Source organism: Medicago sativa, chromosome 3, assembly GCF_051527215.1.
Source record: "Medicago sativa cultivar Bolivia chromosome 3, Bolivia_mono, whole genome shotgun sequence".
Classification (NCBI taxonomy): Eukaryota; Viridiplantae; Streptophyta; class Magnoliopsida; order Fabales; family Fabaceae; genus Medicago; species Medicago sativa.
In genome coordinates, this window is record NC_140751.1 from 73145466 (window position 1) to 73202163 (window position 56698).

At 31.8% G+C, this 56698-nt stretch overlaps 6 protein-coding genes across 7 annotated transcripts in view; 4 read left to right on the forward strand and 2 right to left on the reverse strand.

The window, feature by feature from the left end:
• The window catches only part of LOC146939983 (SNF2 domain-containing protein CLASSY 2-like), a 6057-nt gene extending 4119 nt beyond the window's left edge, over window positions 1-1938 (reverse strand). Inside the window, exons 1-3 of the mRNA XM_085757964.1 lie at window positions 1881-1938; window positions 785-1029; window positions 1-269 (exon numbers count right to left, since the gene is read on the reverse strand). The exon at window positions 1-269 is cut by the window's left edge and continues 1132 nt beyond it. Coding sequence (XP_085614090.1) covers window positions 1-269; window positions 785-1029; window positions 1881-1938 — 572 coding nt within the window. The remainder of the gene's footprint in view (window positions 270-784; window positions 1030-1880) is intronic.
• Window positions 1939-8116: 6178 nt separating this feature from the next.
• On the forward strand, window positions 8117-12061 carry LOC146939984 (cation/H(+) antiporter 15-like). Its single transcript, XM_085753561.1, has 3 exons — window positions 8117-8585; window positions 8984-9985; window positions 10631-12061. Exons 1-3 carry the CDS (start codon window positions 8346-8348, stop codon window positions 11870-11872), a joined length of 2484 nt encoding a protein of 827 aa, XP_085609687.1. The 5' UTR covers window positions 8117-8345; the 3' UTR covers window positions 11873-12061.
• A 1921-nt stretch (window positions 12062-13982) lies between these two features.
• On the forward strand, window positions 13983-18040 carry LOC146939985 (cation/H(+) antiporter 15-like). The gene is made up of 3 exons (XM_085753560.1): window positions 13983-14446; window positions 14833-15831; window positions 16772-18040. The coding sequence occupies exons 1-3, from the start codon at window positions 14204-14206 to the stop codon at window positions 18011-18013; spliced, it is 2484 nt and encodes an 827-aa protein (XP_085609686.1). The 5' UTR covers window positions 13983-14203; the 3' UTR covers window positions 18014-18040.
• Window positions 18041-31110: 13070 nt separating this feature from the next.
• LOC146939986 (cation/H(+) antiporter 15-like) lies at window positions 31111-34564 on the forward strand. The gene is made up of 3 exons (XM_085753562.1): window positions 31111-31305; window positions 31887-32885; window positions 33308-34564. The coding sequence occupies exons 1-3, from the start codon at window positions 31111-31113 to the stop codon at window positions 34562-34564; spliced, it is 2451 nt and encodes an 816-aa protein (XP_085609688.1).
• Window positions 34565-36703: 2139 nt separating this feature from the next.
• LOC146939987 (laccase-12-like) lies at window positions 36704-41583 on the reverse strand. The gene is made up of 6 exons (XM_085753563.1): window positions 41415-41583; window positions 40925-41076; window positions 39678-39922; window positions 38809-38937; window positions 37269-38210; window positions 36704-37133 (listed from the first exon to the last, which is right to left on the reverse strand). Exons 1-6 carry the CDS (start codon window positions 41526-41528, stop codon window positions 37003-37005), a joined length of 1713 nt encoding a protein of 570 aa, XP_085609689.1. The 5' UTR covers window positions 41529-41583; the 3' UTR covers window positions 36704-37002.
• Window positions 41584-51278: 9695 nt separating this feature from the next.
• LOC146939988 (putative serine/threonine-protein kinase PBL23) lies at window positions 51279-54608 on the forward strand. 2 transcript variants are annotated; one of them, XM_085753564.1, is made up of 7 exons: window positions 51279-51844; window positions 51942-51990; window positions 52459-52530; window positions 52711-52865; window positions 53475-53630; window positions 53809-53950; window positions 54068-54608. In XM_085753564.1, exons 4-7 carry the CDS (start codon window positions 52860-52862, stop codon window positions 54337-54339), a joined length of 576 nt encoding a protein of 191 aa, XP_085609690.1. In that variant the 5' UTR covers window positions 51279-51844; window positions 51942-51990; window positions 52459-52530; window positions 52711-52859; the 3' UTR covers window positions 54340-54608. The 2 variants fall into 2 exon arrangements, with proteins under 2 accessions (XP_085609690.1, XP_085609691.1); XM_085753565.1 differs by lacking the exon at window positions 52459-52530.
• Window positions 54609-56698: the final 2090 nt, after the last annotated feature.

Sequence of the window (56698 nt, forward strand, 5' to 3'; positions counted from 1 at the left end):
GAAGAGCAATCTTCTGATGAATCCCACCTATAAGGCTTAATTTCAGAGGTATCATTTTCTTTTAACAAGCCTTCACAAGTATTATGTTGAAGCCTTTGGAGGATGAAAATTTGATCTATTTCAATTGCATTAACCTCTTTATTAAGAGTTTTTACCTCTGTACCAAGTGAACCTTGATCATCGTATAAGTTAACATAAAATTGACATGAACATTGATCGGATTTGTGAGGCTGTCTATGTATAGAATTTATTCTTGCATCAATCCACACCTACAATTTACAAAGAGATAAATATCAAGCCAAGTGTTTGGTAAGTCAACATCAAGAAATTAAACATGTATCAAATGTGATTTATTTCAAATGGTTAATTCAGTTAAGGACAAATCATTCAGGAAAATCCAAGTTCAAATTATGGCTAGAACAATCATTGACTAGACTTAACGTCGCTCCTGGGTGAACTCTGGATTAACGGGGCCAGTTCCTTACAAATCGGAGGGTTCAGATAAAAAAAATAATATCAAGAAAGGTCACGGGTAAACTTGGCGCAACTAGTAAAGTTGTTGTCATGTGACTGAAAGGTCACGGGTTCAAGTCCTGGAAACAGCCTCTTGTGTAAAACAGGGTAAGGCTGCGTATGGTGGGACCCCTTCCCGGACCCTGCATATGCGGGAGCTCTAGTGCACCGGGTTGCCCTTTTTTTTATCAAGAAATTAAAGATCAACAAATAAATGCATATAAACACCAGTTTACTAAGAAATGAAGTTTAATAAAAAGTTTGAACTTACTGGAATAGACGTAAATGGATCTGAATTATCATTGTATCGATAGCCTAATAGCATAGATATATCAATTCCAGGTCGTAAAAAGCTGGAGCAATCAGATGAAGTAGCTTTCCTTGATCTTATCCGAATATCTGATGACAAAGTGCTTTGAATTTGTTCAGTATCAATGAAACGTAAGGTAGTTTTTCCTGACTCTATTTTTAAGAGTTCCACAGGTTGCCATGATCCATTCAATACTGCTTCAAATGCTGTTTTGAAACAAGAATTAGGGGAAGCAACTATAGTAAAAAATCTATAGATATTAATGAATGAGAACATGAAGTTATAGAAATTTGCTCTAACTAGTTTCTGCAAGGCCACAACAGAAAATAAATAGTCGTTTGTCCTGTAATTAAAATGTATTAATTTTCAATTACATTGATCAGAACTGAAAGTACATGCATGCCACATTCAAAATCATGGTTTATGTCTTATTAGTTGAGTTTTGTTAATGAATATACAATAAGTATCAAGATTGGATAGTTTTTCTAAGAAAAATTAAGGTTGCAAAGAGATATAATTATGAATTACTGACATCTCAATTATGTGTGCAAAACAAAAATCATCTCCAAGTAAAAGGAAAAATAACAAAAATGTGGGAGACATAAACCAAACCTAGAAGGGAAACCAACAAACGTTTAACTAAATCAAGATTGAATAATTCATTAATCATGTAATCTACTGTATTGATTATGATTTTAAATGTTAATAATCAAGATTAAGTAACTTATTAACGATTCGAAGAGCTTTGTTAATTCACAATTTGGTTAATAATGTACAAAACCAACAAATTTATCAAGTGTACAAATACAAAGCGAATCCTTTGCAGCTAACTTTATAAGCAGTCTGCTGCATCTCTCTTAATCTAACAATCTATAGCCGGTTGAAGAGGATTCAAGTCTATATCATTTGTTGCATTCATCATGGTAATGAATAACAATCTTTTCAATATCACAAAATCAATGTTGTAATCCATTGATGATTTTTCATATTTTGCTATTCTTTTTATTTCTTTCTCATGCATATATAGTAATAAAATTAAGGAAAAAAAAAAGCTTACGATAATTAGCATCGAATGGATGCTTCCATTGATGCAAATGCCTTTTTATGGGCGCCATTGAATTCAAAAATATTTAACAGCTTATAGAGCAGCGGATCATGCAGCGAGAGTCTTCGGTGGCTGATTAGTCTGCAAAAATATAAACACAAATTTTAAATATCATTCAATTGCACCAAAAAAATGTCGTTAAAAACCAAAGATAACTGTTTCTATAAACTCGAGATTAGATTTGAGAACAAACGAGGTGGATCAATCGCGAGACATGATCAACGTAACAGTTTAAACATGAACTGAAACATCAAATAGAGACCAGGGTGCAACAAAATGAAAGAGAAAGAAAGACAGTGGAAAACAAAGAGTGATGGTAAGTAACCTAGTTGACTATGGAGTTTGTGAGAGAGAAAAAGAGTGAGAGAGGCTCCAAAAAAAGAAGACTTAAAATCCGTTGATTATGGACGTTGAGAGTTTTCCGCTAATTAAGTTGCAAAAATATTGCAAGATCGGATACATCATACAATCAAATTTACAACCTCATTTATTTCAAACAAAAAAATGTAAAAATATAGACAACCTCAAAAAATACAAAATACAAACCTCGCTGCCTATGATTTTTTTTTTATGTGGGCATATTTAAAAAGTTACGCTCTTTGTACCCAAAAAAAAAAGTTACACTCAATACAAGCAAAAAGTAAAAAAGAAATTACTATATTATATATCATTTTTTTGAATAGAGTGTAATTAATATTATGTATTAAAAAAAATTAGTGCAATATTAATTTTTTATTTTGATATATTTTAAATATTAATACCTGCATTGTACCCAAAAAAAAAAACAATTGCATTATTTCCAAGTCTTATATATTTTTTTTAATATATTTCATTTTATATTTATGAAAATAACGAATACTATGATACTTGAAAAAGTTTATTTCCAAGTCTTATATATTAGTTTTTGACTTGGTGTTGGAAAAGGAGAGCATGGTGAGGGAGATGGAGAGTCGTGGGTGGGGGGTGGATGGTGGGGCGTGGTTATGGAGACGGCGGTTGTTTGCGTGGGAGGAGGATAGCCTGAGGGAGTGTTCTTTATTATTACATAACTTTATTTTGCAGGATTCTGTTCACGATAAATGGTGGTGGTTGTTAGACCCCATTCACGGATACACGGTGAAGGGAGCATACTATTTTCTGACAAGTACTGGCGCTATGGTGGATAGGTCCTTGGTGGACGACGTGTGGCATAAGCATATACCCTCGAAGGTCTCTCTTTTTGTTTGGCGACTCCTTCGTAATCGTATTCCAACTAAAGACAATTTGGCAGTTCGAGGTGTCCTTCCTTCAGCTAACATGTCCTGTGCGTTTGGTTGTGGATCCACTGAGTCGGCGGTTCATCTATTTATTCACTGTAACTTTTCCGCCAACCTTTAGGATCTTGTCTGTCACTGGTTAGGTATTTCTTTTGTGCACTCTGGTGAGCTTCGACATCATTTTACTTAGTTCACCAAGATGGCGGGAATGCCACTTTACTCTCATTTATATTTTAGGATTATTTGGTTCTCTATTGTTTGGGCGATTTGGAAGGAGAGGAATAACAGGGTTTTTCAAAATACGGTGTCCGATCCTCTTAACATCTTTGAAAAAGTAAAGCTTAATTCTTACTTATGGTTGAGGTCTAAACAGGTGGATTTTGTTTCTTCTTACCACGATTGGTGGAAACACCCCATCCCTTGTATGGGTGTTCTTGTGTAATTTTTGGCTTTTGTTTTGGCACTGTGACTCTGTAAATATTTGCATTTGCCGCTGTTTTCTCCTTTAGCACATCTTGTGCGTGGGGAAACTCAGTTGGTTTCGTAATATATCTCATTTTGATTTGTTCAAAAAAAATTTCATTTATTCTAGAATGGAAGAAGCATATATTTTATACCCAAGTAGTCTAGTGGTTAGAAATTCAATGTTAAGGAAAATAAGGGGAGTCTACAAGGTTCGAACTCCAACCTTTACATATATTATGTAATGTCCCTTAGCAGCTGAGTTTAACTCAAGAGGGCGGAAAAAAATATTTTAAAATTCACAATTACATGACAACGCATTTTCGATAACTATTTACATGTTTTTTTACACATTAAACTGAAATATGAAATGTATTTCTTTTCTTCAGTTTTTGAGGTATATAATATAATATTGTTTGATCCTTGCCGTCAAAATTCTATTTATATTTATAGGGTCATGCTAACTAGTGCTCCAAATCACTAGTTAAAAAAGTTTAAAATAAAAATTTTCATTTAAAACAACAAATTCTTTGACTTTTAAATATTTGAATATACAACTTTCTTAGACTTCAAAATATTTCTATATTGGTTATTGCTTTTTTTTTTACTCATTATATCAATATTATTAAAGTTTTTTTGTTGGTAATAATCATTTAAGTTTACTTGATAAGAAAAAAATTATTATACCTTTAAAAAAAGAATTTATTATTGTAAAAAAAATTATTAAATATTTTATAAAAGGGTTTTCTAGCACGTCTAAGAATTATTAATTTTCCATATCTATAAAGAAAATGCTAACGAGTATCTTCAGGACACTCTTTAAAGATCATAAGTGGTATGCATGGTATGCATTTATGAAAATATGTGTATTTAATTTAATGCATTGGAAATCGAAATATTTGATATTTTTAAAGAATAATTGCTTATTTTGGAATGCTTAAAGAGTGTCCCTCGAACACTCGTGAGAAAGTTTCATCAAATCACGTCAGCCAGTCTGTATCGGCACCATTCAAATTATCTAATCCAAAAGTTTGAAAAACACATGTCATATCAAATTTAAATTCTTTTACTATTCCAACCTCCTAACAGTCTAAAACTCCTTAAAAACTCTAGTAAAAGAATTTAAATTTGAAGTTTAGAAACTGTGCCATGATTTAAAGACATCGCGACACGATCTTGGAGATAAATCGATGATTTTAATTCTGGAAAAAATGTGGCACCGGTATGAGGTTAACACGCCACGATTGGAGAAGAGACAAAAAATTAATTTGAAAATGAAAGAAAAATGTACCAAGATTTTCAGCAACGTGACGCCAAACACGTAGGATTAATGAGTAATCGTGGCACGGTTTCTTAGAATATGGCTTAATTTTTCAGTTACAGAACCATATCTATAAAAGAAAAACTTCATTTCTTAAGCTGAGTTCAATTTGAGAGCTTTGAAGGCTTATACTACATAGTAGGAACAGAGAACTTAAAGTGGATCATCAACCTACTCGTAGTGTGTCCTGACTTATGTAATGTGTCCAAATCTTTTGGATATTTATGCTATAGTCATGAGTAACTAATTTACCTCTTATTAAGTCTTCGATGAATCTATTGTAAGTTGTTTGAACCATGTGATTGTATTAACTCTATTAAATGCAATTACTATATCCGTGTTCTATTCACAATTATTTGTGTTTAATGATTTTTATATATTTTGATCACATATGAAATGAATCTAAATATCAATTGACTACTAGCCCTAGTTATTTAATTTGATCTAATGATTATTTTTAACCTAACATGTCACTTTAGAGATAGAGGATTGTTAGGTTTTGATTTAGCAATTAACATTCCATGAAAACTTTCAACGATTACAGACTCGTCAAAGAGATTAGGGGATTGCAACCTTAGAATAGGGTTTTGAGTTAAGAGATTGATCAAAACTATTTTGTTGATGAATCGTGAAACTAATAGAATAATTGTAGTAGATATGTACAATTTACCAAACAACGAGAAATATAGGATTCGAAAGATCTGATCACCTTTTATCTTGTAATTATAAACCATTTTATTTGCATTTTACAATTAATTGAATGTTTTTGAACCAAACCAATTTCCATGTGCAACCCCCCTATTTTATACATATGATCCGATAATGTCATTGCTAAGTTGAAAATAAAATAGTCCATGTGGATACGAATTATATGTGTTACTTTGACGAGTTTTTAGGACAATTGCTAAGATTACATCATGATTTAAGTGAAAATGCATAGAAATCGAATTAGGAGGGTTTTGGAGTCACATTACTTCTACATTATGAGGAAAATAGTGTATATAAAGTCCATTGATGTTTGGAATGTGCTAAGAAATCAAGTTCTCAAGAAATAAGGGTGTTTTTTTGGAGGGGTATGGAGTGGAATGTGAGAAAGGTGGTGAGATGATGTCTGATTATGGGAAACTTGATCGTGTGTCTATATATATATAGATAGACACACACACACACACATTGACATATCCAAAAAGTTTGAATAGTGGGGGCACCATATATATAAACTTAGCATGAAGTATATGTTACATATTTCATTTCTAAAAATATTGAATGATTTTCTCATTTTTAATATCAGTAAAAATATCTTTGTATATTAAAAACTAAGCAACCATTTCCTCTCGAGAAAAACTAACCCATCATTTAATCATTTATTTCTCATGTGTTGCATGTGTTCTCATAATTTCTCACGTATGCAGTCTCTCTTGATTGATGTTTTTTTTTACTTTGTTTGATGTGAAAAAGCTTTGTATGTTGAGAAGTAAGGGTTTGTTGTGGCAAGTGTGATGAGTGGGGTGTGGGACTAATGAGAAAGATTGTATGATGTGTGTGAGTCAAGTGGTCAAAACATCAGCTTATATTATATTATACCTCCTCAATGCATTATATAGGACTGCTAACTTACACCCACCTAAAAACACTAAGGTGCAAGTTAATAAGCTGCACCCACTTATAATTTACTAAAACACCATTTTGTTTATATTCTAATTAATTTTAAATAGAAGGGCAATTTTGTAACTAACTTAAAAAAGATCTTTAAAAAAAGAAACAAAAAAGACAATGACATGCTTAAGGAACAAAACATGTAATAAAGACAAACTTTTAAGGAAACAATATTTGGAATGATGAAAGTGGGTAGTGAAGGTTGCTAACTTGCACTTTAATAATACTTATAAAAATTAGTGTAAATAATCAAGTGGGTGTAGGTTGCTAACTTGCATCTTAATAATTTTAGGTGGGGTGTAGCTTGCTAACTTGCACCTTAGTGTTTTTAGGTGGGTGTAAATTAACAGCCCCATATAGGGTATATATATATGTGTGTGTGTGAGTATTTCAGATTATATAATCCGACACGAGAAACCACACTCCAAATTATATATAATCCGATTTGGGTTTTTTTTAAGGAAAAAAAAGGTGAATTGCTAGACACTAGCAAAGGAGAAAAATACACATTTCCAATTTTATAATACAAAAACCGTTAAATACATTTCAGATTATAAAATCTAACGAGGTAAAATAGATTAAACATACATACTGAATCCGTTAGGTAGAATATAGCAGAGATTATTAAGCAAGCATTATAGAATTATCTATTGCTTCTATAAAGCATTGTACTTTATGTTTTGCTCTGAACTTAATTCAGAGAGAGTTTCATATTCATATCAGAATATCTGCAAGCTGAAACAATTTAACTAGTTTACCCCATACAGCCTCCCTGTGCTTCATCTCTGTCCCAAAGGTAATATACCCAGACATAGCTGCAACCTTGATATAGAGCTCCTGCAGAACCAGCATTGCCTTTTAAAAGCTCCTCTATCAGAGCTAAATATGAGTTATATCTCTATAAATATGTTGCAATAAGACACCAAAGAAGAAATTATATGTGACCAACAATAAAAGGTATAGCATGTCAAATTCAGTACCTTAATTATAAGAACTCATGCATGCATTCCAATATAATTTAAACTAAATAAATAATTCAAATTTAATACGTTTTGACATTTGACTGTTAGACATCTATAATTAGTTAATATTAGTGTATGCTACTTTTAAGTAGGATTTCTCAATATTCTATCCATATGGAACAAAGGCGTTATACATTTTGCTAAAATAGCAATTTTCTAACTTTAGGTTAATAAAGATAATAAGAAAAAAGAGCAAAGACAAGCTAACTATTTTTTTCTTCTTCAAAATTAATTTTAAAAAAGGAATAATTTGGACAAGTATATCTTCTAGCTCCCTATTATTCGTGCCTTTGTTCATATATCTATTTCCTACGATTGTATGAGTGGCTAATACTTTAGTGTCCTCGTTGTAATTTAAATCTTTTTGACAAAAATACCAAACGCGTGTCTATCATAGCTTAGTATTATTGATTCTTAACCTCCACCTTCTATTTTTCTTGTATATATATATAAAACCCTTTCATCCCTGTCTCCTCCATTTTTTTCCCTTTCTGCTAGGGCTTAATTTTTTGTTCCCCTGTGTTTGTGTTTGCTGCAACACAAACACAGAAACACAAACACAGGAGTGAACCACATTAGTTATTCACATTCGTCATTTAATGTGTTTGGAAACACGATGGTAAATTAACTATGTTATTCATATGGTCGCATCGCAAATCCAAGCACACTTTTAATTAATTGGTTTGATATTGATCTATCAATGGAGGAGACCTTACGAGGCAATGGAACTGTCTCACTTTCATTTTCCCAGGGGGTGTTGAAAATTTGTGTAAAAAATGATAGAAATGTTGGCTCTGATGGCATTTTCTCTGGAGATAATCCATTCGATTTCGCTCTTCCAGCAACATTGTTCCAAATCATCATTATTATCGTCCTCTCTCAAACTCTTTACTTTCTTCTCAGGCCATTACGAACACCAAAATTCATCTGCAACCTCATCGTAAGTTCCAACAAATTAACTTTCCTCCATTCATTTCATCAATGGATCACAATCACTGCATTTTTTTTCTTTTTTCTTTTCCATTATCTCCTTTCTATTTTTTTGTACCTATTCTAATTTTAGACTAATTATATTTATAGCCTAATTAAGCATGTGTTAACTTATAGATAGTTATTACTATTATTTGATAGAAGCTATTGACAAAAGAAAATTAAAATAGGATTATATTGAATTATGAAAAAATCAATAATACCTCGGATAACTTATATTATTGATAATTGGATTTATATAGCTAATAAGAAGAACAACTTACTACTGTGACAAACTAAACTGGTATAACTAACTTTTATATCTGATAACAGTCTATAAATTTACGTTTAAGTGAAAAATGTGTGCAGGGTGGAATTATTTTGGGGCCATCACTTCTAGGGAGGAACGAGAGTTATTGGAAGGCCTTGTTTCCCCCAAGACAATTTGATGTTTTAACAGTGTTGTCAATACTCGGAGCTATATACTTTTTGTTCTTGATTGCATTGAAAATGGATCTACTAATGACTATAAGAGCAGCAAAAAGTACTAGCCTACTTGGAATATTACCCTTCATAGCTTCTTTTATGGTTTTATCGTTACTCCTAAAAGTTTTTTATGTACCATACAACCCTCATCTCAACTTAGAAGCTTCGCGTACATCATTAAGTGCTACGATTGCATTCAGTAATTTCCCTGCAGTGTCTGATGCTTTGATAGAACTTAACCTCATAGCAACTGAATTAGGACAGATTGCATTGTCTTCAGCCACACTCAATGACTGTATACAATTTTTCTTCATAGTATCACACCGTATAGTGGGGGAACACACTCGTGAATTAAAATTCTCAATCATGGGATTTAGTTCTTTGATATTGTTCATGTTTTGCAGTTTCTATATTTTACAGCCAATGATGAACTTGATTGCACGCAGCACACCAGTTGGGAAACCAGTAAACCAAATGTATGTTGTGTTTATTCTTCTTGGTGCTTTAGTTATGGCTGGTATTACTGACATGATTGGGCTAACATTTCTTATTGGACCATTGATTTGGGGTTTGATTATTCCGAGTGGACCCCCTTTAGGGACAACATTGGTTGAAAAGTGTGAACTTATCATCTCAGAATTTTTGTTACCTTTCTTCTTTGTTTATATGGGCATGACCACAAATTTGGCTGCACTTGATGATTGGCGAGAGTGTATAACTATGCAACTTATCTTTTTTGCTGGAGACATAACAAAGGTGGTTGCTTGTGTGTTGGTTTCTATGATATATAACATCAAGCCCAAACATGGCACAGTGCTTGGCCTCATGTTGAACATCAAGGGCATACCTCACCTTATAGCTTTTAGTAAATTGCACCAACTCAAGGTACACAATAGTTTAAATACTTAATTAATCTTATATATCACATATTGGGTCCATAGTAGTACTCCCTCCGTTTCAAAATGAGTGTCGCTTTAGCCAAAAAAAATTGTTTCAAAATGAGTGTCGCTTTCAGTTTTCAATGCAATAATAACTTTTTCTTTTCAATTGTACTCTCCAATTAATACTCTATACACTACTTCCAAAATATTACTTTTAAAACTAACCAATAGTTAATAAGGATAATTTGGTAAAATAACCATTATCTTTCTCCTAATCATTGCATTTCTTAATATGTGTGTAAACACCTAAAACGACACTCATTTTGAAACGGAGGGAGTAATTTTTTAGAATTATTCAAAAAAAATGAAAATTTATAGGAATAAAATATAAAATTTATCTTTGATTTCTTTATTAAACTTAGTGACAAGTACATTACAAACAAACAAACTATGTATATGTTTTTTTAATGATAATAAATGTTAGTATGTTAATTGTTTGTATATTAGTATTCTTTCTTTGCCAAGACTTGAACCCTTAACCTTGAACTCTTAAACTATGTATATGTTGTCTTTAATTTTATCTTTTGATACTATTTGTATTTGATTGTAGTTTAACACAACAAATAACAAATTAAATTTATGTTTGTAGCTATTGGATGATGAAACATTGAGTCACTTGGTGATAGGTATGGTGGTTACAACTTCAATCATCACACCCCTCATTAAATTTTTATACAAGCATCGTCCTCGAGTATTAAGTTCATCAAGCATATATGATGAAGAAATGAGAACAATACAAAACACTCCAAGAAATTCAGAGTTTCGCATTGTTACTTGTTTACATAGTGAAGGAAACGTTCGTGGCATGACTGCCCTAATGGAAATTTGCAACCCAATTCAAGAAAGTCCCTTATGTGTCTTTGTGATTCATCTCATCGAGCTTTTAGGAAAAAGTGCATCAATTTTGCTTCCTATAAATTACAAGCAAAACAGAAATTTTTTGTCGGTTAATTACCCTGACACAAACCACATCATGCGAGCATTTGAGAATTACGCTAATAACTCATGTGGTCCTGTAACTGTTCTTCCGTACATCAACGTAGCACCTTATAAGAGCATGCTTGATGCTGTTTGTAACCTAGCACAAGACAATATGGTTCCTTTTATTGTGATTCCTTTTCATGAAAATGACCATATTGACCTTCATGGACACGAGTCAACGTCTATTCGAAAGTTGAATACTAGGTTTCAAGCACGCGTTCCATGCACGTTGGGGATATTAGTGGATAGAAACTCAAGACTTGGTGTGCGTAATGATCACACAAAACCTTATTTTCATGTTGGGATATTTTTTATTGGTGGGCTTGATGATAGAGAATCATTGGCATTGGGGATTCGAATGTCGGAGAGACTGAATATGAAGGTGTCTTTGTTTAGGTTTATCGTGACGAACAGAAAATATGTGGCTAGAATAGATTCAAGTAGAACAGATCCACTAGATGAACAACAAGAGGAAATGTTGGATGAAAGTTTAATTGATGAGTTTAAGAGTATGAAATTTGGGATTGGGAACATTTCTTGGTATGAGATTGTGGTGGATGATCCAGTTGAGGTAATGGATGCAATTCGTGGTTTGGAAGGAGACTATGACCTTGTGATGGTGGGGAAGAGGCATAATATTGGAAATTTGAAAGATGAAGAAATGGGAAATTTCATAGAGAATGTCCAAATTTTAGGAATATTTGGAGATATGTTGTCATCAACGGAATTCTGTATTGGAATGGTTCCTGTTTTGGTGACACAATGTGGTGGGGATAAAAGGGTTATTAACAAGCTTGATAGAGTAGGTTCAGGTTCAGTTAATGTCTCTCATATAAGTGTAAAGAGTTGATAAATAAATGTTTTTTTTCTCCTCCTTTTGAGTTTGTACATCTTTAATCTTTAAATTACATACAAGCACCTTTAGGTATAAAATTGAAGGTCAGACAAACACATGAAGGATGAGTTGAATTGTATTAGTTTTTTAAAACTTGAGTAATGTTGAATCTCGCGAGAAAGTGGATTGCAAATTTGTCCCGAATTAGCATGCAACCATCCACTTGCATTAATTTTATTGGTCAAAGCTTGCATTGTTATTTTTTTGGGTGAAAAATTGCAATATATAATTTTTTTTTGAACAAGTGCAGTATATAATTATTAATTGAGCTATACAAGACCACGACCACTTCACATCTAATTATTAATTTTTTATAGCTTCATATGCTTTCAATTGGATTGAGGCATTGAGCTATACAACGACCTATGTTTTTTTTTGGCTTAATTAATGATTTGGTCCCTTAAGTTATTTGCTGGTTACATTTTGGTCTCATAAGTTATTAACGTTACAATTTGGTCCCTTAAGTTACTTTTTGGTTTCGTTTTGGTCCCTTAACTATTAAAAGTTTCATTTTGGTCCCTTAACTTATTTTTTGGTTTCGTTTTGGTCCCTTGACTTATTTTTTGCTTTCGTTTTGGTCCCTTAACTCTTCCTCCGTCAACCACTTTGGTCCTTTACGTTAGGATGAATGTATTAGGGTTAAGGGACCAAAACGAAACCAAAAAATAAGTTAAGGGACCAAATTGTAACGTTAATAACTTAAGGGACCAAAACGAAACCAAAAAATAAGTTAAGGTACCAAAAGAGTAATTAAGCCTTTTTTTTTAATATAATAGCAGCACATATATGAAAGAAATTTAACAATAAGTATATTCGAGATAATCGCGAGCAAAACTATTCAGAAGATATAGCATCACTCTTAAAACTATTTCTAAGTGATTTACTGGTCAGAATCTGAATAAGTTCAGAGCCTGATCCAGGTTCTAAATGTAGCAGAAAAAACAAACACAAAGATAGAGAGAAAAGGAGAGATACAAATCAATTATACTGGTTCCTCTCCTAAACCGAGAGTAGTCCAGTCTCCTTGCACTTCCAAGGGATTTTCAATATGATCACTAAAGATTACAATTGCTTAAGCACACAAGTAAGAGACTTCCAAATGCTCAAGCATACAAGCAAAAGATTTGTAATGCTCAATCACAACTTAAAGAGACTCCTCACAATCTAACTTAATATAAAATAAAATATTGTTTGATAATTTACACTTGATATACAATCAGAGGTGTAAAAAATTACAAAACAGAGTAAGACTATTAAGACTTTAAAATTTCTAACATATGAACTTGATAAGAATTTTTTAAGTGTTTATGAGCTTTTCAATTTGGCAGAGTAATGACACTTATAAAAATTGCAGAGTCTTGTTAATTTCTTCTAGTCTTTGGCTCCTTATAAAAGGAAGAAGAGAGACGTTCGAGAGGTGCCAGCGCATAAAACAAAGATGTACTTGCGATGAGTACAATATAGAAAACCTGTTTGCTACAAATTAGCTACGATTTGGCTCCAACATAGTTCGTAGCAAATTACCGATTTTCTCCTAGTGTGTATGCATTCCAATATAATTTAAACTAAATAAATATGTCGAATTTAATACGTTTTGACATTTGATTTTTAGACATCTTTAATTAGTTAATATTAGTGTATGCTACTTTTAAGTAGGATTTCTAAATATTGTATCCATATGCAACAAAGGTGTTATACATTTTGCTAATTAAAATAGCAATTTTCTAACTTTAGGTTAAATCAATTTATTATTCAATAATAATAAGAAAAAAGAGCAAACACAAGTTAAATAATTTTTTCTTCTCCAAAATTATTTAAAAAAAAATAATAATTAATCTGGACAAGTATATCTTCTAGCTCCCTATTATTCGTGCCTTTGATTATATATCTATTTCCTACTATTGTATGAGAGGCTAATACTTTAGTGCCCCCGTTGTAATTTAAATCTTTTTGACAAAAATACCAAACGCGTGTCCATCATAGCTTAGTATTATTGATTCTTAACCTCCACCTTTCTATTTTTCCTGTATATATATAAAACCCTTTCATCCCTGTCTCCTCCATTTTTTTCCCTTTCTGCTAGGGCTTAATATTTTGTTCCCCTGTGTTTGTGTTTGCTGCAACAAAACACAGCAACACAAACACAGGAGTGAACCACATTAGTTATTCACATTCGTCATTTAACGTGTTTGGAAACACGATGTTAAATTAAGTGTGTTATTAATCTGGTCGCATCGCAAATCCAAACACACACATTTAATTAATTGGTTTGATATTTATCAATCAATGGAGGAGAACTCACGAGGCAACGGAACCGTCTCACTTTCATATAATTCTCAGGGGGTGTGGGAAGTTTGTGTAAAAAATGATAGAAATGTTGGCTCTTATGGCATTTTCTTGGGAGACAATCCATTCGATTTTGTACTTCCTGCAACAATGTTCCAAGTCATCATCGTTATCTCCATTTCTCAAACTCTTTGCTTTCTTCTCAAGCCATTACGAACACCAAAATTCATCTGCAACGTCATCGTAAGTTCCAACAAATTAACTCTCCACCATTCATTTCATCAATGGATCACAATCACTAGATTTTTCTTTTTTTTTCTTTTCCATTATCTCCTTTCTCTTTTTTTGTACCTTATTCTAATTTTAGACTAATATATTTATAGCCTAATGAAGCATGTGTTAACTTATAGATAGTTATTACTATTATTCGATAGAAGCTATTGATAATAGAAAATTAAAATAGGATTACATTGAATTCTGAGAAAATCAATAATATCACGGATACATATAAGACTTATATAACTAATAAGAAGAAAAACAACTTACTAGTGTAACAAACAAACTAAGTATAACTAACTTTTATATCTGATAATTCTTTAAATTTATGTTTATGTGAAAAATGCGTGCAGGGTGGAATTATTTTGGGGCCATCATTGCTAGGGAGAAACGAGATGTACTGGAAGGCCATGTTTCCCCCAAGACAATCTGATGTTTTAATAGTGTTGTCAATACTCGGAGGTATATACTTTTTGTTCATGATTGCACTGAAAATGGATCTACTAATGACTATAAGAGCAGCAAAAAGTACTAGCCTACTTGGAATATTACCCTTCATAGCTTCTTTTATGGTTATATCATTACTCCTAAAAGTTTTTTATTTACCACAAAACTTTCCTCATCTCAAATTAGAATCTTCGCGTGGATCATTAAGTGCTACGATGGCAGTCAGTAATTTCCCTGTAGTGTCGGAAGCTTTGATGGAGCTTAACCTCATAGCAACTGAATTAGGACAGATTGCACTGTCTTCAGCCACGCTCAATGACTGTATACAATTTTTCATCATAGTATCACACCATCTATTGGACCTTCGTGAATTAAAATTCACGATCAGCGGATTTTGTTGTTGGATAGTGTTCATGTTTTGTAGTTTCTATATTTTACGACCAATGATGAACTTGATTGCACGCAGCACACCAGTTGGGAAAGCAGTGAACCAAATGTATGTTGTGTTTATTCTTCTTGGTGCTCTTGTTATGGCTGGTATCACTGACATGATTGGGGTAACATTTCTTATTGGACCATTGATTTGGGGTTTGATTATTCCGAGTGGACCCCCTTTAGGGACAACATTGGTTGAAAAGTGTGAACTTATCATCTCAGAATTATTGTTACCTTTCTTCTTTGTTTACGTTGGCATGAAGACAAATTTGGCTGTACTTCAAGATTGGGGAGAGTTCGTAACTTTGCAACTTATCTTGTTTGCTGGAGACATAACAAAGGTGGTTGCTTGTGTGTTGGTTTCTATGATATATAACATTAAGCCCAAACATGGCACAGTGCTTGGCCTCATGTTGAACATCAAGGGCATAACTCAACTTATAGCTTTTAGTAAATTGCACAAACTCAAGGTACGCAATAGTTTAATTAATGAGGTAATTGTGATGTCTGTAGTCTGTATGAAAGATACACTTTCAGCAACTCACAATCAAATCATATGAGTGATTTCTGAAGTAGTTAGGATTTAAGTCAAACATGATTAATGATTTAACGTTTAAAATCAATTGACGGTGCCATTTTTTCTTATAATGTATATAAATAAATACTGAATTAATCTTATATGGGTTAATTATGTTTTTGGTCCCTACAAAATTGCAACCTTGTAAGTTTAGTCCTTACTTAATTTTAATAGCATTTTTAATCCCTACAAAAAAAAATTTACTTATAATTTTAGTCTCTGCTAAAATAAATTTTGTTTAATTATCCTTAAACTCTTAAATTTTTTAACGATTCTTTTTATACAAGTTTAGAACACTATGAACGGTTCATTTACTAAAATCTATAATTTTTTAACATGAAATAAATTAAATATGAATTTTTTAAAACGACAAAAGTTTAAGATATAAGTAACAAAAATATGGACGTAGAAATCAAATTTTTGCGATATTTTTTTCCGAGGACCTTTTAATAACGTTCTTAACACGCCTGTAAAAAATTGTTGAAAAACTTAAGAGTTTAAGCATAAATTAAACAAATTTTGATTGAGTAAGGACTAATATTGAGTATAGAAATTTTTTGTATGGATTAAAAATGCTATTAAAATTAAGTAAGGACTAAACTTACAAGGTCGCCATTTTGTAGGGACCAAAAACATAATTAACCCATCTTATATTAGTGCTTATTAGATGCATAAAAATTTAGAGAATTAATAAAAAAAAATGAAAATTTATCTTTGATTTCTTTATTAAACTTAGTAACAAAGTAAATTACAAACATACCAAGTATATGTTTGTCTTTAATTTAAGCTATTGATCGTATTTGTATTTGATTATACTTTGTTTATGTTTGCAGATATTGGATGATAAAACATACAGTCACTTGGTGCTATGTGTGGTGGTTACAACTGCAATCGTCACTCCCCTCATTAGATTGCTATACAAGCATCGTCCTCGAGTATTAAATTCATCAAGCATATTTGATGAAGAAATGAGAACAATCCAAAACACTCCAAAAAATTCAGAGTTTCGCATTGTTACTTGTTTACATAGTGAAGGAAACGTTCGCGGAATGACTGCCCTAATGGAAATTTGCAACCCAATTCAAGAAAGTCCCTTATGTGTCTTTGTGATTCATCTCATTGAGCTCTTAGGCAAAAGTGCATCAATTTTACTTCCTATAAATTACAAGCAAAACCGAAATTTTTTGTCTGTTAATTACCCTAACACAAACCACATCATGCGAGCATTTGAAAATTATGCTAATAACTCAAATGGTCCTGTAACTATTCTTCCGTACATCAACGTAGCACCTTATAAGAGCATGCTTGATGCTGTTTGTAACCTAGTACAAGACAAAATGGTTCCTTTTATTGTGATTCCTTTTCATGAAAATGACCATATTGACCATTCTGGACACATGGCAACGACTATTCGAAAGTTGAATACTAGGTTTCAAGCACATGTTCCATGCACGTTGGGGATATTAGTGGATAGATACTCAAGACTTGGTGGGAATGATGATTATACAAAACCTTATTTTCATGTTGGGATATTTTTTATTGGTGGGCCTGATGATAGAGAAGCATTGGCATTGGGGATTCGAATGTCGGAAAGAGTGAATATGAAGGTGTCTTTGTTTAGGTTCATTGTAACGAACAGAAAATATGTGCTTAGAATTGATTCAGGTAAAACAGAACCACTAGATGAAGAACAAGAGGAAATGTTGGATGAAGGTTTGATTGATGAGTTTAAGAGTATGAAATTTGGGATTGGGGACATTTCTTGGTATGAAATTGTGGTGGACGATGCAGTTGACGTAATGGATGCAATTCGTGGTTTGGAAGGAAACTATGACCTTGTGATGGTGGGGAAGAGGCATAATGTTGGAAATTTGAAAGATGAAGAAATGGGAAATTTCATAGAGAATGTCCAAATTTTAGGAATATTTGGAGATATGTTGTCCTCAACGGAATTCTGTATTGGAATGGTTCCTGTTTTGGTGACACAATGTGGTGGGGATAAAAGGGTTATTAACAAGCTTGATAGAGTAGGTTCCGGTTCAGTTAATGTCTCTCAGATGAGTTTAAAAGGTTGATAAATAAAATGTTTTTTGTTCTCCTCCTTTTGATTTGTGCATCTTTAATCTTTGAATTACAAGCACCTTTAGGTATAAAATTACATGGGTCAAGATTTTAAACATGTCACAAATGAATCATTGTTTCACTAAAAAACAATTTTTTTACTATAATTAGGTTTTAAATTCAAATAAACCAATAACAACACTATAAGATTTGAATAATGAATATCATTGAAAAGCACGAGGGAAAAAAGGCGTGTCTTACCTACGTTATTATACTATGAGCATTTGTTAATCTTTGCACATCATTGATAATTATTGTATTTAAAAAAGATGAATTGGTTTTCTTAACATATAACTTTAATTTTTTTTGTCAAAAAAGAAACATAACTGAATTATTGTCAAAAAAAAAGTATTGATCAAATTGTTCACAAAAAAATTGCGCACGTGGCGCACCCATAAAATATTATCGTAAATATGGCCATCATTCAAAAGTCACGGTTCATTGAGAAGATGAATAGAAGTACCTGACCCAATTCATCATTGTGCCCCTCCACCAACAATTAAGCGAGCTCGCAAGATACTCCGCCAAACAAAACTCATATTGTGACCCAGGTTGGTCGTGAGATAGTTCCAAGAAGGAAAATACCAATCTTTAAAAATACGAGAGACTAAAGAAGTTTTGTCGGTTTGAAACTTCCAACCTTTTTTACCTAACATGGACAAATTAAAATTAGTAAGGACCTTGAAATCCATTCCACCATGATTTTTATGCATCAACAACTTCTCCCATGACTATATCCAATGTATACCATGGTTATTGGAGCCATTGTCCCCACCAAAAGGAGTTCACATTCTTCTCAATAGTATTAATAAGGAGAAATGATATTTGAACATCCATTTTGTGACAACTTTTGCTACATTTCTCTCTCATACTCACATTATTTTTTACTTTATCTCTCTATTACTTTGATTTTCGTACAAATACCTATTCTTTCTTTGCAAATTATCGTTGTCCCTATAAGTTGTCAATTAAAGGTTGTTCAAATAACACTCCTCATTAATAAGTGAGGTGGGAAGGACAAAAATACTCATGACATAAGATGAGATGGCTTGCAACATCGATTTTATCATAACCTCGTGTCATGTTTTGGACAAACATTTACTACTCCAAAAGTTTATATTCACAATATATCTTTGGACAAATATTTACTACTCCAAGAGTTATTTTTTTAGAGAATCATTAACATATAATGTTGAACCCTGTTATAAAATAATGAATTTTGTAATAATGCAAAATTAAATTAAAAAGACACCCTCTCTAGTTTTGTTCAAATAACACATACCTCCCATGTGTTTTTGTTCAAATAACACCTACATACGCTCTAGTCTTTAACCTAACAGTCACCTCCCTTATTTTAATTTAATCATGCAATATCGCCCTCTCTATTTAACCTATCGTAGCAAGTGAATAATTGGGAGTCATACACGGTGGCTCAAAGTTAATAGAAATCATAAAAGCATTGATTTATGATTAGATGAATTAAAGTATAGTACACATTTAATTATATATTAGTATGGACCCGTGCCAACTACGGGTTAGAATTCCGTCATATTTGAGAGAGAAAATACTCTGATGTATCAAGTGTCGGTTAAAGTCCAATATTGAATAAAAAAGTGGAGGTTAAACAAAAAATAAATGAATAAAACTCATATTTAAGTCTTCAATTTTTCGAGGAAGATGCGGTATCATTCTCACTTATGTGGTTTCTCTTTCTACAATGTGTCGATTCACATCAATGTTGACTTCCCTAGAAGGCTCAACGGTGATATCATATCCCGGTTCAACATTGTGTGGGTGTGTGTGGGGGGGGGGGGGGGGGGGGGGGGGGTGGGGTGGGGTGCTTCTTGATAGTGGATCACAGACACAGAGTCTCATACTTAATGGAGAGATGTTAATGTGTCAATTGTGGGTTAAAATTCGGCATTGTATGCAAGAGTAGATAAAGAGAAACATATGAGGGAGATTATTCAAATACCTAATGCTTTAGGACTTTGGGTGAAGAAGTGATATCAATCTCACTTGTGTTGTTGCTCTTGGACTAATATGATGATACAACTCAATGTAGGTTCCCATAGAAGTTGCAACATTATAATAATTTGTTTTGTTGGTTTTTGGGTGTCATTTGTTTAATTTTTTATCTTAAATTTTAACTTTAGGATGTCATTCTCTTTAATGAATATTTGTTATTCAATATATGTTAAAGAAAGGAACAAAGACACCCTTCTATGAAATAGCCACCAACTCACATTTTTTACCATGTTGTTCCTCTCATCTTATTTTGTTGTCTCACCATATCAAATAAAATTACTATCGTACTATAAAATCTGATAACATTTATAAGATCAATCCAGTCAAAGAATCATGGAGCATGGTCATGTGGGTTGTACATGTTTAACGATTTTCGTTCATGATGTAAATTGTGACTCATGCTTTCTCACTGAATATGGTTATGAATGCATCTATATGTAAATTATGAAAAACCATGTTTTCTTAGAATAATTGATGTTGTTTATTTTGATATGACTCATTTTTGTTATCTTCATATTTTAGTTACTTTTTGTTTTTGATGTAGAACATTATATAAGTGCTGGTTGATAAGGATTCATATGAGATACTTTTTTTTTACGAGATCTTGGTAAGTTGACTATATATAAAAAAAATTATGAGGTTCTAAAAATCAAGTCTTCATCTTAATTTTTTGTTTCGATAGCACAACCCAATGAATGAATGCGTAATTTGTCCATGATATTTAATAAACAATAGATATATGATATTATTTATATTGAATCTTTACATGATCAAAATAGTGAGTGCAATCATATTAAATAAAGTGATTTGAAATATGTCATAATGTATTATTGAATGTTCAAATTACATTGGTTCAAAATATACCATGATCAATCATTCGGTAGAACCAAAGTTTGATCTCTTAATGAAATAATTTTTTTGTGTCAAACTCCAAATTACATTGGTCCAATTACACTTCGAACCGGAGGGTTAACTCTAAAATAAAGAAAAATTATTTTTCAAATTTTTTCTAGCATTTTTTATTCATATCTCTTTTCATGCGATGCGAAATCATATTCTTAATTACTATGCCTCGTAATTATTATTTTTTTGGCAAATGATTGATGCAAGAATTATCAACCAGAAACTTTTAGCATAATTGTCGCCTAAAATTTCTATTTTTGGGAACAAAACATTATTACATGATTTCAAAATCGTTATAGAAATTAGTTTTAGAAAAGTCTACAAAATTACTCAAACGAACCTCGGACCATTAAATGTACTGATTTAAAGGACCTTTAAAAAATTATTTATTAAAGGAACTTTCTAAACTACAAATGTGCTAATTTAAAACACTTACATTAAATGAAATATATTAAACTATTTTCATGCATGTCACAACCGAAACCATTTATTACCTATGACTTTATCCTCTCAACCATCCATAATACTGATGGAAATTCGCAAGTGCATCAAATCCTAACAAGTAATAAGTTGTATCGTTCTCCACAGGGATTATCGTTCAATTCAATAATTAGTAAAACTTATTTTAAAAGTGAAAAGTAATAAAAGATGAATAGAATTGCATGGTTGAATTGCCCTACCCAAAAGTAAAGTAGTAAGTTATATTAACGTATTTCCCTTAAGTGAGAGACTCTCTGCATCTATGATCTGGTTAGCGAAACAAGGTCAAATGATGGCATAACATGGTAAAAAAGGTGGATTGATGGTGATTTTATGGAGGGAGGTTTTTGTTCCTTTCTTTCATAAGCAAAAAAAAGAGGAATGTGTGTTTTATCTTTAGGAGTATAGGAAATAGAGTGAGTTGTTGGTAATCTAACGAGTTTGTTGAAGGAGATGGAGATTTTTGGGTGATTATTTTAACCAAAAAAATTGATTAAATAAAAAAACTTCACATCATATTAAATTTTAAATACGTGTGTAGTTTGTCAACTCAGCATAATATATTTTTATTGCTCCATTGTCATATTCCATCAAAGACAAAAAAAAAAAAAAGCAAGAGAATTTGAAATAATAGAGGTTGGATAAAAAATATAGCATAAAGACGAATGACATACAATAACTAAGATTTAAGATTAAAAAAATTAAATAAATGACATATAGAAACTATTGAAACAATTTATCATAATGATGGAACTTTCAGGAGAGTTTGTGTAAAAAGGTGGGTTGATGGTGGTCCCATGAAGCGAGGTTCATGTTCCTTTGTTTCATGAGAAGACATGAAAGAGATTAGAAAAGAAAAAACTATGAAAAAAGAATTTGTACATACTAGAACTATGACCTGTGCTGAAGCACGGGTCTTATTTTCATGTAGAAACTCACAATTTCACCAAAGTCTATATTATATCGTAGTAAAATAAGTCATAATAAATATAACAATAAGTCGTAAAAGATAGAGAGTACAAAATTTATGATACATTCCAAACTATGAATCATACAAATAGAAGAACTCTAATTCTGTTAAATCACAGAAAGTACACAATTTAGGAGAAATTTTTAGTCATAAATAATTAACATGAAAGAAGTTTAATTCCGGTCAATCCTACAAAATACACAATTTAGGATACATTGCAAAAAACTTCGTGATAAACAACATTTTACTAAATAAAAATACTATTTGATGTGTATTTACGAATTTACATAAATGAATTTTGTCACAGCATTTTCGAACAGCATTATTTCATTTTGTGGCTCGTTGGAAAATTTCTCAAGAAAATTGTGTTCCTTTCGAAAAAATGAACATTGTGTTCCTTTCTAAAAAAAATGAAAATTGTGTTATAGTGCCAAGGCCAATAATTCTTATGGTGGTATAAATCTTTATTACGGGAATCATGTGAATTAGTAGTTGGTACATTAAATTTAATTCCACAATTAAAATAGAAATAATTTTTGATTACTTGTAACTTCCAAATTCTGCTACAACAAATCAATTTGATCGTTTTTGGGTGCTGAAAGGGAGGTTCAAATTACCAATGGTTTAATGTGTAATATTCATTTAAAATATTAAAAAAGATGTTGACTTATTAATATGATTACATACAGATTTTTATTTCCATGACAGTAAATGTCAAACCTATAATTTCCTATCCTAAAATTACAAATGAAAAGGTCTTATACTGCCAATCAAAATATTTCTTAAGGTGGGAGAATTATTTCAAACGTTAACCTAAAAATTACTTGCTCCAATTAATATCACTCCAAAATTAAAATAGAAACGATTTGCTGGCATTTGTATCTCGAAAATTCTGGATCAGCAAATCAATAAACTTATTTTTAAGAAGATGAAAGGGGCGGTCAACAGTCAATGGTTTAAGAATTGAAGTTTTCATTCAAAGTTTTGAGAAATATGTTGCCTTATTAATATGATTAAATAGAGATGAAAAATTGTTATAGTGCCAATCAAAATATTTCTTACGGTTGGAGAATTATTTCTAATGATAATCATGGGAAAGATTACTTGCTCCAATAAATATCACTCAAAAATTGAAATAGAAACAATTTGTTAGCATTTGTAACTTACACATTAACGATCAGCAAATCAATATTCCTATTTTTTAGCAGCTGAAAGGGGCGGTCAACCCTCAATGGTTTAAGAATTGAAATTTTCATTCAAAGCTTTGAGAAATATGTTGCCTTATTAATATGATTAAATACAGATGAAAAAGTGTTATTGTACCAATAAAAATATTTCTTACGATTGGAGAATTATTGCACAACATCATTGCACAATTATTACCGCCATCATTTACTAATTATTATACTTTACAAAACAGTTATTAATGTCATCATTTGCTAATTATTATATTTTACAAAACAGTCATAATGAAAAAATTAACCATTAAATCGAAAAAATGCTAGCATTTGCATTTACTCCATTGACCCGAAAAAATTAAATTAAATCATGCATTTACTTCGTTTACTCCATTTACAAAACAGTTATAATTTCATCATTTGCTCCATTGACCCTAAAAAAAAATTAAATTAAATAGTGCATTTCCTCCATTTACTCCATTTACAAAACAGTTATAATGTCATCATTTGCTCCATTGACCCTAAAACATTAAATTAAATTGTGCATTTACTAATTACTCCCTCCGGTCCTATATATAAGAAAATTTTCAAAAAAAAATTTGGTCCTAAATATAAGAAAATATCACAACTTTTAAGGTGTAGTTATTGCTTAAAAGACTTTTCTACCCCTTATTTAGTGTTTGTCTTTTTAATATTAGTGAGTGTATTTAATGCTTCACAATTTTTTATGAGGGTATATTTGTAAAAATATTCAAAAAGTTAAACTAATTAATGAGTGTGTTGGTTTTGATGTTTTTTGGTTTTTCTTCTTATAATTAGGACCGGAGGGAGTAGATAGAGAAAAAAGAAACCAGGTTTATTCTCATTGATCCGTGCATTTACTAACAAACTTTAAGCATTACAGCAACATTTCATCGAATATCATGTATCTTGCTCATGATATGCGCATTAGTTTAGTGTATTTCAGGCATTTATGTTAAGAATATCTTTTATTTGTATTAATCAGTTATTACTGATGGGCTAAAGTTTAGTTTTTAATATATATAACGACATTGATAAAAGAATGCAATGTAAAATCTGAAAAGGTTTGCTTAATTTAAAATAGCGTCCATAATAAGGCAAAATGATGCTTCATTACTATGATAGTCCAGAACTGAAGCATCATATTTGTTGATTGACAAATCGAAAAGAAAGCATAAAAGATGAAGCACACGACACTCCATAAAAAGGGCACGCAATGGGAAAAAACAGCAAGGGAAACATTAAAATAAACTGGCAAATTCCATCAGCATTAAACCATCCGCAACTTCCAATCCTAACAACCAATGACAGTTAAATAGATTGTATCATTCTCTCCAGCCACTGGCACACCGAGTCTGATCTTAACCCCTTCACGAAGCTTGCGGGCATCCACAAAACGCTTCCACTTCCTACCAATCATGCAGTGTAGGTATGGAGTAGAGCCAAAAATCAAGACGCAATCCCAGCCATTTCCACAATCATCCACCAACTTGATAGAAGTAGTTCTTGTATCCATCATCTTCTCAACTTCTCCTTCATAAATCAGCACCTAACACGAAAAATAAATTAACATGTCAACAACCTAACAAAAAAAAAGACAGGAGTTGTTAAGCAGTGATAGGACAGCAAAGTTTTAATACCACGACCCTCCATTTCATGAATCAATGATAGAATAATAGAAGAAGAAATGAGGTTGAATCAATTAAACAATTACGGTAATGATAATATAGACTGATTTTAATTTGCAACCGTGTGGTTTTTTTTTTAGGAAATTTACAACCATGTGTTATCAATGTCAGTTAATATATAATTGATTGAACAATCATACCATACAGATATGCAACGTGAAAAATATATGGGGTACCTAAAATATGATGTCATCCCAATTTGACTTGAAACATATTATTTTAATTTGCAACCGTGTTTTTTTTTAATGAAATTTGCAACCGTGTGTTATTAATGGCAGTTAATATATAATTGATTGAAAAATATTCCACAATCATACCATACAGATATGCAACATCTAAAATAGTTCCGCAATCCCAGCCATTTTTGCAATCATGGCCACCAACTTGATAGAAGTAGTTCTAGTATTCATCATCTTCTCAACTTCTCCTTCATAAATCAACACCTAACATGAAAAATAAATTAACATGTCAACAACCTAACAAAAAAAGACAGGCGCTGTTAAGCAGTGATAGGACAGCAGAGTTTCAATACCACGACCCTCCATTTCCTGAATCAATGATAGAATAATGGAAGAAGAAATGAGGCTGAATCAATTAAACAATTACGGTAATGATATTATAGACTGATTTTAATTTGCAACCGTGTGGTTTTTTTTAAGGAAATTTGCAACTGTGTGTTATTAATGCCAGTTAATATATAATTGATTGAAAAATATTCTACAATCATACCATACATATATGCAACATGCAAAATATATGGAGTACCTAAAATATGATGTCATCCCAATTTGACGTGAAACGTATTATTTTAATTTGCAACCGTGTTTTTTTTTTAATGAAATTTGCAACCGTGTGTTATTAATGACAGTTAATATATAATTGATTGAAAAATATTCTACAATCATACCATACAGATATGCAACGTCCAAAATAATATGGAGTACCTAATATATGATGTCATCCCAATTTGACTTGAAACATATTTTTATTTAATGACAAACAAATTGAAATGAAATGAAATGATTGCGTGTTAAAGGGATGAGGAAGTCAAAGGCGTGAATTAATTGCGTTGGAATGGGAGGGAAAAAGCTAGGAATAAATTCAGATAAGCTGATTAGGAAATGCTCTCAAATTTGAAACGAATTGCCTTAAATTATTTAATGAATGAAATGAAATGAATTGCCAAACAACAACACGGTCAAACCTGAGAAATTGCCAAACAATTTGAAATGAAATGAATTTATTCCGTGTTAAAAGGGTGAGGAGCTCAAACTTGGAATTAAATGTGTCAGAATGGGAGAGAAATTGCTAGGTTAAATTTAGGGTTAGGGTTAGCTTGACCAGACAAGCTTTAGTAAGAAAGATGAGAGAAATGATAAGGGGACATATGCAATTTGTGTTTGTTCTCTAAGAGTATATGAAATAGAGTGAGTTGTTAGTTGTTTTATGGATTTGTTGAAGGAGATGAAGATTTTTGGGTAAGTAATATACCAAAAAAATAATCTTAATTAAAAAAAACACCACATCATTTTAAAATATCTAATAAGCACGTGTTTTGTCAACTCAACATAACACATCTACATTATTTCATCGTCATATATATTCGCTGGATTATCCGTGGTAGTGATTGTTGATGTAAGATTTTTACATCTCATAAAACTATTTACACGTGAGTATAGAATAGGATCGTATCCACAGGGAGTTGCGTATTTCATAAGCATTTTCACAATCTTTATCACATTAAGTGTTTGGGTATAAATTGTTTGTTTGTGTAAAACTATTTTTAACTATTCGACATAAAAGTAAAACGAGACGAGATAGGGCTATTTCGCTTGGGGTCAGAGACATCAACGAAGCGTAACAACTGCAATCTCTCGATCGATTAATGGATTCTAGCTTTTTAAACGATATTATCACAATCACTAGACAATATCATTCGTGTCCAAATGATATCGTTATTTCTTAGGGGCTGTTTGGTTGAGGAGAAGATGAGAAGAGAGAAGTTGAAGAGAGAGAGATAGGAGAGAAGTGTCCCATCAAGGTTGTTTGGTGAGCAAAGAAATAGGGGAGAGAGATTAAAAACTTGTGGGCCCCACATCAATATTCTTTCTCTTCATGGATGTGAAGAAACGGGAGGGGCTGTTGGTATCTTGGGCATTTCTCAATTATACCCTTGCTTACATCATATGAGTAACATAGGCATCTTATTTTTTGTTTAAAGACTGAATAACACTATTTTTTTTTTTATAACTAAATAACAACGATAACACTAGTAAAATTAAATAGTGTGATAATCTAGTCATATTTTTTTTTTAAATAAAACTAGTGTAATGAATTGATTTAATTAACCGACTATGTTAAAATATTTTTAAAAATTAATTAAAAAGTAATCTAATTCCTTTGTAAAAATAATCAATTTAATTTTTTAATTAAATTAGAATAAAAAACTACATTAATTTATATATGAGATCCTCATAAAAAAATTATATATGAAATTGACTTACTAAGATAATAATTGTATTAGTTTTTTTAATATAAGGATATTTTGGTCTTTTCAAAAATTAAACACACTTCTTTCTCCTCTATTTCTCTCTTTCTTCTCTTGTACCAAACAATCCATCAAATCTACCCTATTTCTCACCTCTTTCTCTCTTTTCAAACTCTCTCTTACCTATTTCTCTCTTCACAACTTCTCTTCTACACCAAACACAGGGATCGTTTAATTATCGATTTCCCAAACATTTAAACGATCACAAAGTCGATTGGATCGTTTAATCGACGATTTCCCAACCGATTAAATGACCCAAAAACATTAAGTTCTAGATTAAAAGTGATTATCAAATATTAACATCTATGTCTAGAGTGATAACTTAAGATAGATTGTTATTCTATTTCTAGATTCAAAAGTATGTGTCCATATCATTTTAAATCTCAATAAAACATTACATGCAAGAATAACAACAATATTGAATAAATAACTAGAACCATATATTAAATGATCAAAAGATTACATAATAGCTTGTTTGAATACCTCAAGACCACAAGAGTAGATGTAGCTACATATGTCTATGATAGTTATGCAAAGGATGAAGAAGAGATGAAGATTCAATGAGAAGATCCATGATGTCTCAACAAATCTTGGCTTGAATCTACTCCTAACTACCTTGCTCTGTGTTTCTCTCTCTAGAAATGCCCTAACCTCTCTCTAAAAACCAGAAAATATGTAATAAAACAGTAGTGGAATGGTTGGAAAGAGAAGAGAAAACTATTTATATGGGCCACTTCTGCGAAATTTCGCTAATACTAAATATTTTGCTATTAGCGAAATGTGTGAAATATGCCTCTGCACCAATGGAGTTGCTCCACGTGGCCTTTATCCACTTGATTCTCCTGAGTTTTGCCTCCAACTTCGCTGATAGCGAAGTTCTCTGTGAGATTTTCGCCAATAGCGACATTTTCGCTAATGGCGAATTTCTTGAGATCCTGCTTCTGACTTCGCTCCCAGTTTCGCTGATAGCGTAACTTCCAGGGAGTATTTCGCCAATAGCGACATTTTCGCTAATGGCGACTTTCTTGTGAACTTTGGCAATTCTTGCTCCTTGCTTGTATTTTCCTGCACAAAAGGGTAAAGTAAGGCATGCAAAGCATAAATGGCATTAAGGCACATAATTGAAGCTTTTCCATCGATAATTTGTAAAACAACTCATCAAACATGCCTAAACTAACACATGAATTAGATCATTTTGAGCACTTATCAATTGTTCAGAGATGTGTCCTTTTATACCACTTTTGTGCTGATTTGTTGTATCCCCGTTTCGGGTTTTTTGTGTGGTTTACTGAGTCAGGTTTATGCCCCCTCAGTCATGTACTTCCTAATCTTTTTAATTTATTTCTTATTTTGGCTAAAAAAAATAAAATAAAAAAAGAAATAATAAAGGTTGAATTAAAAATAACATGAAAGGGAGTGACATCCAAAAACTAAATTTTAACATAATAATAATAATAATAATAATAATAATAATAATAATAATAATAATAATAATAATAATAATAATAATAATAAACAAATGACGTCCAATACCTAACAAATTAATTCATCATAATGTTGGGTCTACAAAAGGATCTTACACTAGGTTGGATTATCATAATAAGCTACGAGCAATCACACAAATCAGATTGCTGTCACATCTATAAGCATGTGGTTTGTCAAACTCAGTATAACACATCTACAATTTTTCATTTCCATATTCCACCAAAGATCAAAAGTGAATTAATTTGACATAATAAAAAAATGAATAAACAAATAAGCATCAAAGCGAATGACATCCGATAACTAAAATTGAAGATAAAAAATTTAACAAATCACATCCAAAAACTAACAAATAGTTCATCATAATTTTGAGAATTCCAAGGGGATCCTACACTAAGTTTGATCACCATATTTGATTAACAGAAACCAGAAAAATGAGATTGATACCAACTTTTCATCAAAAATCTTAAGACATTATGTATATATGTCATCTCACTTATATGTTCTTCGAAATCTACTCTTCCATCCAATATAGAGCTTTAACCCACACTTGAAACATTAAGATCTCTTAATCATTTGTGTGACTCTTTGTGTTTGTAGTTATGTGACTTGGTCAAATAAGGTCAAATGGAGACACAATATGTTCAAAAAGGTTGATTGGTGATGGTTTCAAGGAGAAGGTTTATGTTTATTTCTTTCATGAGAAGAGAAAAATGAAGTCATAAGAAGAAAAATGAATATGAAAAAAGAATTTGAACATGAGAGAAGATAAGGGAAAACATTGAGTATTTTGTCTTTTTTCTGTATGAGTATATGAAATAGTATGAGTTGCTGGTAGTTTTATGAGTTTGTTGAAGGACTTGAAGATTTTTGGATTATTTGATTTACCTAAAAAATTAGATTCAATTAAAAAAGCTTCACATAGAATTTTAAATGTTTATTAAGCATGTATTTTATCAACTAACCATAACACATGCAATTTGCTATTGTCACCTGCACCACCAAATACCGAAAGTAAATAAATTTTAAATAATAGATATTGAATGGCAAAAAAAATCGCATGAAAGAGAATGATATCAAAAGGTTACAAAAACCAATTTAGAGTAACGGTAAATGTCAAATGCATGAGAAAGATTGGTTCATTTTAAAGTGTCATGTGCCGACATTTCTTGTGGAGTTTGCATTTTCATAAATACATTTGAGAAAAATTCATATATAATATAAATTATAGATGTTATAGATTACCCATACCTCATTGTTTATTACATTGTAATATGAAATTTTTATCGTTCACTAAAATACCCTTCAACATTAAAATATTTTGAATAAAAAAAGATACACTGGCCTTAGTTCAGTAATAGCATCAACTACCCTGTCTTCTATGTCTTTTCTTTCCAAATTTAACTTAAACTCCAACTCACGGTTATTTCACACAAAAAAAAAAATGCTATAATTAAATTTTGACATCATTCCAATTACATTAGCTAACATAAGTAAAAAACACCACATAATCCAACTCATACGTGTTTAAAAATTTCAATCCAGAATATAATTAAGTTGTCTTATCAATTTACAGGCAATAAAAAATGTCATAAATGTTTTACATATATGAAGATTTTTTTGTCTTCTTCCACCGTTTGTTCTTCTCAAGTGTTTGTGTTTGCATTTGTTGCATGCACAAACCCAATAAAGAAACATTTTTTTCGTGTCCGTCAATTGGTTGAATAAAATACAGAATACACACACATACATAATGTCTCATAATAAACCCGTTTGTTTCAAGAATAATAGAACGGTTGGTTCTTTAGGAGTGTGGATTGGTGATAATCCATTAGACTTTGTGCTCCCTGTCACATTGTGCCAAATTATCTTATATTTCATGTTTTCTCGAGTGCTTTATTGTCTCCTAAGGCCTCTACAAACACCCAGATTCATATGTTCTGTCCTTGTTCCGCCCTTTAATTTAAACCTTCTAGTTAGTTTTTCCTCCTCTATTTAATTTAGTATTCTTCTTCAACAATAAAACTAAAAGGCTTAAATGCACTTTTGGCCCCCTATGTTTGCCGTCGTAGCAATTATGGCCCCCTAACAAAAAAAATGCAATTTTGACACCCTAATTTTGCTATGTTTAGGGAAATATGCTCTTTTTGCCCCCTTATCTTTACAAAAACGTTGCGATTATGGCCCCCTTTTTGGGACATGTGGTGGCCACTCAGCATGGTTGGGAAAATTAGAGGGTCAAAATTGCATTTTTTTTGTTAGGGGGCCAAAATTGCTACGACGGCAAACATAGGGGGACCAAAAGTGCATTTAAGCCAAAATAAAAACAAGGAAAAATAACTTATGTAAATTTACAATATTTTCTTATAGACACTTTTTTTAACAAGAAAAAATTTATTAATTAAATTCTTTAAATGTCTCAACTCAATCGTTTAAACTATGTCTTGAAGATAAATGTATATCATTTTTTATTTTTATTAGTACGTATCTTAAGAAACTTAACGATATTTAACTTGTAATTTTTCACAGGGAGGTGTTTTGTTAGGGCCAACATTTTTAGGGCGCAATGATACATTGTTCAAAACTTTATATCCCTTGAAACAATCTATGTTCTTAACAATATTGGCGAAAATAGGAGCTTCGTATTTTGTGTTCATCTATGCATTGAAATTAGATGTAACAACAACCTTAAAAGCAGCCAAACGTTGTTGGAGGTTTGGTGTAATTCCCTTTTTGTCGTCTTATATTTCTACATCAATTCTCTTGAAAATGTATACACCAAATGGTCGTGATAAAACAGGCTCCGTATATTCGATCCCAAACGTCTTCACAGTTACTAGTTTTGCCGTTGTTTCTCAAGCTTTGACAGAACTCAACCTTATGAGTACGGAGCTAGGGCAAATTGCTTTATCTTCAGCAATGATCACTGAAATGATGCAATGGGTTACAATAACACTACAAGTAGAAGTCAAAACTATAAAAATTAAAACCATCTTTCTTGCGTTCATTGCCTTGGGTGTATGTTTCTTATATATTTTATCCTTCTTTTTCATTGTAAGACCAATGGCAAGGATTATCATTCAAAGAACACCAATTGGAAAACCTTTGAAAGAAATGTATGTTGTCTTTGTTCTTTTGGGTGTTCTAATTATGGTAGCTATTAGCGACGCGCTTGGTTTACATTTTGTTATAGGACCTATTCTTTTTGGTTTGGCAATGCCTAATGGACCTCCCTTGGCAACAACAATAGTAGAGAAAAGTGAACTAATCATCCAAGAATTACTTATGCCATTTTTCTTCTCATACATTGGCATAACAACAAATTTAAAAGGAATTACCAAAAATTGGGAGGTGGTGTTTGTATTTCAGAGTATCTTATTTGTTGGGTTCTTGGCAAAGGTGCTTGCATGCGTCTTTGTTGCACCAACGTATAATATGAGGCGCAAACATGGCTTCGTGCTTGGCCTTATATTAAACATCAAGGGCATCATGGAACTAATATTTTTTGCTAGACAAAGAAGTACCGAGGTACCTAGTGTTCTTTCTTGTTTACTTAAAATATATTCTTTCTTGTATTTGATTTCATCATATACACACAAGGTTTAGAAAAGGTTTACGTCCGCAATTGCAATAGATAGGTCATCTAACTTTCTTTTCTCCCGCATAGTTAATTGAAGTTTCAAAATATTTGCATCGTTGATGTTTATTTATTTTTTAGGGTTTAGGATTTAGGATTTTATAATTACAATTGCAGTGGTATCATAATTACAATTGTAATCGTATCGACCCTGTTTGACAGTATTTTCTTGCAATATCAAGGTTTGCAAGATAACCGCAACAATTGCAATTGCAATATAGGCTGAATCAACTGCATTTGACTACAATCTTAAATAATGTGACCATGACAATCAATTAAATTTACAACGTTTTTTCATCAACTATTTTTGCAGGTTATTAATGATGAAGTATACAGCCAGATGGTTCTATATGTGGTGGTGATGACCGGGGTATGCATACCTTTGATAAAAAACATGTATAAGCATGGCTCTCGCGTGACAATGGTAAAAAGTATACATGACGGGGGAGTGAGGACGATCCAAAACACTCCTGAAAATTCAGAGTTCAACATTATTTGCTGCATGCACAATGATAACAACGTGCGTAGCATGATCGGTTTATTAGAGGTTTGTAACCCAACACAAAAAAGCCCTTTATGCGTCCATGTCATTCATCTCACAGAGTTATTAGGAAAAAGCACACCAATTCTTCTTCCAATAAATATGAAAAACAAAAAAACCTTGTCCATCCATTACCCTACCAGCAATCACATTTTACGTGCTTTTGAGAATTACTCCAAAAATTCCGAAGGTCCCGTCACAATTCATTCATATATTAATGTTTCCCCTTACAATAGCATGCATGAAGCCATTTGTAACCTCGCCCAAGATAAATCAATTCCTTTGCTCATCATTCCATTTCATGAAAATGATCAAAGTACGAGTAGTGACATTGTTATAACTTCAATTCGTGACCTCAACATTAATTCTCAAGCTCGTGCTCAATGTACAGTGGGGATATTAGTGGATAGAAACTCACGAATAAGTATGAGTACAACAAAATTGTCGTTTAATGTTGCGATTTTCTTCATCGGTGGACAAGACGATAGAGAAGCATTGGCATTGGGTATTAGAATGTTGGACCGTCCAAATACGAGTGTCACATTATTTTGTTTCATTGTTCATAACAATGAAAACAATATTAATAATGATGTTAAATTTAAAATTGATTATGATGAAGAAGAAGATGAAACATTAGAGAATATGTTGGATGAGAGTTTGATAGATGAGTTTAAGGGTAAGAAATTAAATATTGATAATGTTGTTTGTCATGAAATTGTGGTGGAGGGCTATACACAGTTGTTAGAAGCACTTCGAGGTTTAGGTAATGAAAATTATGATCTTGTGATGGTGGGTAAGAGGCATAATATTGGAGATTTGACTGATGAAGAAATGACAAATTTTATGGAAAATGCAAATTTGTTAGGTGTTTTTGGAGAAATGTTGTCCTCTACTGAATTTTGTAATGGGAAAGTTCCTATATTGGTGTTACAATGTGGTGAAAAAAAGGTAAACCATTTTGGGAAGTTATCCTCTCTCGTTAATGATGTGTCACATAGAAAAAAACTCTCACTTAATGCATTATTTTAGTTGTGGTCCAAAAGGTGTTGTGTTGGCTTGAAATCAATATCATAACTCCGCAAAATTTGTTTGTCCATTTTGAATTTTTGAGGAGGGAGGTGAGGGATAAGAAGCTCTAAAAGGGATGGTTGATAATTTGGCATGCTACTCTTTGGATGATTTAAAAAATTTATAAATGACATAATTTTTAATATTGGTATTAAGGAGATTGATGAAATTGTAGAGGAAATTATGGTGGTATTTTGGGATTGAAGTTTGAATAAATTAAGATATCATCTTGTTTATTCTATGAATGATGTTGAAATCCAAAGTGTTGCTTATTGAGACGGTTTCTTAGTTATGGGTGTTTTTAAGTTTTTTCCTCCGTGGTGCTATTTTATACCTTTGGAGTTTATCTTATGTGGTTTAGTCTTTTGGGTGGGGTGGCCGCATATTTATGGTGCCTCTTGTATTTTGTTTGATGTACCATTTCGTATTGTTGATGCGCTTGTGGTTTATCAGTTTAAAAAATAAATATTATTTTAGTTTTTTTAGTTTTTTTGTTAGTTTATGATTTGATTGACTTTAGTTTTTAATTTTTATTTTTTTTTATTCATTACTTTGGTAAGATAGAAAAAAGTTCGATGTTGATAGACTGATATTCACTCCTCTTTCGTCCCTCTGTTATGACACTTGAAAGAGCTATAGAAATCCACCAATACATGACATTTAGCAACCTACACCCAAGCAAGACAAAGGTCTTGAATTATTTTTATCAAATTGACAATGCACATGATCAGTTTAAATATGCAATAGCCTTATCTCAGGAAAGTCCAACTCATTCAGTCCAAAACCAACAAGAGATACCATTGGGACTTCAGAACTTGAAGATTGAGCTTACAAGAAATTAAAAAACACAAGAATATTAAGTTTTTTTTTTTTTTTGGTACAAGAATATTAAGTTATTTTAATCTTTCAATTTATGAGACTTAACAGTTACTAAAAAAAGAGACTTATAACAGTTTATAAAAATTCCGTATCATAAATCATTCGAGCATATTAGAAGATGAAATTCAATCACAGTACTATAAATCTTGTTTCTAAAGATTTCTACAAACTAATATATCGTATTATTTTTTTGGCTTAATAGCAGTTTTCGTCCCCTAACTTTTACGAAGTTGCGATTTTGGCCACCTAAGGAAAAAAACTACAAAACCGCCCGCTAAGTTTTGCAACTGTAGCAGTTTTGGCCCCCAAGGCCAAAAAAATAACATGTGGCACCTCGCTTAGGGTGCCACGTCAATGTAGACCGAGTCAAAATTGGCCTTGGGGGCCAAAACTACCACAGGTGCAAAATTTAGGGGGCGGTTTTGTAATTTTTTTTCTTAGGGGGCTAAAATCGCAACTTTGGAAAAGTTAGGGTGTTAAAACTGCTATTAAGCCTTTTTTTTTTAACAAGCCAATATATCATATTCTTCGAGGTGGGTCTTTCAAATAGACATGAGCAGAGTATTAAAAGTATCGTCTCGGTTAGTTTAACTCGATTGATAAGGACAATGCATTGTATTATGCAGTGATAGGGGTTCAAAACCCCGGACAATCCACTAATTCATCTTTAATAGATGAATTTTTAGTCGCTAAGTTACTTGAAAGAAAGAAAAAAGTATTAAAAGTACAATTAAAACAAAACTACTTACTTTGGTGAAGTATTACTGGCAAATTATGTATCACATACACGTCGTCAAAACAAACACATTTCTAATATCCAACACATATCAATATCCAACACTAACACATGTGATTACACTTAATTACTTTTTTGAAATTATTACCTGTATCTAAGTGTCTCGTGTTTATGTTTGTGATTTAATGTGAAGGGATAGCAATGAAATAGTTGGATTTAATGCGAATGGATAACAAATAAAGCTATGTAAAATAAGCCCTAAGTTTTCATAAAGGGAACAAACATAACAAATAGAAAATGAATGAGTAATGTAACATGTAAGGCGGAGAATCAGACATACAATGGGGCGGGGTAGGGACGAGTTTTACTTTCCCATCTCCATCCCCAATTCTCAAATACATACCCGTCAAATCACAGTGACGTATGTTTTCCGAACTTACAAATTAAATCATAATTATAGTAGGCATAACAATAGAGACAGCATATGTATTAAAAACTTCCAATATATTTGTAACATAAACTATAGGAAAAATTTATATAACATCAATTGTTCTACTCGGGCTTGTGACTATTAAGATGGTATCTTAGGTTGAAACCACTTGACCTTACATCCTTATTTCTAAACCCGATTACTCTCTGAATAGAAAGGAAATAAAAACAGAGAAAAATTCATCAAACATAAAAGCTTCCCAAATTCAGGAAGGCAAAAAATCAACTTCCAAACTAAATAAAAATTAAGACCCTTATTACTAGGCTTGATAAATTCATGAAATTTTTAATTATCCTAACAGACAGGCAGGTCTTGTGGAGGTGATTGTATTGATTGCAATTTCCCAACTCCATCCTCTACCAATAGGATAGTAGCCAAACCCCAACCAATGTGAACATCCAAGTGACAATGCAGAATCCAAGCACCTATAGTACACAAAACATTATTAATTATCAACAAATTTAATTTAATGTCACAACTGACTTTCTTAATTCACGTGATTTATATTGATCTTATATTTAGTGACGGAAGTAGTATAAATTTGGAAGAAAAAAAATTACCTGGGTTATCCGCAACAAACCGGATAACTGCCCAACCGTTGACAGGTACAGCAACTGTATTTCTCATAGGTGGATCAACAAGGTTGAATTTTGAAGTATCTTTCTTAGCCTCAAAATTTCCAAATCCTTCAGCAACAATGTAGAAATCATACCCGTGAAGGTGAATTGGGTGATTCTCAGGAGTAACAATATTTGTATCTTGCAACACAATTTGCACCCTTGATCCAAACTTCAACTTGTAAGCTTTAGTCCCGGGAACAGGTTGCCAGAGCGAACGGCTCACGTTGCCAGTGTAATCGAATTTAACGGGCGGTTTTGCTGGAAAATCAGTGGTAAAAACTCCAGGGATTCCGTGGTAATGAGCCTGCAAAATGGAAATATTGTTTGGAAGAGTAAAAGAGACATTGTTCATGCTCGCAGTGAAGCGTGTTCCGTTAATAGGACCTTGACACCTTCTTTTTCTGAAATTTTTCGGGCACTTGTTGAGTCCTAGACCAATTGTAAAGAAGAGATTTTCATCAATTTCGGTCGGGACTTCAGCTTTTCTCAGACTAAAAAAGCTTCTGCTGAATTTAGTAACTATGTTGGTGTCATTGTAAGAAGGGAGTGGTGGCATGATTGGTTTATTTTTGATTGAATTGTGGTATTGGAGAATGGCTGTGGTGGTGGTGTTATCGAATGGTGCATTTTGGGCGGATTGATAGGCGCGTGCAGCTATGTAGTATTGGGAAGGTGGTTGGTTTGCGTGTATTAGGACATCGGTGGTTTGGCCGGGTCCTAACATGAGGATGTTGGTGGTGAAGGGTTTAACGTAAGAGGCATCTGCGCCAACCACGGTTAGTTTGTGGTTGGCAATTGTGAAGAAAAGTGGTTGGTTGAGCGCTGCATTGATTACTCTAACCAGGTTTGTTTCTCCGGAATGTATTGGAATAATTGTTGTGCCTGCATTTTCAATCATTCATGTCAAAATAAGAAAATTAGTCATGTATTGTTGAAAATGTGTGACATAGTTATTGATCTTAGCTGTCCGATTGAAAATCAACCGTAAAGATTCGTAAATCAATCGATCTCAAATTAAAGATTGGAATCATTTGATTTGTGTAACTATGTATTCTTTTTTTGCTTTTTATTTAAATATCTATTTAGAAAAATGATAGCTTTTTCTATGATTTAAATTTTTGGTTCAAGAAATTGTTAGGCAATCAAAATCAAATATTTTAATTTAAAAATAAGAATAAACAAATGGTCCCGTCATAATAGACCCTGTACCAAAAAAAGGAACTCCATTGACCATTTGTTTGATAAAGTCATTGAAATATCTCTTAATAATTTCATATAGTTATATGAGCTTTAGAGTCTTTGTTTTCTTCTCTAAAGCATTTCACTTTTATGATTATCTCCTGTTTTATTATGTCAAATATTTTGTAAAGTCAAAAATTTATTTATTATAACAAGACATGTGATGCATGTTTAATGTAATCATCAAATTTCTTAACCAAAAAAAATTGTAATCATAAAAATTAAGAAAGTTATGAATTACCTTTGCTAGAGCACTTGTAAAGGTCACCAGGTTGACCATTGATAGTGTATGCATCAGATATATTTGGTGCTGCTCCAGTTCTTTGAGCCTGCCTCACAACATCTATGGGATTTCCATCCCACCATTCCCCTAATCATCATTATTTTCACCGCTAATTAATTTGTCGTCATCATAAACATAAATACATAATCTTTATCTAAAAAGTAAAACAAAAAATAATAATAATAATAATAATAATAATAATAATAATAATAATAATAATAATAATAATAATAATAAATAAATAAAGGAAAAATCTATGGTCCTTTTGCATCTATATTTCACCTATCACAACAACATGTTAAAACAATGACAATGATTTAGATATAGACATAGAATACGGCGCTGATGTGTTGACACTCTCAACAACAATAACAATAATAAGGGTCATGTTAAGTACTTGTGTTCTAGAGAACAAATAAAATGCTAAAAATAAAATTAAAAGACAAACTTAATATTGAATGGATAACTTTTAAAAATTTTAAGATATTAAATGCACAATTTCAAAAAAAAAAACTTATATATTTGGTTTTTTAAGCTTATGCCCTAAAGACACAAGATATATTTTTCTAATAATAATAATAATAATAATAATAATAATAATAATAATAATAATAATAATAATAATAATAATAATAATTGAATGCAGTCATATTTAGTATCGGTCATACATCGGATGCATCTTCGATAAATGTTGGTGCTATAGAAATTACAACTAACTTGATTTTTTTTTTTTTTGAAGTAAACTAACTTGATTTTCTTGTCTCCATGTTTTCATCAAATGTTATCATTGTAACAAAAGGGTAATTAGTATTAGTGTAATTAATTACCTAAAAGAATGGGTGTCTCGCGGTTTGGCTTAGGAAAAGGGTAGGGCTCTCCTTCCCTAGGACGAATGATTAAAGCACCATAAACAGTGGCCCTTAACCATGAGCTATGAGCATGCCACCAAAGTGTCCCTTCTTGTCCATTAACAGTGAAACGGTAGGTGTAACTCCCTCCAGGACGAATGGGACATTGAGTCACAAATTCAGGACCATCTGCCCATCCTGTCCTCATTTGTCGAACACCATGCCTAAAACACACACAAATACACAATCAATATTAATCATTGATTAATCAAACCATTTCCTCTTCAAAATGTTGATTTATCAAGTGAAATTAGAGACAATGAATAATAAAATTTGTCTTCAATTTTAGTGTTTTTAACAATCAACTAGAAGGGTGTTTATGGGTTGGATTGTGTCTTTTATGGTCAAACTCATTATACGTCAAGAACTTTTTTGTCAAACCCATTCCAAAGCAACCCCGTTGATGAACGAGTTTGTTTGGGTTCGACCATCATATCAAAAGAATCATTTTTTAAAAAATTTATATAAATAATGACAATCTATTTTATAAAAATTACAATACCGAGATTAAATTTTATTATAGTTTAATTCAAAAACACTTGAATTAAATAAAACTACTTTTAGATCGTCCTCGTGAGCTTAGCTTAGTTCATTGGGACAATGCATAAAATATGCAAGGTCCGAGGTTCAAACCCCGGCCACCACAAAAAAAAAAAAAAAACTACTTTTAGATCAATTCATAAAAATTTAAAACTACATTAACAAAAACAGAATATTTTTTTAAGAGTCCGGGTTCGCGGATTTAAATCATAAAATCATATCCCGAACCAAACAACTTTAAATTTGATCTTGTTGGTTTCGATTCAACACAAACTATCAAAAACTTGAACCAATCACTTCGGATTAGGTTGGGTAATCTGGTTGATTAGGCCATGAACACCACTACTTAAAAACTTAGATATATTTTATTTCTTTAATTAAGTCTCTAATATTTTTTTTTGCAGTTTCATTTTCCTAGTAAATTGAAAGTCCACTCTCAATTATATATTTATTTTCACCGTGATAAAGGAAAAATAAAGCCACATAACTGATTGCTTGGGTTTAAAACTTTCACTTCATGCATGTACGATGCTGTTTTGTTTGTGTGTATAGGACTATATATAATTATATATGATGTTAAGGAAATGAAGTTAAAATGCTAGCCTATGAAATGATTGTATTAGTACCAATGAATGGTGACATTGTAACGAGCTTTGTTAGTGACTTTGACAACCAAAGTGTCTCCATTGTTGATTTCTAGGGTTGGACCGGGGTATTGCCCATTCACGGTTATGGTGTTGTGTGTTTTGCACAGCCTCTTCACTGGAGTTGCTTCAACCTATATATATTCAATTACAAAATAGAATAATAAGTGCATGAATATATCATAAAAGTTTAATTTGTATACACCGTCTTTGCAAAAAGATTGATAAGTCGGTATAAAAAGTTTTGCACTATCAGCAAATTGCAATCATTTATATGTATGATCATAGACGCACTTAAGAATATGTGTGATCATAGACGTACATATATAAGATTAAAGTCAAACAATCTTTATTAACATCCAATTATGATTGATAATGTAAAACAATTTTACGCTGAGAGTGTATATAAATTAAATCCATGTTAGAATAGAAAGAAAGAAAAAAAGAGAAATAAAATTATTAGAGAACTTACAACAAACTCATGCTCGTGAGTTTTGGGATGTGCTAAAGTCAATGCAAAAGATGAGAGAACAAAAATAGCTATGAAGATGGATGAGTATTTGGAATTGGTTTTAACACTCTCCATCTCTTAGCATGCAATGAGCACTACCTTAGTGTGAATGTGAAGTTAAGGTTGCAATGCAAATAAGAGTGGGAGAGAGTGTTTTTTATAGGAGAGGTTAGAGGAGAGAGATTATGTTTTTTGAAGAATAGGAGAGAGATTATGTTGTTTAAGGTTGGCACAAATAATATTTGGTTGAGTTCGAAGTCATAAACAAATTAAGTAACTTAGTTCTACCCCATATGATAGTTTGTTGCACCCACTAGTTAATCAAGTTCATAAATGCTTGCTTCATAAGTCTTCAATTAGAGGTTGAATTTTGAAAAGCATAACTATATATTTTCAGACTTTGTTTACCAATCAAGATGTTTTCTTTAATATATAGGTCAAATTCTTTTTAACTCGAATTATTGTTCACGTGACATATTACTAAGTAAATTCCCATATTTTATTTCTTCCATTTTCTTATAGTATCATTTTTAATTGCAAAAGTTTAACATCCCAAAAAGACCGAACCAAAAGAGCAAAGTACAAAGGTCAAAGGTTATCTTTTTTTTTTTTTGAGAGAAGGTCAAAGGTTATCTTGTATATTTAATTTATATTCTTTGCAAATTGTGCAAGTTATATGGAACTTCTATAAGAGAATATAATATGGTGAGGCCAGCTTGATTAACTATTATCCATCACCTGCAGAAAACAACATGTAATTAATTTAGTGCAAACCGTTAAACAAATAGACGACTTTCTTTTAATTTAATTAATTCTTGTGACATTTGGATAAGAGGGAGTTTTTAATTGTAGTTAAAGAGTTTATGTGACAGAAGATCTAGTTCCACTTTTGCATTAGTCCAACTTGAGTACGTTTTCCTTGTTTATGTAATTGTGAGAATGTGAATTAAATTAATCTCATTAAGTCGTCCAGTCGTTTGATGAAAAGGTAATCGACTTTAGAATATAGAAAAGTTTGATTTTTTTTTTTAAGGATAGAAAAGTTTGATAGATGAAGGTCTAAAACACATCTTCTTTTGTTTGACATGTACACCATACACATAACCTTCTCATTTTTCTTCTTTTTAGCAAATATTTTATTAATGTGCGTAGAAAAGATATTTGAAACTCATTATCCGTTGTATTTAGTATTAAAAAAACCAAGTGGATTCAACCACCAATTCGAATATTGTAAAAAAAAAAAAAAACACCAATATGAAGTTTTTTATTACTACGCTACATCTAAAACAAGATTTAGAAATATGCTTAATTCGATCAACCGCCGATGTAGAATTAGTCAATTTAGGCGTTAAAAAAACATTGTTCCGCTCTAACCTAATACACAAAGTCATTGTCAACCACAAGAGATGAGACACACTTTTCCTTTTCCTGCCCTTACACATGTTGAAAAGTAGAAAATCCTTCCCCTCCACCTAAAACTTGAATATTCTTACATTTGAAAATCGAGCTACATTTGGTTGGACACAAACATAAATCTTTTATATTTAGGCTTAGACTCATTAGTTAAAAAAAAATAAAAGAGAAAAAATCATTTATAATGCTATTATTAGAATAAATGAATAATGTGTGTGTCTAAATGCAAAATATTTTTGTTCTACAAATGCCTAGCGGATTTTTTTTTTTTTTGGTAGATAGAAGAAATGGCAAAGCCATTATAAACTCACACACACAAGTGGAGGTACCAGGGTTCGAACCCCGGTCATGGCATCCGGCCTAACAATTTCGGCATTTTGCCAGTTGAGCTAGGATTTGCGGATATGCCTAGCGGATTCTATGTCACTAAGACACTACACAACATTCTTAGTGTACATCCTTTATTACACCTCTACTCCACAATTCTATTTAGTTGGTAGTCTATCTTGTAACACAACCTTCTGATTTAACATCAACATGAATGCGGAAATGCTTTTATCCACGTATCATTTTTCTTTTCCTATTCTTTTCTCTTTGTTAGATAAAGAATGACAAAACATTAAATAAAATAATTATAAATGAATGATAAAATTGAAAAGAATATAAAGAAAAAAAACTTGTACCAAAAATTGTATATCTCCACATATGTAAAGAAAATTCAATTGTTTGATTGGGTAGAGTGAGAAATGTGCAAATAAAGATATGTAAATGACGGGTAAAATTAATTAAAAGAAAAAAAATATTGCGGAACAATGAGGTTTTTAGTTGATAGGTACATAAATTCATATATTTGATTGGATGCTGTTGGGCTAGCTAGTAAGTTTGATCGATTAAGTTTGCTGAAAGTAGAAAACAACTGAATGTGAAAAGTTGACTTTAAAAAGGTGTAACAAAGTATTATATTAAGAAATTTCTTAGTATGGTTTGATTGCATCTAACAAGAATTTAGTTAGAGATGCTTATGAAAAATATAGCTCATGTATAAAATTAGGTGGCCTGTCCAATATAATTTAATTTTATGCATGGATGAGAATTATACGCACAAGCATTGCATTTCATGTTTCAAAGATACGTACTTGGAATATATTTTTTTTTTTTGAGTTCATATAGATATGTACCTGGAATTGGATTGGATGTACACGCCACGTATCATTTAATAATTTTGACGAATATCTTTAGGTGATTTTTCTTTTTGGTGAACAACTTTAATTAGGTGATATAAGGATTTTGAGTTTCGTTTTTCAAATGGTTGAAACACATAAGGATTTTGAATCTAAAAACTGGTTGAATTATGAGGATGTGGTGGTTTCCTAATGATTGTTTTAAATATTTGATCCAAAGCAATTTAATAAATATCATCATACCAAATACACTCGTATGCATTTTTGTGTTTTATTTTTGTTGAACAAATGGTATCCATGAAGTTTTTGTTGGGTATGTATCTTTGATCTAACTTTTCAATATCATGTCATATTTTTATATTGATTTATTTTATAATAAATTCAAATGTTAAACAAGTTTTATTTATGAGGTATCAATATCAAACAAAACTTTAAGGTGTTTAAGAATATGGACTTAGCTCGATAATATGAGAGACGATGGTAAGACTGAGGACGTTGACAGCTGCTCGAAGAATGTGGTGTACCCGCAAATATTTTGATGATCAAGTTGGTGATTGGTCTAGAGTGTGATGTTTTAAGGTTTAGGGCATCACAACTTTTCAAATCAACACTCTTAAAAGTAGTTAATAGCTTTTTTTTTTTTGGCGTCCGGGGTTCGAACTTCAGACCTTGCATATATTATGATTATGCATTGTCATTACCAACTGAGTTAAGCTCACGGGGACAAAGTAGTTCATAGTTGATCAGGCAATAAAGAGCATTAAACACAAATTATATTGAACAAATGCAGGTCTCGAATTGCATTAGTAGGACTCATAGATTATATAGTTCAAATAGTACCATAATGGTTCATCATTAAAATTTAATCTAACAAGTTAGCCACTACTAAAGGGTCATGTTAACTTGTGCCCTAAGGGCACATTTTAAGGAACCTAAAATAAACAATTTTGCATTGGAAAACATGAAAATGTAACTTTAAAGAAGTTGACTGCACGACTTTTAATACGTATATTTCTGTAATAAGTTTCTTAACATGTATCCTTGAGGACACAAGTTAACATTTGCTTTTGAATAAGTAGGAAAATTTCCAGACTCGCGCAGACCTCCCTGTGCATCGTGCATTGTACTCAACCTCTTCTGCTTGATATGTACGCACGTCGCACAGGATGTAACGCTCATCGCATAACTACCAGTCAAAATCTCTTTCTTCATTACAATCTACATGTCACGCGCGTTATGTTACACACATGGTCAAGTGGTGAAATTGACTTTAGGCTTTCATTTCTCAACTCTCATGAAGAAACAACCTTTTGACTTAGTATTTGGACTTGGGCTAAAATTTCATTAAGTTGTATGGACTTCATTTCTTCATTGTGAGTAGTCTCCATACCTATACCTCTGTAACATCCACAAAGCACCAAACAGACACTGACTACCTACAGAGTTGTCTTCTTGGAAAAATACAACGGCTTACAATGATTATTTTCAATACAAGATAGATTTTTCTCAAATTATCAGCAACTCAACTAGAAACCTCTAAAATCCTAAAATAAAATGGCAAAAGGAATCTATAAAACACTATAATACATATTATGACTAAGAGTCATCAACGATTGTGACAAAGAACAAAATTTAACATAAGCTTTGGATGTTTAAAGACATTAACATATATGTTTTATGATTTATTTTAGTAGCAGGGCCGGACCCTGGGGGTGCAAGCAGCGCTATAGCACCAGGCCTCCCCAAGGTATGGGCCTCCAAAAAATATTTACAGCCTAATACCCCCCACTAACATACCAGTTCCTATGTTGTTGTAGCATGCTTTGCTGTTGCTGTTTCGGTATTTTGGGAGGGATTTTGTTTATTTTTCTTTTGGTGTATGGCTTTTCGGTTTCTTTCCTGTTGCTGGCCTTTTTTTCTGCTGTGTCCTTTGCCGCTGTTTGCTTTGGTATAGTAGGCTGGGCACCTTATTTTATCTGTTGTAACAGTTTGCCATTTAGTGCACTTCTGGTGCTTGGCACTTGAAATATATGCAGTTTCAAAAAAAAATTAGCGTTTTCCCCTTTCCAAAACACATTGTATGAATGAGCCTCATTTTACTTCCGGCACCGAGCCTCCAAATTCGTTGGAACGGCCCTGTTTAGTAGGAAAAAACTAATACCTTATCTACATACTTTTCTACTTTGCTCGTTTTATTTTAGAGTTTATTTGGGTAACAATTTTATTACAGAATTTGAAATAGTTGTTTTTATTTTATTTTTCTTAATCTTATAAATCTATGAATCGAGTCTACTTAAATTCATACGAACTCTTGGGTCCCTCGACTGTCGTTTCTTAGGGACGAAGTTTGATGAGTTGTCTCCAATGATTGTAGTACGAGGAATAAAAGAATATGTTGTAGACCAAGAGAATAAGACAAGGACATATTCTAGGAGATATTACCAAAAGGCACAACTTTCAGTGGTTGGACTTGAACCGTATGACAACCACATGTCGATTTCAAAGGTCCAAAATTTGTTGGTTTCAATTGAGCGGTCAAGGTCCAACTAGGGTTAGCAGCCACTAAAGTTATCACTCCATCTCATTTCCTCCATATATGAGCACGAGTGCTGGTTCTTAGTGAGTTAGAGTTGTGATTACTTAGGTGGGTGATGTAAAAGGCTCACCTCTTTCTATTTTGCAGTGTAATCATCTTTTAACTTTTAACTTCTCTATTAATTTAGCTATTATGTTTTCATCTATTTCTTCGTGGTTAGGTTCATCATGAGTTAAAACCATTTATTGATTTAGGCATGATGTTGTGATTATATTTGCATAAGATTAAAGATCGTTACAGCTTCAAACTTCTTTTAAACAAACTATTTTAATGATAATCTTTAAAAGTGAAATTTGATCACTTTTACATTTATTGTCAAATTCCTTCAGACTCATAGGAGATAGGAATGAAATTGTTTGCTTAATACTCCCTCCGGTCCTATTTACAAGAGAAAGTTGACTTTTTAGATACATTGAATAATGTATGTATCTAGTCAAGAACCTAAACCAAATACATAAATTATTTAATGTATCTAAAAAGTAAATTGTCTCCTGTAAATAGGACCGGGGGGAGTATAAGTTACGTCCGTGAGACCAAAAAGAGATGGGAACTTGAAAGAGTGCTTGATATGAACATGGATCTTTGAACGCAAGGGTAAATATCTATCTAGATTTCTTGTCATATGCAAAAGGTTCACTCTCCATGAGAAGAGTTTTTTTTTTTTGAGAATAAGCTAAATTAGCCCACCCAAATCGACACCGGTGAGAATCGAACCTGAGACCACGACGAGGAGCACACTCCCAGGCCCCAAGCCAATACCACTAGGCCAACCCAAGTGGGTTCTCCATGAGAAGAGTTATTGAGACCTAACCTAAATCTGTGCATGCTAACTGTTGTGAAAATAGTGCACCCCGGAAGGGATGTCACCACACACTTAGCGTGATGGTTTGAGTTGGAAAACCCTTAAGACCACCTAATTGCCACGAAGTTGTATAAAGTTATATATCTCTCTATATCGTTGAAAAATCATGTCATAATTGATTCACTGTTCTAAACCTTGCTTTTATTTTTGAGACCATCTATGTGATTTTAGTTGTTTTCCTAAATGTTAATGCTTTTAAACTTTATTTTTATTGTTTGACACATGATTTATTTTACTTTTTTTTAAGCAAACAAGTTTACCATTGAAGAGATACAAAAAGTCAAATAAAATCTCCCATGAGTCAAATATGGTAGTCTATCATTTTCAATCTCTGTATTTACTATTTAGCACGGAATGATGTGAATGGTTCCTCTAACAGTTAGTTATCTCAGGCCTTGATTTGCACCTATAAAGTGTAGCATAAAGAATTAATTGGTTGCTACATGCCAGCAAGCATCTTAGTCTTCCCTCAAAAAAAAAGCAAGCATCTTAGTCAATGACGACAACTATCCAAAGCCACTAGATTTTATATATATTTTTTGGATTTCAGAAAACCGTTAGGACTGTGAAAATGAAAGCATCTCAATACAATTAATAAGGAAACCAAGTTAAGATTTGATAGGTGATCAAGAAACCAATACGCTCATCGGATAAAGTTGGTAGAGTTTGTTACATTACAGACTTTCTCACGTTCTTAAGAAATGCTGAAATAGGATCTACATCACAACTTACAAGTATATGTTGTTAGAAATAATCAGGAAATTATTTAAAAAGTGATGCAACAAAATGAGAAGGAAGAAGAAAATTAAAATTCCCTTTTCTCACAGGAAAAATGAAAAAAGCAACTCCTTTATCAATATTTCTTTTATCTCTTTTGTTTTGATTTTTATATTTTTTTAACATGTTTTACTATTATTATTATTATTATTATTATTATTATTATTATTATTATTATTATTATTATTATTATTATTTACAATTTTGTATTTTTAAATATTTCCATAAAGTCGGCTTTCAACTTTCATATACCTCAACAAAAAAAAAAAACTTTCATTTGAAATAGTTGTTTCACTTATTTAAACACAAGTAAAGTTTGTTGATTATGATATAGGTAAACAAACTTTGTTTATGATGTAATCTGGTGGCTATAAATTCACATTTAAGAGGAACAAGTATGATATCTGAATTTGAACTCTGATCCTTATATATACAGTAGAAACTCTATAAATTAACAATGTTAGGACCGGAGAAATTTATTAATTTAGAGAGTTATTAATTTATCGATAAATTAATAGTTATTAATTTAAGGAGTTTTTAAGTAATTATACTGTACATACCAAACAAAAAGGCAAATTAGTCTATGCCTCTTAGAATTACGTTGCAGCGAACCTTGAGACTCAACGTAAATTAGTAACTACTGTGTTCATATACATTGGAAATCAATAATGACTTTTGAAGTACAGTAAATGTAAACAAGAGGAAGTGTTCAATAGAGTGTAATATATTTTTTTTCAGTTTCTATGAATTATTAATTTATGATTTTCTTGGGACCGAAAATTATAAAGGGATCTCCCGAAAAATTATTATCTTATTATTTTATCGAGTTTTTCAATTTTTTACATTGGCCCAAGTCGGGACCGGACAAATTTATTATTTTAGAGAGTTTATTAATTTACCGAATATTAATTTAAAGAGTTTCTACTGTATTATACAATGTCTCTTAGCAACTAAGCTAAATTTTTAAACATGTAAACAAACTTATACATACTTTTTTTTTGTCAAAACTTATACATACATTTAATCCTATCTAACAATATTGATATTTTTTCCCTAAAAAAAAAACAATATTGATATTTTTTTTTAGGGGAAACAATATTGATATATAATATTGTAGAGCTACTTTATGAATCAATGTAATAATTTTACTTTTTTTTTTGAAAGAATGTAATACTTTTACATGAAATGAGTTAATTACGTGTTTAATTTTTTTTTGACATTATCAACGTAAACTTATTAGCCGCTTTAAAAAAAGTGCCACTTTTTGACAAAAAAAATAAGTGAATCTTATTTTATATAAATAGGTAGCTTTTTTTTAAACTATATAAATAGGTAGGTCTGTTTTATGGATTAAAGCGCATAAAAAAAAAAGCACAAAGTACAAAATTCAAATCTAAAAGACTAATATAATAATAATTTACTACTATTTATCTATAAAAAATTAATAAGTAAATGTCCCAAAAATTAATATTTGTGTAACTAAAAATAAGAATAAAACAACAAAAGTCTCACTTCTAACTAATTATCTATAAAAAATATAAATAAGTAACTGAGTGTTTAAAAGACTAGTAATTGTAGCTAAAAACAATAATAAAATAACAATAACAAATGTTTCACTTCTCACCAGTGGGTTCTTTGGTTCCATGTTCATGGTTGGTTAAAAGTGGTTAACAAACAAAAAGCCGGTCCGTACTTCTTATGTAACTTAAATTCCACCGCAAAATGTTTAATTTCACCCGAAAAAATTAGAGACAAATTGAAGGCAAATCACAATTCCATCATGTTCTTCTGTCTCTAAACTTGGGCTTTCTTAAAGCTCACGCTCTCTTAAAGGATGAGCAAATCTTGCTTGTTACGTACCATTTCAAATGAAAAATATCTGAACATATTTAGATGTGAAAAAGACTAAAGACAAATAGATTAAATGATGAAAAAATAATATAATTAAATGTCTCTTAATTTTTTTTTCATTTGTATGTTTACTCGAATATTTTTTATTTTGAGCTGTGACTATGTAAGTTTTTATATAAGGTTGTGACTATAAGAGTTGTTCGTTACGAAATATGTTTACTTTTAAATAGTATACATAGAATAATCTTTGATGAAGGACGATTTGTACTGATAAAGACCGTTTGGTTCTCCCAACTTTATGTGATTTTGAGGTGGGAGAAGTCGTTGGGTTGCACACAACGTTAAGATGACTTTGAGATTGATAATGATTTTGTTATAGATTCCAAGAAGGTCGTTGAGTATTTTCGTATAGTGGTTATATTATAGAATTTGGTTGTGTAATGTATGCATATAAGCAAATTCTCTAAATTTCTTTTCAAAACTCTCACATGTTAGCGAAAGTAGCCACATTTTATGTTAGCTCACATTTGTTTACTGATGTACCGTCATGTATTTATCCTTTGATTGCCGATGCAATTAAGTAAGTTTGTTTCCCTAAAAAAACACAAATCTTCCCTTGCAAAACACAAATCTTAATCATTTAGACACACATATAAAAAATCTAATTCATTTAGTTATTTTAAAAATAAAGAAAAAGAAACTATTCTTCTCTTTCTATCTTCTTTTTCTATTTGTATGAGTGCGGCCTAAATAGTTTGGATTTAGGCCTGTGATTCATAAAAGCCACAATAGATTCTATGAATATTTCATTTCAAAGCAATCACTCTATTTTCACGTACTATATAATAACGGTCATCCTTGTACAAAATATTGTTTTAAATACATTGAAGTTAACCATCTACTTTGTCCGTCACAAAATACACTACTAGAAAAATGCAAATTAGAGAGGGATTTTAGGGAGGGACAAAATTCCGTAACTAATTGTGACGGATTTAGAGACGGATTACGGTATTAAAAACAAAAATTGAATTGCCAATGATTGGTGAGGGAATGGTTTAAACATCCCTCACAAAATATCCCTCACAAAATATCCGTCCCTAAATCCCTCAGCAAATTAACAAGTTTAACGTTTGTAACGGAATTTGGCATGGAAGTGATCCTTCTCTAACGATTCCCTCACTAAAGCCATCACTAATGTCCACTACATAGTTGGTGAGGAAATTAATCCCTCACTAACAATTATTGATATTAATAAGAAAACTAAATTATTCCCCTACCTTGTTACACGTTTTCGTTTTCCCTCTTCTTATACTGAAATCTTCCCCCTCTATTTTTCACAAACCCTAAAAATTTTTCCCCAAATTTTGGCTCCAAAGTGCAGACATCAAATTCCAAAATGCACAAATCGAACTCCAAACAGCTTATGAACTCAAATTTTTCTCCTCAATTTTTCTCACGATCCTAAAACAGCCTATGAACTCTAGCTCCAAAAATGCAGAAATAGAACTCCAAACAGCTTCACTGAATCTCCTCAAATCACTCCTAAATCCTCATATCCTCAAATCAAACCAAAATTTCACTGAATCTTTCTCAAATCATACCAAAATCAAATCTCAAATCTTCACTGAAATCAAACCTCAGTACCAAAATCGAACCTCCTTCCTTCTTCCAGAATCGTTCCCTCAAATCTTTCCTTTTCTCAAAACTCACGGTAATCTCTCTCTCAATCTCAGATTTTTTTTATTTTATTTTTATTTTTTATTTTTTATTTTATTGTTATATGATTTGGGTTTTGTGGGGGGTTACAGTGAACTCACTCAGATTTCTGAATCCAAAATCGAAGTTGCTCTGAAACAGGTGAATACAAACCCTTCCTTTTGTTTGTTAATAATTTTGATTTTCAATTTTGTATTTTGAATGATTGTTGTTGAAGAATGGGTTTATTTCACTTTTGATTTTGTTGAAGATTGGTAGTATGAGACTTGTTTTAGATTAGATTTTTGAATGTCTTACACTGTTGGTTCTGTTCTCTGCTATTTTCTCTACCATTCTAGTATTTTGTGCTCACTTGAACGTTGAAGAAGAAGCACTCTTTTGTGTATTATGTTTTGACTGTGAAATTGGAACATGTGATTGTTCCTTATAATTCTTATTTTGGTTTTCACTTGGTTCTGTGCATTTGTAAGTTTTAACAAGATTTCAATTGAATGAAGTAACCTTTTCTGGTGAATTATGAATCTAGTTTATGCTATTACTTTTTTGTTTCTTTACGTGTTTTAATCGTATAATAGTATCCTTTTTAAAATAACTTTATTTATTTTATAGGTGGTTAATAAGTTGATGAGAAAGCAGCTGATTATGCATCCGCTTATTAAGTTTGTTATTGTCGCAGTGTTTGTAAGTTTATCACACTGGCTGGTATAGATGATACTAGAAATTTACATGTGCACAATTGAGATTAATGTTGGTTTTTGTCCTTGAGAATTATGGGACTTTGTTGCATATATAGTCATGATGTCTTATAATGTGTCTCATTTTTGACTCATAATTTGATAGAATGTCTTTTACAAACGATAGGAAACAGGACAGAAGCTGGAGTGTGTGCCAGACAGCGCCCCTGCACTCTCAAATCCGGACTGCTGTCAACAACAAGCACACATGCAACAGCCCCATTTCGTAGATCAACAGATCACAGCAGCAGGACGAACCAGCATCACCAAAAGAAAATGGAGGTAAATATTATATTTTTGCATTGAGTTTAATTAACTTATCCTTACAACATATGATAAAAGAGTTTTTTTTAAGGGGTTGCCATATGACAAAGGAGTTGAGAAGTTAAAGTTAGAGAGTTCAAATCCCAACAAAGGAGAAATTATACTAACATTATATCATTTATAATTTTTTTTTTTTTTACAAAATCAGTTTATAAGGTGATGAATGTCTATCTCTATAAACACTAATATATTTTCTACGAGGGACATGAATTTTTTTCCGATACACCTTCTCAATAATCATGAGTGTCGGTTGTGCTGTTTGCATGTGCTTGTTTTTTGTCTGAAAATTTGGAGTATTTCATATGTGAAGTGAAAATTGTTTTTGCCACCCTGCCCTTTTCAACCTTGGACATCAAATTCAACTTGTTAATTGTTATACTTTTTCAACCAAAATAATTGTATATTTTATAGTACAGTATGAATGATAATGATTGTCACATATGGATTTGTATATTGGAATGTGATGTATATACAATATTGTTACTACAAGTTGTTACTGAGAAAAGTGATTTTTCAAACCTACAAGTTGTTACTGAGAAAGGACTTAAGGTGTTCACTTTCAAGCAGCTGCATTCTGCTACTGGAGCCTTCAGCAAGTCAAATGTAGTCGGTCCTGGTGGATTTAGACTTGTTTACCGAGGAGTGGTCAACGATGGAAGGAAGGTTGCGGTTAAATTAATGGATCGGGCAGGAAAGCAAGGAGAAGAAGAGTTTAAATTTGAGGTTTGTACATTTTTGTATGCACTTGATTTGCCTTGTTATCAAACCAATAAAATTTGTAGAATATGGATCATAATGATTTTTCTTTCCCCGGCATTGAGTCGATGAATTCGATAGAGATCAGTGACCTGGGAAGACATTTTGTTTTGAGAATTGGTTGATTAATTGCATCTCATTGTAGGTGGAATTGCTTAATCGGTTGCATTCTCCGTATTTGCTTGCATTGCTTGGATACTTCTCTGATCATAATCATAAGCTGCTGGTGTATGAATTTATGGCAAATGGTGGTCTGCAGGAACATCTTTATCCTGCCAGCAATAACAGTAAGTAATAAAATGCGCACAAATTGTGTTTGCACCTTTACAGATGGTGCTATTTTTTTTACCAATTTATGTTATTTGTAATGTTGGAGTTGATTTTGATGAATTTTTTTATTGTAGATTCCAGTGTCATGTCTGTTAATCTAGATTGGGAAACTCGGTTAAGAATAGCACTTGAAGCTGCCAAGGGTTTGGAATATCTTCATGAACATGTCAGTCCTCCAGTGATTCACAGAGATTTCAAGAGCAGCAACATCCTCTTGGACAAAAAATTCCATGCTAAAGTTTCTGATTTTGGATTGGCAAAGCTTGGACCTGATAGAATCGGTGGACATGTTTCAACTCGTGTTTTAGGCACTCAAGGATATGTTGCCCCCGAGTATGACTCATAACTCACAATCTGTTTTTACATTATTTTGTTTAGTCTCTTAGTGTATCTTAATTATTTTTTTTTATATGTGTTGCTTTGAGTAGTTTCCTCATATAAAAAATTATTGTTTAATGGTACTAGAACCAGCAGCCCCATGAGGAGTAGTTTCCTTGTGACTCTTCATGTATTTTGAGAGTTGGAACAATGGTTGTAATTGTAAACTTCTTGACATTTTCCTTATGACTTTTATGGTGATGAATGTCTGTGATGGGTATGAAGACAATTTATCAAGTGTTTTTTATTGGATATTTCCAACATGTTCAATATGGTTTAATATAGTAAATGCAGTTAAAATATGAATATAATTAATTAATGAAATCTGGCAGGAAATTGAACATTACATTAGTGATGCAAATTTCTGTTTCAATTAGTGAGGGAATTCAGGTTCATCACTATTAGTGTTATATGCCTTCACAATTTGAGAGGGAAAACCAATCCGTGACTAATTACTGACGGAAATACTGGTAAAAATTGATGGAATAGTCCCTCACTATTAGAGAGGGAACCAGAATCCCTCACTAATTACTGACGGATTTGTCCAAGATTTAGCACATTTCTAGTTCATATTTAGTGACGGATTTATATGATTAGGGACGGATTGTAACCGTGTCAATTAGGGACGGAAACCAAAATCCCTCACAAAAATTTAGCAAGGCCAATATTCTTAAGGGATTGCCGGTCGTCACTAAATCCCTCACTAAATTCGTTTGTGAGGGAATTATGGTAGTTTAGTGACGGATTTCTACCCTCTCTAAAATTGATTTTTCTAGTAGTGATAACTGATATATTTTCACAAAAAATTGTTCTATAACAACTAGCATTTACATTTCAATACAATATTAATTTTTTTTTCCCAATTGTATCATCTAGTTTTTTTTTAACAACATTGTATCATAGAATGAATAATGCTAAATCTCGCAACAAAAAATTATAACGAAAGTCTCGCGAATGAGAATTCTCACGTTTTTAGTTGCTCTCTCCAGCGGCGTTATACTTCTCCAAAGAAAACAAACCTTCTCCATTGCAAAACACAACCCAACCTCATCATCCTCCGTCTACAACTTCCCTGGCATATTCTTTGTGACAAATCCATGATTTTCCCTTCTATTGTTGCCGTCAACCACCACAAGAATCTGACACGTTTGTGTTTTTAAGATGAGATCAAGCATGCAACAATGTTTGTAGTTTGAATATGATGTGCAATTGTGTTTGTAGTTTCGCAAGTGGGAATATATTTTTTATAAAGACAATCTAAGGAAAAGAAATGCCATAAATGTTCTCTTTCTAACATTATTTCTTACACCCACTTTCTTAATGAGTGAATTACACATGAGTCTCACTAATTTATATAGAACTCATGCTCAAAGTATAAGATTAAGAGAGTTCGTGTTAACATGTTGGACTTAGCATTTTGTATTGTCTTTTGTAGTGGCCCATCTTTGGTCATGCTTTAAGTGTAAATACTTTGTGACAATTGCTCTTTAGGCTTCTCACAATTCCTCACAGCACCACTGAACAACACTTTTTAGATTGGGTAAGGTACTTTTTGAATCGGTACGACCAATTTAAAAAAGTGTGTTAAATAGTACTCCCTCCGTTTCAAAATGAGTGTCGTTTTAGGTGTTTACACACATATTAAGAAATACAATGATTAAAAGAAAGAGAATGGTTATTTTACCAAATTATCCTTATTAACTATTGGTTAGTTTTAAAAGTAATACTTTGGAAGTAGTGTGCAGAATATTAATTGGAGGGTACAATTGAAAAGAAAATGTTATTATTGCATTGGAAACTGAAAGTTACATTCATTTTGAAACGAATTTTTTTGGCTAAAGCGACTCATTTTGAAACGGAGGGAGTAGTTAATTACCGTTCAACCTTTACTAAGTTTCTAAAGAGCAATTGTTATACTCCCTCCTGTCCTTATTATAAGAAACAAAACCAAAAAACATCAAAACCAATGTAATTATTAATTAATATAACTTTTTAAATATTTTTACAAATATACCCTCATAAAAAATTGTGAAACGTTAAATACACCCACTAATATTAAAAAGAGAATCATTGAATGAGGGTAGAAAAGTCTTTTAAACAATAACTACACCTTAAAAGTTGTGACATTTTCTTATAAATAGGACCAAAAAAAATTTTGAAAATTTTCTTATGATAAGGACCGGAGGGAGTATTGAAATAAGTTGATTTTTCAATCGAAAATTGGTTTATGAGAGACTCAGTTTTGCGCAAAATCCTTTGATTTATCGGAACCTAATTTCCATTGCACAAAATTTAATGGGATATATGATCCGACCACCTTTTTTTTC

Coding starts and splice junctions, on each gene's coding strand:
- LOC146939987 (XM_085753563.1), bottom strand. CDS start 41,528: ATGGAGAGTGTTAAAACCAATTCCAAATACTCATCCATCTTCATAGCT. Junction 38,938..39,677: donor CGAGACACCCATTCTTTTAG/GTAATTAATTAC, acceptor AATGATGATTAG/GGGAATGGTGGGATGGAAAT. Junction 38,211..38,808: donor TTACAAGTGCTCTAGCAAAG/GTAATTCATAAC, acceptor TTGAAAATGCAG/GCACAACAATTATTCCAATA.
- LOC146939985 (XM_085753560.1), top strand. CDS start 14,204: ATGGAGGAGAACTCACGAGGCAACGGAACCGTCTCACTTTCATATAAT. Junction 14,447..14,832: donor AATTCATCTGCAACGTCATC/GTAAGTTCCAAC, acceptor AAATGCGTGCAG/GGTGGAATTATTTTGGGGCC. Junction 15,832..16,771: donor GTAAATTGCACAAACTCAAG/GTACGCAATAGT, acceptor TTATGTTTGCAG/ATATTGGATGATAAAACATA.
- LOC146939986 (XM_085753562.1), top strand. CDS start 31,111: ATGTCTCATAATAAACCCGTTTGTTTCAAGAATAATAGAACGGTTGGT. Junction 31,306..31,886: donor GATTCATATGTTCTGTCCTT/GTTCCGCCCTTT, acceptor AATTTTTCACAG/GGAGGTGTTTTGTTAGGGCC. Junction 32,886..33,307: donor CTAGACAAAGAAGTACCGAG/GTACCTAGTGTT, acceptor CTATTTTTGCAG/GTTATTAATGATGAAGTATA.
- LOC146939984 (XM_085753561.1), top strand. CDS start 8,346: ATGGAGGAGACCTTACGAGGCAATGGAACTGTCTCACTTTCATTTTCC. Junction 8,586..8,983: donor AATTCATCTGCAACCTCATC/GTAAGTTCCAAC, acceptor AAATGTGTGCAG/GGTGGAATTATTTTGGGGCC. Junction 9,986..10,630: donor GTAAATTGCACCAACTCAAG/GTACACAATAGT, acceptor TTATGTTTGTAG/CTATTGGATGATGAAACATT.
- LOC146939988 (XM_085753564.1), top strand. Junction 53,631..53,808: donor AAGAAGAGTTTAAATTTGAG/GTTTGTACATTT, acceptor ATCTCATTGTAG/GTGGAATTGCTTAATCGGTT. Junction 53,951..54,067: donor TTATCCTGCCAGCAATAACA/GTAAGTAATAAA, acceptor TTTTTATTGTAG/ATTCCAGTGTCATGTCTGTT.